The 72,089-nt window shown below is 32.8% G+C and overlaps 2 long non-coding RNA genes across 2 annotated transcripts; both read left to right on the forward strand.

The window, feature by feature from the left end:
* The first annotated feature begins 13,018 nt into the window (after nucleotides 1-13,018).
* LOC127720039 (uncharacterized) lies at nucleotides 13,019-42,154 on the forward strand. The gene is made up of 3 exons (XR_007990593.1): nucleotides 13,019-13,184; nucleotides 29,022-29,353; nucleotides 40,774-42,154. It is a non-coding gene; the product is annotated as an uncharacterized LOC127720039 (long non-coding RNA).
* Nucleotides 42,155-50,149: 7,995 nt separating this feature from the next.
* On the forward strand, nucleotides 50,150-51,369 carry LOC127720042 (uncharacterized). Its single transcript, XR_007990595.1, has 3 exons — nucleotides 50,150-50,228; nucleotides 50,590-50,632; nucleotides 51,139-51,369. It is a non-coding gene; the product is annotated as an uncharacterized LOC127720042 (long non-coding RNA).
* The last annotated feature ends 20,720 nt before the right edge of the window (nucleotides 51,370-72,089 follow it).

Raw genomic sequence — 72,089 nt, forward strand, 5'->3', positions numbered from 1 at the left:
ATGGATCTCTATGAAATTTTACCACAAGGTTAAATACCACAAAAGGAAGGTTGGGATTGATTTTGGGGGTTATGGTACCAACAGTAAAGGAATTAGGGGCCAAAAATAAGCATTTTTGTAACTTCCAGACATAACTTGTGTGTTAGTGTATGGATCTCTCTGACATTGTACCACAAGGTTCCATATCACAAAAGGAATGCTGGGATTGATTTAAGGGGTAATTGCCTCAAAATTTTAGGAATTAGGGGCCAAAAAAGGGGCAAAAAACAAGCATTTTTCTAGTTTCATGACAATAACTTGTGTGTAAGTGTATGGATCTTTCTGAAATTGTACTACAAGGTTCCATATCACAAAGGGAAAGCTGGAATTGAGTTTGGGGGTAATTGCCGAAACGTTTAGGAATTGGGGGCCAAAAAGGGGCCAAAAATAAGCATTTTTCTAGTTTCCATACTTACTTGTGTTCAAGTGTATGGATCTCTCTGAAATTGTACTGCAAGGTACCATACCACAAAGGGAAGGCTGGGATTGATGATGGGGGTAATTGCCTCAATATTTTCGGAATTTGGGGCCAAAAAACACATTTTTCTAGTTTCCAGACAATAACTTGTGTGTAAGTGTATGGATCTCTCTGGAATTGTACTGCAAGGTACCATACCACAAAGGGAAGGCTGGGATTGAGTTTGGGTGTGATGAATCATAAGGGGGTTCAAAAAATTTGGGGAGGGGGGGATTTTTTTTTTTTCCTTTTTTTTCTTTTTTTCCTATATTTTCTTTTAAAATTTTCCATTTTAAGTTGGTTATTTCTGATTTTTATTTAAAAGCAAATAATAATGATATGGTAGGAGATACACACCAAACAGGATGTGTAAATTATTATATAATAAGTATTGTGCAATAGCAAGAAATTTTCAATTGCACAGTATTGCACAATAGCAAGTAATCTTCAATTGCACAGTATTGCGCAATAGCAAGAAATCTTCAATTGCACAGTATTGCGCAATAGCAAGAAATATCCAATAGCACAATATTGCGCAATAGCAAGAAATTGTCAATTGTACAGTATTGCGCAATAGCAAGAAATATTTAATTGCACAGTATTGTGCAAATGAAGATACTTCGTATAAATTGCTTATTTCTTGACCAATTTCAATGGGGTTTTATTCTTGAATTCTTGGGGTTCTTTAATATGCTGAATCTAACCGTGTATTTAGTTTTTGGATTTTGGGCCAAGTTTTTAAATTGGTCCACATTGAGGTCCAAAGGGTCCAAAATTAAACTTTGTTTGATTTCATCAAAAATTGAATTATTGGGGTTCTTTGATATGCCGAATCTAACTGTGTATTTAGATTCTTAATTTTTGGTTCCGTTTTCAAATTGGTCTACATTAAGGTCCAAAGGGTCCAAAATTAAACTTAGTTTGATTTTAACAAAAATTGAATTCGTAGGGTTCTTTGATATACTGAATCTAAACATGTATTTAGATTTTTGATTATGGGCCCAGTTTTCAAGTTGGTCCAAATCGAGGTCCAAAATTAAACTTTGTTTGATTTCAACAAAAATTGAATATATGGGGTTCTTTGATATGCTGAATCTAACCATGTATTTAGATTTTTGATTTTTGGGCCCTGTTATTAACTTTGTCCACATTGAGGTCCAAAGGGTCCAAAATAAAACTTTGTTTGATTTCATCAAAAATTGAATTCTTGGGGTTCTTTGATATGCTGAATCTAACCATGTATTTAGATTTTGGATATTGGACCATAATAGGTGAATGTCCAATTTAAAATTTTTAAGTTCTTAGACCACATTCATTCTGTGTCAGAAACCTATGCTGTGTCAAATATTTAATCACAATCCAAATGCAAAGCTGTATCAAGTTTGAATGTTGTGTCCATACTTGCCCCAACTGTTCAGGGTTCGACCTCTGCGGTCGTATCAAGCTGCGCCCTGCGGAGCATTTTATTTAACACTACACAGAAAAACAAAGATTGTGCGATAGCAAACTATCAAAATCCAGGCTCAACTTGTATGCTCTTGAAAGAGAAGAAGTTTCTCCTCCATTATTCACTTCACTTAGATTAAATGCTTACCTTTGCTAGCAAGGCTTTTATATTTGCTTGCCTGTAACAATATTTTACTGACTTAATAAAGACACTTCGTTTTTCTTGTTTTTTTTTTAGAAAGTAATTAATTGCATGGTTGGACTTTTTTTTATTGCACTTATTAATAGAAAATTGTACATCATCGGAGCAGTTATGATTGATTATATTATGTCCAATATTTTTACTTGAAACTTTATCTTTTGAGATTACAACCCATATTCATTAAAACTGAAGTTGAAAACAAGAAGTAATTAAATTAAATTGACAGTTTTGTTGTTTTGAAGGTTGCTCATCTAAGAAGTATAGCAATGAAAGCAACGAAGAAAATTGGGGAATATGATCCAAGTGAAATGCCATCATTTATGAAGCCTGTAGAACATTTGGTCTTCAGAGTGCAGAAATTCCTTGGCAATTTAAAATCTGATGTTCTTGTATTTTTTAATGTAAGTAATTTAGAAACTAAGTTCAAAATTTAATTTATGTATGTATTGTTGTGTTTAAGTGATTTTTGAAAATTGTATAATACAAGATTAGTTCTGTGTTTTATAGGATTGGTCTATTGAAATCAATGGCAATCATACCACATATTCTTATTCTTATATTTTCATCAATAATTCAGATTTTGAGTATTTATGATTGCAATGTTCATGCTGTGACACTTTGTACATTTATAAAAGTATATCGTTAATTTGAGATAGCAGTTGGTACTATGTAGTTTCTGAAGTATGGAATAGAAGGCTTCTTAACTGATACATCAAATATATACGGTGCCATTTCTTCCCTTCACGTGAACTAGAATGTTAAAATTCTGGCTCAGCATATAGGTCTAGTACAAATCAGGGTTCATGTTTGTATCACACTAGTATTTTCCAATCCTGAATATGCATTTAAGGTGGTACCCAACACCTTGACTAATATTAATTTGGCTCGTTTAATTTTCATAAAATTTTGATAAAATGTTTACTTTGACCCTTTGACAAAAATATAAAAATTTCAAAAAATTTGAACCAACCACTTTATCAGAAAAATTTCATTGGTTATATAGCAGTTTGACAAACACTAATTTTGATCATTGAGAAGCTTAATATTTCCTTAACAATACAACGTAATTAAAACGTTTAGCTGATTTTTACAGAGTTATCTCCCTGTAGTGTTAGGTACCACCTTAATGTGCCACTGGACGTTAAACAGCCATCCAATATTGTCACCTGCAAAACGCCTGATGTACAGCATCAGTATATGTAGTTTTCATGTTTCAAGTCACAATTTTTATAACATAACATAGATATATATGTGATATTCACTGCTAGATATATATGTGATATTCACTGCTAGATATATATGTGATATTCACTGCTAGATATATATATGATATTCACTACTATACTTGCAGCAACTGTATGAAACTGTGACTGTCATAGTTCCAGAGAATGCCAGAATAATTTACAAGTCTTTAGTAGAAATTGTTGATGGAATTAGAACTATAATAAAAGATCCTCCAGGAGCAATAGCAAAAGTAGGGAAAGGAGCAATTCAGTAAGTTCATCATTTTTGATATAACATATACTGTAAATTCAGAAATTATTGTTAGCATTTATTATTGCGATTTTTCAAGAGTAGACAAAAATGTGAGTTTAATTATTGCAATTTTTGCCATTTCGAAAAAATCTGCATACAGGTCTATGTTTCAGTTATCAGAATGCAAGTTATTATTACAATACTCACCCAGTCACTTTGATGATACTTGGTATGAGTGCATTTATTGAAATATACCTCAAGCAAGAAATGACAAATGGGTAGGAGCATCTTGAAATGGTTAAAGGGAAAGTCCGCGATTTTTTACTTATCATCTAATTTTGTTCATCTTAACATAAAAAACACATTCACAAAGTTTTAAATTTATATTCTTTCTAATAACGGAGAAAATCAAGTATTTGTAACTTTTTTGATTGACCTACGTCACTGGGTTGTGACGTTTTAACCCGATTTGTTGAATCATGGGAAAAAATAAAATCTGTTAAAGTCTTAATTGCTTATCAGAATTTTACGCAATTAAAAGCGCAAAGATGACCGTTGGTCGTAGTTAATAACCACAATATAAGAATGAAAGCAAATGAATATGTGTGTACCGTTTTGTATTGATTGAATAAAACTTCCTATATGAAGTTATCTAAATATAAATATTTTCGAATTAATTTCATAAATTATTGAGATTTTTTCATAAAATATCTATAGAACATTTTTACTGATATTGAACTGAAAATATTTTAAGTTTTATTTACCGTTATAACTTTGATAACCATTTCAATGCAAAATATTTGTGAACAGAGTGTGTATATTATTTTGTAAAGTCATTGTTTATTTCACGATTTGAGGAGAATTCGTTTGAACTTTACCTTGCAGCAATTTAGCCTCAGGCGTACACAGGTGTGAATTCAGGCGTACACAGGTGTGAATATTGTCATTTTTAATGGATTAACAGAAAGAGTATAGCGTGTTTAATATACCCATATGAAATACCCGATGACAATAGAGAAACAATAATTAAATTGTATAAATTAATTGAAAATTAACATTCAACTTTTTAATTCCGGAAGTGTTACAATATTAAAATGGAACAATTTTCGGTTACGTTCTATGCAATTAGCATAAAGTTAAGATATGAAGTTAAAAGAATAGTACTTGTAATCTTAAAAATTAAATGTTACATTTCCCAATTAATAATCATTGCACATCTGTTTAATTTACTTTACCGGAATTCTTTAACTTGTATTTAAAACTGGCGATGTTTAAATGCTAACAATCGTAAAACTATCGCAATTTTAAAGCTTTTAATTGAAAAAATACAACAGTACAACATGCATGATTTTTTTTTAATTTTCTCCAAATAAGTAATACAGTTGTTGTAATTAAAGGCATATCTTATTAATGTATTACTGATATTGACGATTTTAGAACAGTTCGTCTCAACCTCGTTGTTCTTGAAACAATCTTTACTAGTATACTTGTAAGTTTCCTGACGTATAAGCGCCATTGAGGATGAGCTCCAGAGATAGCAGACTAGTAGCGTATTTGTTTGTTGGGGCAGGAGAGGCAATGCAACCACTTGTACAGATAAACAAGCTTATGTTGTCAACACTATCAGAAAGAGTTCCCATCGTCGGATGGGGTATATGAAGGTTCCAAGAATGAACTATTGACATGTCTGACTCTGAACAGTTAGTAAACGGACTTAACAATGATCTATAGACATCGACCGCTTGTTCTTGATATTTGAAACTGCATGCATATATTCGTTTATGGGAGTGATTATTTATCTTGTGTCTGACGAAAACTAAATGCCTGCATGGTTATATCTTGCCATACGTTTGTATTGGTTTGGTGGGTGTTCACTCAAAATCGTAATTCAAAAATTGTGTTTGTGAGATGTAGATTCACTTCAATACCGAATTTCGTCTATATATTTCACAAGTGTACATGTATACCACGGAGAAGATCTGAGGTATATTACTCCCATTTTGTTTGGGTGTGAACCATCGATGTTTACAGCAATATTTAATGAATAAGATGATGATGGTAGAAAGAACTATGAGCGTCATGTGGCAAATATTACATGCATGTCGGACCATGAGTTGTCAATCTGTATGAAAAGATTTCCAATACAACCATATTGAGTAGGAATTTTTACATGCTATACTCTCGTACTAGTATTACAGGGTTCTTGTGTCGTTTAACTCAGACACACATCTTTTACTTTAAGGTGTATGAAAGGTTCTAAATATATATATATATCTTAAATGTAACAATAATCAAACGCCTATAGGCAATCACTAAAATGATATGAAGTTTTTATACAGATTTATTCTTATTTACACAATCATTAACAAACTAAATAAATTTAACAAAGTAACACCGTGACACTACGATATAACAAATGGGATACTAATTATTTTTAACCATGCTATGCAGAAACTTAACACATCAAGCAGGAACATATATATTAATATACTGTTTCCAGCATCAAGTTAGTGCACGTGAATACCAATTAGGAACACAATGTGTGATTTTGTAGAACTAAAAATATCAAAGCGAGCAATAACTTTGTCATGCAAACATTTTTTTTTTCACTATGCCTCTCTTTATCTCCGCTCCTTTACAATAACTATTTCACTTTTCGTCGATCATTCTCTCAATATTATTCTCTATTCGGTTATTTTTTTTCACTATGCCACTCTATCTCCGCTCCTTTTTCCCCTGTCGTCCTAATCCATATAAAGATAGGGATATTAGGCATAGAAGGGGCTCTCTTATCTTCAATGAATTAATATTGATAGTGACTATAAGTGCTGCATTACTTTATATATCTGCATGTTTGCCAATCGATAAAAGCTTGTCTTAGCGTGAAGAATTTTTTTCTTCAAAAATATGGTCCAGAATCATGACAAAACAATATTCATTTCACAAAAATGTTCAAAGGTCATGTTTATAATTTTTTTAAACTTATTATCAGCAAAAATAGTGGATAATATTATTATCAGAACATCATTCATTAAAAGGTGGAATTATAATTTCAAACACACACAAGATAAACAACGTTAGACACAAATATATGGTTCAATAAATGTTACCTGTGCATACCGGGTACCTCAATAAAGAGGCCATGCATGAACCTGTATTATATAATTGTGTAATACGAATTTCTAGTTGACAGGATGTTACTGGAATACCCAGGGGCGTGTATCTAATATACATATAATAATATAACGTAAATAAAATTTAAAAAGAAAAAAAACCTATAAATTTTTCACCGAACATACCAGATAGAGTCACACATTTAACTGTAAAGCTAACTGTCTTTATAAGTGACCGTTCCGAATTGATCCCGTATCAATTTGATTTAATTTAAAGATTAGTTAAAAAAAAAAACACTTTTAATAAAAAAAAATGAGATGTCATTTATTTCGATATTTACATATCTATTACCTGGGAATATTATACTATATCAACATATTATGTCCCAGCTAAAATCTCTTCCTAACAATGCTCCTTGTCAATAGCTGTTAAATATCATAATTAAAAAAAATGTTATTTTATATCGTATAACTTTTTTAATTGAAAAATTATCTTGTCTAAATACGGAACTATTTTTTATACAAATCAATGCACTTTATATAAAAGATGCATACTAATGAATCTTCTGTAAATCAGTGATTGTTACAAGAACACTGCATTTGTCTTTCTTATAATTGAAACTCTTCTTCCTCTTCAAATCTATATTTTTTTTATTCAACGAGATCTTATCATATAAGGATTTGATAACTATAGCTATCAGAACTGCTAGGTTATTTTGTTATTAAAAAAGGATAATTACCAACGAATCTCCCTTGAAACAATATTGTTCAAAATGGTCTTCACACGCCAACTTGTGCTTGCTATAGATGCAACTATTTGCTGTTAGTTTAAGGTTGTACAACCATGTCTGATACAATTCTTTCTTTTTTTGTGGGATTTGGAAAACTATGTAGACTTTTGTCATAACCTTGTCTGACAGAACAACCGTACGCTTGACAAGACATTTTGACACTAAATAACCGTCTACGGTAATCCCCAATCGATGATGGGAGTTTTTAACGTACAGTCGGTAAATCCCCGATTCTTTTTGTTCTTTGTGGTTTATAGATATCACATGACTTTTTAGATCGAACATGCCGACAAGATGGCGATATGTCGAGAACTGATAGTGAATTTCAAAAAATCGATTTTGATCTCTTTACATAGAGAATAAAAGTTTTTTATTTATGAACATGTGGTTTTTTATGCTTAAAGAACAAAATATCAATTTTTCATTTTTTTGCAGAGTTTGCCTTTAAATTGAAATAATTTTTATTATAAATTCTGTATAATTGAACATTTCAGGATTTATATGTCAGTGATGAACTTAATTGAGACCAAAGATAAGATACAGGAAGCTCTTTCTAGTCTGAAAGGTTAGTACCAAAGGCATTTTTGGACATTTCCATTAAAAGGACCCAATGCTATCATATTTATACCCCCTCTTTAAAAAAGTGGGGGTATACTGTTTTACCTCTGTCTGTCTGTCCGTCCATCCGTCAGTCTGTCAGTCTGTCAGTCCATCAGTCCATCAGTCCATCAGTCCGTCTGTCCGTCCCATGAATATTTTTAGTCGCATTTTTCGCAGGAACTGCATTACAAGGATTTCTGAAATTTGGTTTCAGGGTTTATATGAGTCAGCTATACCGTGTGATGCGTTTTCAGATTCATCACTCAACAACTTCCTGTTTACCTTATACTTTTAGCGGGCAGGGGTATCATTAGTGAGCAGTAGCTCACAGATTCACTTGTTTGATATGTTTTTATTCAAATCTTTCTTACTGAAATTATAGGGGGAAAATAAAACTCTTTTCTGAATTGATTTATGCTTTAAAGTAATGTTGCAATTTTTTTTGTTGAAAGTACGAAATGATTTTCAAAACAGTACTTTTTTAGCATTACTTTCTAGAGATGATTTTATTTCTTGGACAGATACATTTGTACATTGTATAAATGCCAACACATTTTTTCTATTAGATGAAGAAACAATTTTATTTCAGATTCCAAGTTATACTGGCTTGACTTGACTGAAATAGATGATATAGTGGATCTGTCAGAAACGGTGATGACTTCAGTTACAGATAAAAGTAAAGCTTGGGTTAATGAAAATGTTGAGGAAGACTCTGTCAGCCAATTTACAAAAGGGAAGATGTCTGTGGTAAGAGAATGCAAATGCCAACCCTACAACAAATATATCATAAACTTCCATAATTGTGATATTAAATAATATCAAATATGACAATTCTCATAAAATCTATGAAATATGAAACCATTAAAAAAAATCATCACCATTAAATTAAAACTTTTTCTGAGTTGAAATCATGAACTGAACCCAAAATCTGAAAACTTTAATTTAGATATTTAAAAATGTGAAAAAAATTAGTTTGATAAATTGTTTGTTGACCCAAGTCATTGAAGGGACTAATGTAATAAACTTGATGTCCATGCTTGTCTAAATGTGTACATCCATATTCTTTTTTTAAATAACATTGACATACAGATATTGCACTATTTCAATGACCATGATATGTATGACCCATATTTAAAACAAGATAAGTTTTTGAGGTAAAAGTGACCAACATTATATAACTCTGTAAGGCTTATGACATTTTTTTTCTATCAACATAGGTCATTAACCTATATTTCATACCTCATTGACTAGGGTTAAGTTTTACATCAGAGTTCAGCTTACTTTTGCAAAGATAATAATTATTAATTATGTACAGTAAGTACTGTATCTCTATTTTTGTCCTTGATTCTTCTGTTTGTTAGTCCTACCATTTTTGTCTCGCCTGTGACAAAAGTCGCGAAAGCAAGATATAGGGATTGCTTTTCTGGCGACGACAACGGGTCCGGTGTCAACAATTCTTAAGTTTTCTGCTTAAGTTAGTTTGATAGGAACTACTTCTGATAGATCAATGATATTTTGTATGAAGTTGCACTACTATTAGTTTGACAACTATTTTAAGGCCCTGCCCCTAAGGACATAGTCCAGTGACTTTGAATTAATTAGCAATTTTCAATGTTAATTAAGTTTTTCTGCTTAAGTTATATTGATAGGAACTATATATATATATAGCTACTTACAATAAACAACGATATTTTCTAAGTTACATCACTGTCTGTACATCTCAGTTTGTCAGCCATTTTCAGGCCCTGTTGAATTGATTACAATGAAACTTTCTTAGAATCTAAAGTATCTAATTGCAATAAGAATCTCCTATGTTGTGTAAAACATGGACTGTGCAATTTTTATGAAACTTTAGTAGTGACTTGTTTATATCTATTCTCCCTTTTGTATTTAATAAATTACTGGTATGACATTGTGGAGTTATGGGACTTTACTTCGTTGAAAAATCATCATAAATCACAGTATTTCTTGATGATCATATAATATCATTTAATGCATAAAGATAAACTAAAAAGGTGACGGGCTTATCATGGGTTTATGGCGCAGCTCTTTATTAGATCTGGTATCATCTTTCTTGCCTATGTTTTTCCCAACTAAGAATTTATATTGCTGTATACACTATTAATATTTATTTATATTTCTAAGCGTGAAGTGAGGCAGAATGTTGTGGATGAAATTAAGGCAACTGTAGATGAGTTGGTATCATCCTTGCAAGGACTTACTGGTTTCGCTGATTCCTTCTTAACAAAGTACAAGGAGTTTTTCTCCTTAGTGAAATCTATCAAAGAAGCATACGCCATCTTGAAAGAAGGGTAATTACTATAACTTCTACTTTCAATAAATCTTTACATTTATTTGTAAAATCTTATTTAACACTAAAAATGATTTTTGTATAACTCACTGAAAAAAAAAAACCCAGAATTTTTTTGTTATAGTTTTAACAGATTCATTGTTTTCTTGTATTTTCCAATTTTTTTCTTGGGTTGAAAAATATGACAAAAGGGTACATTAAAATAGTCTCAGAGAAGACCAAAGTAAAAACCTTAGATTACTTATCCATTAAAACATTTTATGCTTTGAAAAGAATAGTTTTATAATTGAAGATATGAGAAAGCAATGTCTACGATTGCTTCTATCTTTGGTCCTGGCGCACACCCAAGTTTTGCTAATATCACACGCTTAAAGGGATCTGGATGTGACTATGATGGTTTCTATCCTGCTGGTAATGAAGGAGGAGTAGACTTGGAAGTTGAACCTGGAGCAGAAGTTAGTATTCCTATAAAGTTACACTATTATAGATGTGTTTTATACCCACACTGATATAAATAACAATTAGGGGAGTTTAGTTGTAGATCAAGAGGATATTTAAGCATAGGGACTGCTTGTTTTCAAGAAAAATGAGGTTCAAAATGAGAAGTTCTGTAAATTCTTTAAAAATTTCTGAAAAATGTTAATTGTATTTTAAAGGATATATTTGGCTGTGAAATATTCCAAATATGTATGATTAAAAAGCTTTAATTCTTGTGCATTAGGGAAAATTAATTTTACAGGTTAACAGTTTTACTTCATCTCACAAGTAGCCTTTCATTAACTTAAATCAAGTCAACAGTTATTTATTTATTATTTTAAAAAGTTACTAGAATTGAAATATTTTTTACTTTTTCAGGTCATTGCCCCATTTTCAGGATTTGCAAGACTATCTGATAATGAGAATGAAGTGATAATTAAAGCTACTGGTGGATTTGTCAGAGATATAGATATTATTATAAGGAATATAAAACCAAATAGTAACATTTTACACCCCGATGACGAACTATATATTGAACAAAGAGTAAGTATTTTTTTTGGATCATATAACTAGTGTGATTTCAGACTGAGGATGAGCTGTAAGATAAATATCTAAACAGAATGTCCAACTCTTTAAAACAAATCACTATCATTGCTAAAATTTCAATAGTTCGACAAGAATCAAATTAAAATTGCAAATTTGACAGAAATTATAGGAAGATGAAAAAAAAGTGTGTACATAGTGGATTGCTTTGAAGTGTTTTTTTCTTCAAAAATACAGGTTGCAGCTGGAGAACCTATTGGGGTTGCAACTCAATCAATATGTGAAAATCATATAAAAGTGCTTTTTATCAAGGATGGAGGATCAGTAGATCCCACAGGATTCATGACAAAGAGAGGAGTGGAACTTCAGCCTTGGATTCAGAAATGTGATGATTATAGATTTGTTTATATGGTAAGCTGGTTATGTTTATAATATTTATTCTTAACGTCAAAATGATAAAGTAAAAATGCAAGATTGCAGTTTAAATGTTTCCTTTGCCTATCAATTTGTGGGTCATCAATTTTTATATCCTACTATAAGTCAATTTATTTGAAATATTTTCATAATTTTAGTACACATTGTTGGAAGATGAGAAATTATTGAAGCATCATTTTAGTTTTGATAAACTTTGGATTAATCATTCCAGGATTTTAGGGATTAAATTAACTTCTACAATATATCAATATAAAAATATAAAGATGTGGTTAAGATTACCAATGAGACAACTTTCCAGCAGAGACCAAGGTTGATTTTCTGAACGTTTATACTTTTTATTCAAATTATCAATTTGTGGGTCATCAATTTTTATATCCTACTATAAGTCAATTTATTTGAAATATTTTCATAATTTTAGTACACATTGTTGGAAGATGAGAAATTATTGAAGCATCATTTTAGTTTTGATAAACTTTGGATTAATCATTCCAGGATTTTAGGGATTAAATTAACTTCTACAATATATCAATATAAAAATATAAAGATGTGGTTAAGATTACCAATGAGACAACTTTCCAGCAGAGACCAAGGTTGATTTTCTGAACGTTTATACTTTTTATTCAAATTTTTTGGAGAAGGGAGATTAATGAAATATTTATAAAATACTTTTAATAAGGATTGCTTGAGATGGGTGTATCGTGTGTTCATGGAGACCTTTTTATTCAGAAATAGCTACATAGTGATATCTGATAATTGCCATCTTATTTTTAGGGATTTACTATTAGAGCTGGTTCAGTCGTTGGTGCAATTGGAAAATTACTGAAAGACAAGACTCCAAAATTGTTCAACAAAAATGCTGTGAAAGAAAGTATGCCAAAGCTAAGTGGTGATCCTCCTGGTACAGATGTTAAAACAATTAAAGGTAATATCTTCCTCATATTGAGTCTTTAAGGTGATAATCTGATATTAATATACTACAGATTATTCTGAAATTTTCCTGAAACAGAGTTTGATATGCATTCAGTCACCATACTTATTTTCAGGAATATGGGGGTTCCTGATTGAGAAGGGCAAACTACTAAATACTACTATTTGATTCATTTAAGGATGTTCGCTCCTCTTGTTTTTAGCTCACCTGGCCCGAAGGGCCAAGTGAGCTTTTCTCATCACTTGGCGTCCGTCGTCCGTCGTCCGTCGTCGTCCGTCGTCGGCGTTAACTTTTTACATTTTGAACTTCTTCTAGAGAACCACTGAATGGAATGAAACCAAACATGGCATGAATGTTCCTTATGAGGTGCTGACCAAGTGTTGTTACTTTGTAGCTGATCCATCATCCAAGATGGCCGCCAGCGGGGGACTTAGTTTAACATAGGACCCTATGGGAAATGCATACAAATGACTTCTTTTAGGGAACCACTGAATGGAATGAAACCAAACATGGCATGAATGTTCCTTATGAGGTGCTGACCAAGTGTTGTTACTTTGTAGCTGATCCATCATCCAAGATGGCCGCCAGCAGGGGACTTAGTTTAACATAGGACCCTATGGGAAATGCATACCAATGACTTCTTTTAGAGAACCACTGAATGGAATGAAACCAAACATGGCATGAATGTTCCTTATGAGGTGCTGACCATGTGTTGTTACTTTGTAGCCGATCCATCATCCAAGATGGCCGCCATCGGGGAACTTAGTTTAACATAGGACCCTATGGGAAATACATACAAATGTCTTCTTTCAGAGAACCACTGAATGAAATGAAACCAAACATGGCATGAATGTTCCTAATGAGGTGCTGACCAAGTGTTGTTACTTTGTAGCCGACCCATCATCCAAGATGGCCGCCAGCGGAGGACTTAGTTTAACATAGGACCCTATGGGAAATACGTAAAAATGTCTTCTTTTAGAGAACCACTGAATGGAATGGAACCAAACATGGCATGAATGTTCCTTATGAGATGCTGACCAAGTGTTGTTACTTTGCAGTCGGTCCATCATCCAAGATGGCCGCCAGCAGGGGACTTAGTTTAACATAGGACCCTATGGGAAATACATACAAATGTCTTCTTTTAGAGAACCACTGAATGGAATGAAACCAAACATGGCATGAATGTCCCTTATGAGGTTCTGACCAAGTGTTGTTACTTTGTAGCCGATCCATCATCCAAGATGGCCGCCAGCGGGGGACTTAGTTTAACATAGGAGCCTATGGGAAATACATACAAATGTCTTCTTTTAGAGAACAACTGAATGGAATGAAACCAAACATGGCATGAATGTTCCTTATGAGGTGCTGACCAAGTGTTGTTACTTTGCAGTCGGTCCATCATCCAAGATGGCCGACAGCAGGGGACTTAGTTTAACAAAGGACCTATGGGAAATACATACAAATGTCTTCTTTTAGCGAACCACTGAATGGAATGAAACCAAACATGGCATGAATGTTCCTTATGAGGTACTGACCAAGTGTTGTTACTTTGCAGTCGGTCCATCATCCAAGATGGCCGACAGCAGGGGACTTAGTTTAACAAAGGACCTATGGGAAATACATACAAATGTCATCTTTTAGAGAACCACTGAATGGAATGAAACCAAACATGGCATGAATCTTCCTTATGTGATGCTGACCAAGTGTTGTTACTTTGTAGCCGATCCATCATCCAAGATGGCTGACAGCGGGGGACTTAGTTTAACACAGGACCCTATGGGAAATACATACAATTGTCTTCTTTTAGAGAACCAGTGAATGGAATTGAACCAAACATGGCATGAATGTTCCTTATGAGTTGCTGACCAAGTGTTGTTACTTTGCAGTCGATCCATCATCCAAGATGGCCGCTAGGGGGGGGGGGGGGGCTTAGTTTAACATAGGACCCTATGGGAAATACATACAAATGTCTTCTTTTAGAGTACCACTGAATGGAATGAAACCAAACATGGCATGAATATTCCTTATGAAGTGCTGACCAAGTGTTGCTTCTTTGTTGCCGATTTACTGTTCAAGATGGCCACCAGGATATTTTATTAAATAACAGGACCAATATTAATCAAAATTTGGCCTCAATCATTATTTGGGTATCTGTTATGATTTTTATCTATCTTTACATGATTTCTAAAACCAAAGTAGAGTCAGGTGAGCGACACAGGCTCTTGAGAGCCTCTAGTTTAATTTTTGCCAGATATTTGGAATCTTCTTGTTTTATCCATGTATTGCCATTAAAATGTTTTGCCCGCTAACCCCTACTTTTTTTTCCATTATTTGATTACATACAGTTTAAAATGTCATCTTTGAAAATCTTATAAAATCCTTGTTATTTTTTCATCGTTTTTGAAACAAAAAAGCGGCCAATGTTAAAAGTATATTTTGAAACAGAGAAGCGAACATCCTTAAATTCATTGCAAAATAACTTTGTGGGAGTATACTGTAGTATCTAATTGGAATATCAAAGGCAATATTTGTTTAGAATCTTAAAGTCTCTCTATGTTGCAAACAATTATGAGGACTTTTTAACACAATGGAGGAAAGACTTGTTTTGTGTATGAACTTTTTTTTTAGCTTACCATATGCTTCATTAATGGTCCTTTAGGTTGTTCAATTGGGTAACAATATTTCTCATCTGAATTCATTCAGATTTTGTTCATTGTCATTGTTTTATTAAATGACTTGGATTATATATTTATAGTACTTCAATTTACAATAATAATAATAATAATTCTTTATTTAACAAAGGTAACTCATTTAGCAATAAGATGTTAAACTTCCTAGAGGCCTTCAAAAACTATTGTAGTAAAACCTAATAATAAACATGCAAGTATTTTTTTTTCTATACAGATGATGGTAAAAGTTATTATGGAAAACTATCAGAAAAATTTCCTAAATCTAATGGAGATGACTGGTCAAAAGAATTTGATTGGTCTGGTGGCAATGGTGTATCAAGTGCAGGTTCTGGGTCTGGTAGTTTCAACATTAAAGGTAAATAATTAAATCAAATATCATGTGAAATGCTATAAAAACTTATTGTTTCACATTAATTCACTAAATTTCAGACAGTATCATTGTAACCACTGAATTCAGCATTAGTATAAAAATTACTTAGAGTACCATTATAAAACATATTGCAAAACAACTTGAAATAGGTTTTAGTACCTTTTTCAAAATAATAAAGCCATGTGGACATGTTTATTTATGATAATAAGTTGTTTCAACCCCCACCCCCACCCCCTACCCCCACCAGACATATATGCTATTTTTTTCAAATCATTTTTGGTATTCATATTGTACCCTATCATTGAAAATTACTTAAAAACATCAATTCAAAATTTCACTTGGTATTATTTGTGAATTTTGATTTTTACCTCATAAATATTTTTAAGAATTTACCTATGGTACTAGTATTTTTAGCTCACCTGGCCCGAAACTAGTTTTTCTCATCACTTGACATCCGTCGTTGTGGTCGTTAACTTTTACAAAAATCTTCTCTTCTGAAACTATTGGGCTAAATTTAATCAAACTTGGCCACAATCATCATTGGGGTATCTAGTTAAAAAAATGTGTCAGATGACCTCGCCTGCCAACAAAGATGGCCGACATGGCTAAAAATAGAACTTAGGGGTAAAATGCAAGTTTTGTCTATTGTTTTGAAAACTGTTTTAAATAGAGAAAGTCTGACAAAGCATAAATGTTCAGAATGTTGAGCTCTACCAATTGTTTTATATGTCAAAACTGTCAGACGACTTCTTATAGGAGTTATTGCCCTAAAATGACAAATTTTACCATTTTTTCTCATCTTTGCCTATTATCTTGATAACTATAATAGATAGAGATCCTTATGATCAGCAAGACAAGTTCTACAAATAAGTCTGCATGGTTGAAATCAGCAGTCGACTTCTTATTAAAGTTATTGCCCTTTGATGATGATTTTACCAGTTTTTTGCGTTTTTGCCTTACATCTATAAAATTGTAATAGATAGATACAAACTTAACTAAGCAAAAATGATCAGCAAAACAATAACTACAATTAAGACAATATGGAGGAAAACATCAAATGACTTTTTATTGGAGTAATTGTCCTTAAATGACGATTTTTACAATTTTTTTTGCATTTTGCCTAATACGGTAAATATTATAATAAATAAATAGACACTTTAAATCACAAAAATGATCAGCAAGGCAAGATCTTCTAACAAGTCAAATGAGTAGGTTCAGTAAGACCCCTTTTTGGCCCCAAAATATAGCAGTTTTACAAAATTGTGAAAATGTAATCTTTAAGCTATTTATTGTAAAGAAGAATGCTTCTGCTACATAAATATGGGCTGTTTTTTACAATACAATGCACATATATCGGGTACTAACATCATTAAGTCATGCTAAATTACTGAAATCTTCAAAATTTTAGCATTGTAGTTAAATTTTAGACGGTTTTCGTCTTAAATGAAAGTGGCCGCATTCGTGTTCATTCATAATATTGAAATGTAAGTTGCATTTGATGATAATACATAATATATATAAAGGTTGAGGATGAACACGGATGCGGCCACTTTCATTTTTGACAAAAACCATCTGAAAAGTGACGTTTTTTGGCATATTTGATAGATTTTTCATATTTAAGCTTGAATCGGCGCGTTTTTTAATGACTAAATCAGTTAAAATCTTTCACATAAACTAATCGAATCAATTGAAATAGACACTTAAGTGTTTAAAAAGTGTCTAAAATCTTTCGTAAGATGAACTTGAAATTTGAGGCCAAAATCGGCCCTTACCGGACCTACTCCTTTGCCGATATAGTTAGTAGACCGTCACTCTTTATAGGAGTAATTGCCCTTAAATGAGGATTTTTTTTAAACCTTTTTTGTGTTTTGAGCAAAAACTAAAGAAGATAGAGAGAAACTAAATAGATGTAATGATCAGCAATACAAGATCAACAACACAGAGATTTTTGTTATGAATTCTGTTCTCGTTTACAATGTTGGAGAGTGTCCTTTGTTGAATATGCACATAGATATTTCGATAAAGTCATACACAGATTAATGGCAGATATGGAATTTCTAATCTACATATTCCCCTCCTCTGGTGTCAACAAATTACATGAAATACGTTGAGTCTTCAGTGTGCTGACATTTTAAAATATTTGTTAATAAGAGTGGGGCTCAATTTGTTTTCTATTGTCATACTTCTTTTTTGTAGACGCATTCAGTGTTTTACTGAAGAAAGCTGACAGTTTTATGAAAAAGTTCTCGCTAAAAAAAATAAAACTCGGATCAATTATTAATTTTTTTGACAAGCTTGGAATGGATGAGTCAAAAGAAAAAATGGCAGAAGTTATTAAGACATTCAAGGTAGCATATTATATTATATATACAGAACATATTTCACACTTTTTACAAATGATTACATCTAAAACTTATATAAATTTTATGTTTGCTTAATGTTGCAGTAGAAATATTTCATTGTACTATATTCTTCCTTTGTCCTATGTATTTGCAACTGTTTCACATCACATACATTAAAATTATGTAACTACTATTCTTACTTTCACCCAGAACTTCATTACATTGTTACATATTTTAGAATTTACTTTCAAACATATTGTTTTGCATTTTTCTATAGAGATTAATAGACAATAAGCCTTGTTTCAACCCTTGGCAAGCCACTGATGATGAATTAGACCAGGAATTGCTAGAACGAGGTCAGAAGACTGGTGGTAGTAGAGATCAGCTGATAAAAAGACTTCTTACAAATAGCAACAGTATATATTATTTGTTATATTTTGTCCCTATCTTATAGCTTACTCCATGTACATAATGTTCCTCTTAAGGTTAATCTTAAATGTATATATATGTCTAAAAATTGTAAAGCAACACCAACCAGAAGTAAGTAAAAAAAAATATTAACAAGTGAAAAATACAATAATCAACAAATATTTTTTGGATGACAAATATCCTTTATTATAAAAATAAGACAACGCTCCACCAGAGACCAGTTGACCAGAAGATAACAAATATAGGTCACCGTACAGCCTACAACAATGAGCAAAAACCATACCACACATTAGTTCGTTTTTTATACGACTGCAAAAATTTTGGTATGACGTTAGCGTCGTTGTCGTCGTCTTCCGAAGACGCATTGGTTTTCGCACTATAACTTCAGTTTAAGTGAATGGATCTCTATGAAATAGGTAAAATACCACAAAAGGAAGGTTGGGATTGATTTTGGGGGTTATTGTACCAACAGTTAAGGAATTAGGGGCCAAAAAGGGGCCAAAAATAAGCATTTTCTAGTTTCCACTTGTGGAACGGTGTATGGATCTCTCTGAAATTATACCACAAGTTTCCATACCACAAAGGGATGGTTAGGATTTGCTTTGGGGGGTTATGACTTAAACTGTTTAGGAATTAGGGGGCAAAAAAGGGGGAAAAACAAGGTTGTCCTGGTTAATTGACAAATACTTTAGTACAAAACATAATTTAAAGCAGTGTCAGGGAGATAAATCAAATACATCATTTGAATTACCTCCCTTACACTGCTTTTAAATTATGTATAAAGTAATAGTTAATGAACAATTAAGACAATTTAAAACAGTGTAAGGGAGGTAATCCAAAAACAACGTTTTGATTACTTCCCTTACACTGCTTTTAAATTATGTTTAAAGAAATGCATATTTATAAAGAAAGACCAGTAAAAATATCTGCAAATGATGCATCTTTTTTTTTTTTTACAAAAAAATCCATATGAAAGATTTGACACCATATTTTAAATTCTATTATAAAATAGATTAAGTTAGCACTATGGTAAATTTAATTGGGTAATTATGGTTGCAAACTCCATGGGAAATTTGAATTGAGATTATGACCATATCTTGAGGGAAAGAATTTTTTTGGGGAAAAAGAGGGGGGAGGGTAAAAAGAAATTGTGGGGGGTCAATTTTTACTCATTTCAGATTTCAGAAATTAAAAAGAATTATTCTTCAAATATTATTTTTTTTTCAAATTTCAAGAAGTAATCTTTAATTGCACAGTATGGCACATTAGATTTGTAAAATATTTGACCACATTTATTTATTTTTTATGCCGAATCTGACCGTGTATTTAGATTTTTAATTTTGGGTCCAGTTTTCAAATTGGTCTACATTAAGGTCCAAAGGGTCCAAAATTAAACTTAGTTTGATTTTAACAAAAATTGAATATATAGGGTTCTTTGATATGCTGAATCTAAACATGTATTTAGATTTTTGTTTTTGGGCCCAGTTTTCAAGTTGGTCCAAATTGGGGTCCAAAATGAAACTTTGTTTGATTTCAACAAAAATCGAATATATGGGGTTCTTTGATATGCTGAATCTAACCATGTATTTAGATTTTTTATTTGTGGGCGGCCCTGCTATCAAATTGGTTCATATTGAGGTCAAAAGGGTCCAAAATTAAACTTTGTTTGATTTCATCAAAAATTGAGTTCTTTGGATTCTTTGATATGCTGAATCTAACCATGTATTTAGATTTTGGATATTGGACCATAATAGGTAAATTAAAAATTTTTAAGTTCTTGGACCACATTCATTCTGTGTCAGAAACCTATGCTGTGTCAAATATTTAATCACAATCCAAATTCAGAGCTGTATCAAGCTTGAATGTTGTGTCCATACTTGCCCCAACTGTTCAGGGTTCGACCTCTGCTGTCGTATCAAGCTGCGCCCAGCGGAGCATTTTATTACTTTTTGTATGTGTACAGTACATCAATTGCCAAATACATTGTGTTTTACCTTTTTTTTTTTAAATTCAAATATAATTTATTTCCAATATCCTGTTACAATTACCTTAGTAGCCCAGGAGAGCATACTTAGGGTCCCTGTGTAACATTCTCACTCCTGTCCAGAGAAAACAAGCGAGACAAATGTCCACTTTACTTATAAAATTACATATTGTAGTTTTCTTATATCATATAAACACAAAAGTCAAACACACCCAACATAATACATTAAATTGATCACAGTGATACCTGTCTACAACACAGTAAGTTTTTAATCAGGTTTTGTACATTGCTCTATTTTTTTTCATAAACAATGTAAATGTAATAAGAAGGTATACACAATTACCTTTTTTTCTAATTGAATGTATTGATACGTTAACTTGAAAAAGTAAAAGTAAACACTTGACCTAATTATTACATATCCAAATAAGTGTACCAGATCATTATTGAAATCTGGCTTTTGTCGAGCCTGTGACTTTTGTCGCAGAAAGCTCGACATAGGGATAGTGATCTGGCGGCGGTGTTAACTAACTTCTTAAAAGCTTAATATTTCAGGAGGTAGAAGACCTGGATGCTTCATACTTTGTATATAGATGCCATTGTCCTTGACCTCAATTTCTTGGTTCAGTGACTACTTGAAAAAAAGTTAACATTTTTAGAATGTTAATTTCTCTGATACTGTATGCAGTAGGTCAACTATATTTGGTGTATGGAATATATTACGATGTACATGCCAGTCTGGCAGGTTTTATTTGACCATGACCTCATTTTCATGGTTCATTGCTTATGTTTAGTTTTGTGTTTTGGTCTGTTTTCTTTAACTTTAAGCAATAGGTCAACTATATTTGGTGTATGGAATGAATGTAAGGTGTATATGTCTGTCTGGCAGGTATCATCTGACCTTCACCTTATTTTCATGGTTCATTGGTCAATGTTTAGTTTTCCTGGTTAACTTTGTTTCTTAGATGCTAAAAGCAATAGGTCAGCTATATTTGATCATGGAATGATTTTAAGCTGTGCATGTCTGTCTGGCATGGTTCCTCTGACCTTGACTCTATTTTCATGGTTCATTGGTCGATATAGAATTTCCATGTTCCATGGTTTGGTCTGTTTCTTTTATACTATAAGCAATAGGTCATCTATATTCTGTGTATGGAATGATTGTATTAAAGGTGTACATGTAATTCTGGCTTGGTTTATCTGACCTTGACCTCATTTTCTTGGATCATAAATGTTATGTGATACTTGTAGTAATACTTTATATGTAGGACTATCAACATAAAATCAATGGTCAGTAAAGTAGGCGAGACATTTCAGCGTGTGCACTCTTGTTTATTTTGTAAATGATTTAAACGTAAAATGCTATTTTCTTTTAGTTTACAATAAAATTGTCTAATAATTCTATTATTATTATTGCAAGTGATGTTTTCATACTTCATTAGATTTCAAAGTTTCCATATTGTCCATTTGTCTATGCATATTAGGATATTGCCAAATATAATTTCCTTTAAAGGCCTATCATAAATGTTTTTTACTTTTTATATTTGTACAGTATTGATTTTTATAATGACTCCCAAAATGTTTTTCATTTACATATTTAACCTTTCAATCATATTTTAATGTTATATTATGTGTAATATTTATTTTTATTTTCAGAATGTCCACTTCTATCAGCCTTGCTTCCATCAGATGTGTATTGTACTATTGATTCTATGTGTTTGGGTATAGAGTGCTGCATTAATGTCAAACTGTTTATATTCCTCCGTGCTGTCAAAGTTTATGCCAGACTTGATCCTGACAAGATGGACTTTCATTTTGGAATAGATGAATTCAAAAAAACTATTTCATTTGGAAGGGGATCATTGAATGATGGTAATAGTCATTAATTTTATTATAATAGTTCAAAAAAGGGACAGTTAGTGGAACAAAATGATGGATTTATTAAAAAAATTATTTTAACAGTTTTTAAAAGTTCCTTAAAATATTTACGTCATAACACATTCATGTGTTAATGCAATTTTTCGTAACATCTGTGTTCAATTTGAATGTTTAAACCTATTGTTAGGTTTTGGAATCAGTAATGTTCAGATGAAACAGCTGGGTTCAAATGTACCACTTGTAAAAAGATGGGTGATGTTGAAAACATGAATTCAAGGTCTTAGTTGTGCTTGAATATCAAGAGGAGCAATGAAAAATTCAGTGTTATTTTTATGATTTGTTGCTAGTAATTCCATTGTATATGGTTTAATACTAGAATGACCTATTTGGTATGAAATGAATTGAGTGATAGGGGAAAATAGGACAACACATGATGGAAGTATTCTATAATACTTTTTTGTCGCGCCTGCAATATTTATGTCACTAAAGCGAGACATAGCGTGTGCAGCATCGACATTCATGTTCAGTCTGTGGTTAAAGTTTTTTTTAGACATCAATAACTTTGTCTAACCTTCATGGACATGGTCCTGTGACTTTGAATTAATTAGCAATTTTCAATGTTAAGTTTTCTGCTTAAGTTAGTTTGATAGGATCTACTTGTGATAGATCAATGATATTTTGTATGAAGTTGCATTACTATCAGTTCGTATCAGTTTGACGACTATTTTGAGGCAGGGCCCCCTAGGTCATGGTCCAGTGACTTTGAATTAATTAGCAATTTTCAATGTTAAGTTTTCTGCTTAAGTTAGTTTGATAGGATCTACTTGTGATAGATCAATGATATTTTGTATGAAGTTGCATTACTATCTGTTCATTTCAGTTTGACGGCTATTTTGAGGCAGGGCCCCCTAGGTCATGGTCCAGTGACTTTGAATTAATTAGCAATTTTCAATGTTAAGTTTTCTGCTTAAGTTAGTTTGATAGGATCTACTTGTGATAGATCAATGATATTTTGTATGAAGTTGCATTACTATCTGTTCATTTCAGTTTGACGGCTATTTTGAGGCAGGGCCCCCTAGGTCATGGTCCAGTGACTTTGAATTAATTAGCAATTTTCAATGTTAAGTTTTCTGCTTAAGTTAGTTTGATAGGATCTACTTGTGATAGATCAATGATATTTTATATGAAGTTGCATTACTATCTGTACATATCTGTTTGATGACTATTTTGAGGCACTGCCCCTTATGACATGATCCAGTCACTTTGAATTAATTAGCAATTTTCAATATTAAGTTTTCTGCTTAAGTTAGTTTGATAGGATCTACTTGTGAGAGATCAATGATATTTTGTATGAAGTTGCATTACTATCAGTTCGTATCAGTTTGAGGACTATTTTGAGGCAAGGGTCCCCTAGGTCATGGTCCAGTGTCTTTGAATTAATTAGCAATTTTCAATGTTAAGTTTTCTGCTTAAGTTAGTTTGATAGGATCTACTTGTGATAAATCAATGATATTTTGTATAAAGTTGCAATTACTATCATTACATATCAGTTTGATGATTATTTTTTATGGCCCTGTCCACTAGATAATGGTCCAAAGACTGAATTAATAAACCATGTTGCTGTCCATCAGATTGTCTTTTCCTGAATTTTATGCCGACAGGCGAGACATATCTCTGTGTCAACATTTTATTCTGTATTTTACTGATAAATGGACATAATTTTTTCACAGTTAAAATTCAGGCTCAGTCTGAGGTTAAAGTTTTCCAGTCCATCAATAATTTTGTCAAACCTTCATTGAATTTTATGAAATTTTGACAGAAGCTTGTTAAAGACCTAAATATAGTATCCAGAGAAAAATTTTCAAAATATTTATTTTCATTTTTCCGTATTTTACTGATAAATGGACTTTTTTTTACAGTTAACAAGGAGATGCAGTCTGGGGTTAGAGTTTGTTACATATCAATTACTTTGTCGAACATTCATAGAATTTTATGAAACTGTGGCAGAAGCTTTTTTTTATGATCAATAGTATATCTGAAGCAAACTTTTGAAAATACCATAGGCGGATCCAGGCCCATACCCCCCCCCCCCCCCCCTCCCTTTTGTTGGAAAAATTTGGTTAATAATATAGGAAATCACTGAAGCATGACTGTAGCGGGCCCCCTCTTATGGCAGTCAGTTGGCCACCCCTTTTAAAAAGTTCTGGATCTGCCACTGAATACATTTTTTTCAATTTCAATGTTTTTCTCAAAGATGGGCTTAGTTTTTTACAGTTACCACTTACAGACAGTCTGGGATTTTTTTTACATGATAAATTTGTAAACCTTCATGGAATGTTATGAAACTTGAACAGAACTGATCTTGAAGACGAAGAAATGGTGTCTTAAGAAAAAAGTTTGATTTTTTTTTTAAATTCTGTATTTTACTGATAATTGGACTCACTTTTTGAATCAACATTGCACTTATACACTGATAACAGCAATCACAGGATACAGGATGTGTTGGAACAAAATAAATGTCTAATTTATCTAAATAAGATAATAGCAATGCATGCCATAATGTAGTTGAAACAATAGCATAGATATAAGAAGATGTGGTATGAGTGCCAATGAGACAACTCTCCATCCAAGTCACAATTTGTAAAAGTAAACCATTATAAGTCAAAAGTATGGCCTTGAACACGGAGCCTTGGCTCACACCAAACAGCAAGCTATAAAGGGCCCCAAAAAATGACTAGTGTAAAACCATTCAAACAGGAAAACCAACAATCTAATCTATATAAAAAACGAGAAATGAGAAACACTAATGAACCACACCAACAAACGACAACCATTGAACATCAGGTTAGCAGTTTACATTCAACAATCTACAGTCCTGAAAAAATATATAATTAAATTTAATGTATCACTCAGGACCTTGGATCATACATTATAAAATTGAGAATGGAAATTGATGAAAGGCTAATATATTTCAATGAGACAGCAATCCAATTGATGATGCAAAATAACTAAGAGACATCTTGAGGTAGATACATGGTCCATAAAATATGTCAAGCTCTAAATAAATGATCCTGAGTCTAATAAGTAGTTATTAATTTATAGAAACTTATTCCATATTCCAGTTTCTAGTTAAAAAAATGGATATATTTCAGGTATTAAGGAAGAGATAGATACTGGTATTAAAATTCATGTTGCTGGTGGATTCAAAATTATTTTAAGGTAAATATGATAAACATATAAAATGCAAAACTTATTGTCCCCGTGCAAGCTTTTGCGGTGGACATAGAAATACCTGATGCTGTCCGTCCGTCTGTGTGTCGTGTCTGTCCTTCCGTCTGTCCTTCCGGTCTTGTTAGCGCTCTCACAGGTACAATTCTTGCCAGATTTTTATAAAATTTATACTAAAGGGTGCAATCAACAGTTTTTTTCTATGACCTCATATTTTAAGGGACCATGTCTAAGTGACCCTTAGTCTTGGAATGGTTAATAAAGATACTTGTATAAAACTAGATATCACTGGAATCAGAATTGTCTCTAGTTTATATTGAAATAAAAGTATAGTGTACTTTTAGTATAGTAAAAAAGTTCTATCCAGAGAAAATGGGGAAAAAGTTGCCTAATCTGAACATAAAAAAACCTGAAATCAGCTCATGTGCATACCCATGTAAACATGATACAGGCACATTTCCCATAATCAAAACTGTATAAAATTCATAGGTTTTTACCTGGCCTTTTATAAAAATCATGTTTCAGGGTACGGTTTCCTGCTTTGAAAAGAGCTACAGTGGCTGCAAATAAGTTTTCAATTTTCACTGCCAAAACAACAGGATGTTTACAGTGTTGTCTCCCCTCAAAACATGTATATTTAATCTAATTTTTAAAATTATTTTAATCATTTAACCTGTTTAAATTGAAAGCTAATTAACTAATTTATACAATCAAATACAAAAAACATGATACTTTTTCACCAATTATATGATTAAAAAGGGATTTCCCTCCATGGTTATTTTTAGTCGGGGAAAAACCCCTAGTTTTTTATACGAAACTGTTTATAGCACCCTTAAGCAAAACTTTGTTTGCGATATATAAAAAATTCTCTACTTTTCTGAATCTGTACATTATATCGATTAAAATGATGTCTTACTTTAAGGATTGTGACTATCGATAGTGAAACTACAGCTCATTTTTTATGTCGCATAGTATTGGCATATTGGCCAGTGGCAAATAGTTAAACTGGCATATTCCAAACATTTCCTGTATCACATTTTCATCAGTTATACAAAGAAAAAAAATCATAAAATTGGGTTTCTTTTGAATAAATAGAATAAAAACTATGAAATAAACATAAATAAAGTTACTTTAAAAAGATTTGGTCCCTAGTATTATATGAACTAAGGTGTAGCTGAGTTGAGAAAAATATTGAAATAGTGTATTTCTTAGGCATGGCACTTGTAGCTATTTGACTATAAAAAGTACCAAATATATAATATAATGAATAAAAATGTATGTTACACTGATCAGTACTAAAGGTCAAAGTAGAAAAAATCTACACTTTTCATGTGCAACTTTTGGTTCCAAATATATGAAAGAATGAATAAAAATACTATGACGTCGCAAAAAGATGAAAAAACTTCAAAATTTGCACACAGTCTGGTTTTCTTATATCTGGTTGCTATGTACAAATCTGTAATATTTGCATTAAATATACCAAACTGATGCTTTTAAATTAATGTATGCATGCCATATGATATTTTTCAGAATTGTTTTACGTCATTCACTAACACAGTTCTATGCTAAAACCTCACTATATTATATGTTTGACCCTTTAAGGGTGCAATCAACAGTTTTTTTCTATGACGTCATATTTTAAGGGACCATGTCTAAGTGACCCTTAGTCTTGGAATGGTTAATAAAGATACTTGTATAAAACTAGATATCACTGGAATCAGAATTGTCTCTAGTTTATATTGAAATAAAAATATAGTGTACTTTTAGTATAGTAAAAAAGTTCTATCCAGAGAAAATGGGGAAAAAGTTGCCTAATCTGAACATAAAAAACCTGAAATCAGCTCATGTGCATACCCATGTAAACATGATACAGGCACATTTCCCATAATCAAAACTGTATAAAATTCATAGGTTTTTACCTGGCCTTTAATAAAAATCATGTTTCAGGGTACGGTTTCCTGCTTCGAAAAGAGCTACAGTGGCTGCAAATAAGTTTTCAATTTTCACTGCCAAAACAACAGGATGTTTACAGTGTTGTCTCCCCTCAAAACATGTATATTTAATCTAATTTTTAAAATTATTTTAATCATTTAACCTGTTTAAATTGAAAGCTAATTAACTAATTTATACAATCAAATACAAAAAACGTGATACTTTTTCACCAATTATATGATTAAAAAGGGATTTCCCTGCATGGTTATTTTTAGTCGGGGAATAACCCCTAGTTTTTTATACGAAACTGTTTATAGCACCCAAAGGTTAATATCAGCAATATCTCGGACAAGTTCTATTATGGTGGCCGATCGATTTTTTTTTAAAGAGTTATGCCCTTGGTAATATTAAATTTATGGAAAATGGCCTCGTTAGCGCTCTCACGGGTACCATTCTTGCAAGATTTTTATTAAACTTATACTATAGATTAATATCAGCAATATCTCGGACAAGTTTTATTATGGTGCCTGATCGACTTTTTTAAAAGAGTTGTGCCCCTTGGAAATATTAATTATAATTGAAATCACATTGCATTTGCTTTAAAGCCTTCCTTTCTTTAAGATATTAATAAAAGAGTTTAAAGAACAAAAAAAAAGTGCTTTTTTTAGTTATTGCCCTTGTATCTTGGAGAGATAAAATATGTGCAACGCGAGGAACATTGGAACTCTGTTCTTTTATTACAGTTGAAATAATATAGTATGTTAATCAAGAGTTTAAATGCCTTGCTTGCAAACTTTGTTTGGTTGTTTGCTCAGACATTGTTATTAAGATTGACACCTAAATACAATGGGTAGGCGGAGTAACAGTCTGTTTACTATATAAAAAGATTTGATTGGACAATGGATATCATATTGTTTCCAGTCAGGCACTTATTATAGGTTATACAGAAAAAAGAATAGTTAGCTAAATGTGAATTTTGAAAACTAATTAATGATGATACAATTTTTACAGTAAAGCAAGATTTGATGGTTTGATTGTTTTTAGCTCACCTGGCCCGAAGGGCCAAGTGAGCTTTTCTCATCACTTGGCGTCCGTCGTCGTCGGCGTTAACTTTTTACATTTTGAACTTCTTCTAGAGAACCACTGAATGGAATGAAACCAAACATGGCATGAATGTTCCTTATGAGGTGCTGACCAAGTGTTGTTACTTTGTAGCCGATCCATCATCCAAGATGGCCGCCAGCGGGGGACTTAGTTTAACATAGGACCCTATGGGAAATGCATACAAATGACTTCTTTTAGTGATCCACTGAATGGAATAAAACCAAACATGGCATGAATGTTCCTTATGAGGTGCTCACCAAGTGTTGTTACTTTGTAGCCGATCCATCATCCAAGATGGCCGCCAGCGGGGGACTTAGTTTAACATAGGACCCTATGGGAAATGCATACAAATGACTTCTTTTAGAGAACCACTGAATGGAATAAAACCAAACATGGCATGAATGTTCCTTATGAGGTGCTGACCATGTGTTGTTACTTTGTAGCCGATCCATCATCCAAGATGGCCGCCATCGGGGAACTTAGTTTAACATAGGACCCTATGGGAAATACATACAAATGTCTTCTTTTAGAGAACCACTGAATGGAATGAAACCAAACATGGCATGAATGTTCCTTATGAGGTGCTGACCAAGTGTTGTTACTTTGTAGCCGATCCATCATCCAAGATGGCTGCCAGCGGGGGACTTAGTTTAACATAGGACCCTATGGGAAATACATAAAAATGTCTTCTTTTAGAGAACCACTGAATGGAATGGAACCAAACATGGCATGAATGTTCCGTATGAGATGCTGACCAAGTGTTGTTACTTTGCAGTCGGTCCATCATCCAAGATGGCCGCCAGCGGGGGACTTAGTTTAACATAGGACCCTATGGGAAATACATACAAATGTCTTCTTTTAGAGAACCACTGAATGGAATGAAACCAAACATGGCATGAATGTTCCTTATGAGGTTCTGACCAAGTGTTGTTACTTTGTAGCCGATCCATCATCCAAGATGGCCGCCAGCGGGGGACTTAGCTTAACATAGGACCCTATGGGAAATACATACAAATGTCTTCTTTTAGTGAACCACTGAATGGAATGAAACCAAACATGTCATGAATCTTCCTTATGAGATGCTGACCAAGTGTTGTTACTTTGTAGCCGATCCATCATCCAAGATGGCCCCCAGCGGGAGACTTAGTTTTACATAGGACCCTTTGGGAAATACATAAAAATGTCTTCTTTTAGAGAACCAATAAATGGAATGGAACCAAACATGGCATGAATGTTCCTTATGAGATGTTGACCAAGTGTTGTTACTTTGCAGCCGATCCATCATCCAAGATGGCCGACAGCGGGGGACTTAGTTTAACATAGGACCCTATGGGAAATACATACAATTGTCTTCTTTTAGAGAACCACTGAATGGAATTGAACCAAATATGGCATGAATGTTCCTTATGAGTTGCTGACCAAGTGTTGTTTTTTGCAGTCGATCCATTATCCAAGATGGCCGCTAGGGGGGGGGGGGGGGGGGGGGGGGGGGGCTTAGTTTAACATAGGACCCTATGGGAAATACATACAAATGTCTTCTTTTAGAGTACCACTGAATGGAATGAAACCAAACATGGCATGAATGTTCCTTATGAAGTGCTGACCAAGTGTTGCTACTTTGTTGCCGATTTACTGTTCAAGATGGCCACCAGGATATTTTATTAAATAACAGGACCAATATTAATCAAAATTTGGCCTCAATCATTATTTGGGTATCTGTTATGATTTTTATCTATCTTTACATGATTTCTAAAACCAAAGTAGAGTCAGGTGAGCGACACAGGCTCTTGAGAGCCTCTAGTTATTTGATATGATAATGAAAAGTTTTCTGCACACAATTGCATGCTTTATTCTTAATATTGGATCATTTATCATCATCAGATACATATAATTATATGTCTCTGTCATCATGTTAATATAGATACTTTTAGTTTTTATATTATCAATACAATTAACATGAAAAAATAAAAGAGATATTACTGCATGAGCATTGATTATTTTGTTTAAGTTGTGTGTGGTTTTTTGTTGTTGTTATTTTTCCTTTTTTGTAGAATCATAAAAAATAAACTTGAATTGTTCAGTTTCCACTTCATCTTTCTACCCATAAAAATGCTACACACCGCCACCCCCCCCCCCCCAAAAAAAATATGAACTGCTGTTGGCAAATAATTTTTAAAGTTTTGACTGGTTTCAGATTTCTTGCTTCTTTTTGGATCTTAATGACAAAATAATATAGATTTCATTTCTCGCCAAAATATTTAAAGAACTCGATCTTCATAAAAATTGAAATGGGAATTGGAAACCATTAATTTTCTAGATGGAAACTTGTATATCAAATAATAATGTGGCAGGAATATGGTTTCATTTCTTATTGCATTATTGTCAAATTTTAATGCACTAAGCAAATAAAAGAATGAGTTTTAAAAATTGTGTTACTGTTTTTTTTTAAAATAAAGTTAGTAAATATACAATTATTGTAATTGTCGAAGAGTGCCTTTATAATATTGATGGTCATATTCCCTTTATAATGACTACTGCATTGACCCTTATGGCATTGCAAGCCACTGATTTCTCAAACAGTTTTCAACAAAGTGATCTGAAGTTATTTTTTTCTTGTAGAATATATACTGTAGTTTAAAGTGCAAAATTTCATGTAATTAACAGAGACATATGTATTATATGTAACAGAGACATATGTAATAAGTAACAAGAAATAATATTTCATATCAACATTATAGTTTGAATTAAAATATGACATTAAAACTGCTCGACATGCTTTACATTTTTAAACCATTTCAAAATTAACTTTCATGTACCCCCTTTAGCCCATGCTTCCTTTTATCTTTCAAGTGCCTAACTGGAAACAATTTTGATATGCATTGACCAATCAAACCTTTGTATATAGTTAACAGACTGTTATTCGGCCCACCCATTGAATTTAGGTGTCATTCTTAATTACAATGTCTGAGCAAACAACCAAACAAAGTTTGCAAGCAAGGCATTTAAACTCTTGATAAACATGCTATATTATTTCAACTCTAATGGTATCTTCAGCTCATCATTGTTTTTCTACTCCTATGTAAAGAATTTTCATGATTATTGCTATATTGCAATCACCTTGTCAGTTTGTCCAAGGAGGTTATATGAGAAGGAGAGAGGACGAAAGACGTTAACTACACATAAAATTTTACCGCCTTTTCTATAAGTGGGTGTTATTTGTTGAGATCGCTTTGGTCGCAGAGGGAGACTTTGTCCTAATTATACATCCGATTAAGAACGTAAAAACCCGAAGTGTTATAAATCAACCGAGATTTTACAAAGTAAGTTTGAGATCATGGCTCAGTTCTTGACAGTATATATATATATATATATATATATATATATAGCCTTACTTACGAGAGGTGAAGGTTTGGCCAGGATCCCATACTATTAAAAAATACACGAGGGATGTTTTCTGTTGACGTATTTCAGTCATCATTTGATCATGGTCGGCGATTTATCTATAAGCAATGCCTAAGTGTTGGAGCTCGAAAAAGAGTTTGATCTAGAACTTATCTGCATCTGCAAGATGAACGACTCAACCGACCTGAATTGCTTAGTAAATGATGTATATATATATGGAATTAAAATTTAGAATTTAAAACGTAAAATATTTATAAAAATGTGCAGGAAAAATGTCCGCTAATTAAAGAATAGACATGTTTTCCTGTTGTGGTATCTTTATTAACAAATGAATGTATTTTCCATTTTTTTTTATGAATATTACAACCGTGTATGGCCTGAAAAAGTATTGATTTAAGAAAAAATCTAAACATACCATGTGTATTGTCTGGAAAAAAAATTCACATATAGAGAGGTACCAATCTACATGCCTTGCAATCCTAGTATTAATGTACAAAATACATGTGTTAATTTTCTGACATTTTACCGTTTTATTAAGCCAATGAAGTACTGGTTTTAAAAAAAATTTAATTAAACTCAGTGTATAACAAGGTAATGATTTGGCATGGTCACATTCACCGTGTATCATCGGTACAGCTGATATAGCTTTATAGGTACTTCAAAGCGTGAAAAGCTATATACCGTACATTCATTTAACTATGCACCGTACAGAAGGATTTATGTGGTCAGCTATACACCGTACACAACGCTTCTTTTCGGAATAAAATATCGAAAAATAACATATGTATGAAAGATTTCAAAACCAATTATTGAAACAGCTATACTTATTACGCACACACAGTGGCCTTCTATCAGAAAAAGAGTTGCAATGAATATAGAATCATATCGGAAGAGACGCGCACCAACTTCTTTGACAAGTATTTGCACATGTTTTTTGTAAGTGTTCTTGTTTTGGGAAAATAATGAGACTTCTCTAATCACCAACCTACAACCAAATCATTTCTTAAAACAACAATTATGTTTAGATTGAAGTACACATTAATATTATGTAAACAAAACAAAGATTTCCATACCGTGTCAGAAGAAAAATCGATCACGACCGCTTGGTTAGTACCTATATCCGCTGTACCGATGATACACGGTGACATTGAGGATTTTCAAAAATAAAAATTGGTATCATATTTCTTTATTTTCTTATTTTTTTTTTTTTTTGTTCCTTTGCAAATTTCAATGAGAGCCCATCAATTTAAAGGGAACCAAAATTTAAATATTGGAAAATAAGATGAACCGATGCAAAAACCAATTAATTTTGCACGGAAACGATTTTAATGAGAAAAAAAGGCTTGCCATGTCTTGATGTCTACAGCATTCCACCTGGAGAAAGACTGAAACTTTTTGGTCATGGGTTCTCAGATGAATTCCTCTGTTTCAATAAAATTAAATCCCTTCGGTCGCAACCGGTCACTTTAACAAAGGTACCTCACATATTCCTTTCAAGGATATAAACTACCATTTTCCATTTCCAGGAGCCAACATGGGAAATGAAAATCTAAGCGCCTACAGCCTAACACAATAAGAAACAAACTTTTCGCTGGCTCTCGATAAATTTCTTTTCGTTTCAATTACAAATTTTCGCTCCGGTCGCAACCGGTCACCGTAACGAAAGTTCCTAACATATTCCTCTATTTTCTATATTTTTACCTACCAATTATCATGGGCATATACTGTGGATTCATTATTATTCGTTGGATACCAAATTTCGTGGGTTTCGTTGGTACAGGTGAACCACGAATTCAAATGTTCAACGAATAACATATTTTCAATAGATTTTGTATACAGAGATTGGAAAAACCACGAAATCAAATATCCACGAAAATGCAAGTTTTCAGCCATCCACGAAAATATATGAATCCACAGTAGGTAAAGTGAAAATCTTTGCTTAAAGTAAGGTGGGGTCAATAGAAATTGCATTCTTAAATATCTTTACACCCTCATAACTTTGTCATTTCTTATTTGATTTTCATCGTAGTTAGACGATATACTTTCGAAATTTCGCGTCAAATAATATTGCACAATAAAAACACATTTAAACTGATTAGTAACGATAAATACACCTGTATTTTGATGACCCACTCACCGATTACAATCACATGACATTAGCGATTCTCCTAATTACACAGACTGTTAGCAGTAACAGCCTGGTACATCAGAGGGTCATATCAAGTGGGTGATAAGCATGTCGGTTTCTTTATATTTTTATCATTTTCTCCTGATCGAATTGCTATCCTGGGTATGATAATCTTACATCAAGCAGAGTGTTCACTCTCCTTCTCATATAACCTCCTTGGTTTGTCCAACAAATGTTTCTGTCACACTTTTCCTAGAAACTAAACTGAATGACTTCATATTTGGTCAGCAGCCTGACAGTGATGGGTTGTAATGTGTGATACTTTTTGTCAGATACCTGCTTCTTGGTTACAGATACTTTGAATTTTTTCAATATTTGGAATGATTTAAAAATTTTCTTCACATATTTATCCACTACTAGTGAACAGAATGACTTTTTATTTGGTCAGCTAGTAATTAGTGATAATATGTAACAAAGTGTGTGCTTTTCAAGTCTATCATACACTTACTTTCTGTTATTTCGATACTTTAAATTACGAGAAAGGGTTGGCTGAGCTCCAGAACAAGTGCATTCTTGTTTGGTTTCCATTGTATTTTTGTTCCTAATGTAAATCCATTCATTTAGTACTATGTTAACGAAATGAACAGACTTACGTGATGAAGATAATTACTGAACTTGAGGGTATGTCAATTGATGAAGTATATATAATTCATTTAATACTAAAGGCACAGTTGGAGTTTCATGTTTTGTCTGATATTTTGCTCAAGATTTATCCTTGAATTCGATGAAAGTCTATGGTTTCTTTTTTCAGTTAGAATGAGGATTCAGAATAAGTTTATGTTGGTCAAATAATTGAATTTTTAATTGTAGTGTGGAGATAAGGTTGAGAGATGCTGCTTTTATTTTGACTGCTGGGTTAGGATTTTGTAATATTGATGATGTGAGTAATTGCCTAGTGAATATTGACTTTCTCAAAGATGCAACAATCCCTTTTCCGTCTTTTGATGGTGGAGGAGAATTTGTTTGGCCAGAAGGTAAGTTATATAACTTTTAAGTATATTAAGATTGATCCTTGTCCTCTTTTCCTTTTTAGCTCACCTGGCCCAAAGGGCCAAGTGAGCTTTTCTCATCACTTGGCGTCCATCGTCCGTCGTACCGCGTCCGTCGTCCGTCGTCCGTAAACTTTTACAAAAATCTTCTCCTCTGAAACTACTGGGCCAAATTTAACCAAACTTGGCCACAATCATCATTAGGGTATCTAGTTTAAAAAATTTGTCCTGTGACCCTGCCAACCAACCAAGATGGCCGCCATTGCTAAAACTAGAACATAGGGGTAAAATGTAGATTTTGGCTTATATCTCTGAAACCAAAGCATTGAGAGCAAATCTGACATGGGGTAAAAATGTTTATCAGGTCAAGATATATCTGCCCTGAAATTTTCAGATGAATCGGACAATCCGTTGTTAGGTTGCTGCCCCTGAATTAGTAATTTTAGGGAAATTTTGCTGTATTTGGTTATTATCTTGAATATTATTATAGATAGAGATAAACTGTAAACAGCAATAATGTTCAGCAAAGTAAGTTCTACAAATAAGTCAACATGACCAAAATGGTCAGTTGACCCCTTAAGGAGTTATTGCCCTTTTATGGTCAATTTTTAACAATTTTTCGTAAATTTTTGTTATCTTTTACAAAAATCTTCTCTGAAACTACTAGGATGAATTTAACCAAAGTTGTAAACAATAATCATTAGGGTATGTAGTTTTGAAATTGTGTCTGATGACCCTGCCCGCGAACCAAGATGGCCGACATGGCTAATAATAGTACATAGGGTAAAATGCTGTTTTTGGCTCATATATCTAAACCCAAAGCATTTCGAGCAAATCTTTCAAAACAAAATTGTTCATTAGGTCAAGATCTATTTGCCCTTAAATTTTCAGACCATTCAGGCAACCCGTTGTTGGGTTGCTGCCCCTGAATTGGTAATTTTCAGAAATTTTTTCAGCTTTTGGTTATTATCTTGAATATTATTATAGATAGAGATAAACTGTAAACAGCAATAATGTACAGCAAAGTAAGACCTACAAATAAGTCAACATGACCAAAATGGTCAATTGACCCCTTAAGGAGTTATTGCCCTTTATAATCAATTTTTAACAATTTTCATAAATTTTGTAAATTTTTACAAAATAATTTTCACTGAAACTACTGGGCCAAGTTCATTATAGATAGAGATAATTGTAAGCATCAAGAATGTTAAGTAAAGTAAGATCTACAAACACATCACCATCACCAAAACACAATTTTGTCATGAATCCATCCGTGTCCTTTGTTTAATATGCACATAGACCAAGGTGAGCGCTTTAGAGCCTCTAGTTTCATTTTTTATAATTCATTTCTGTTATGCCCCTAATTTTTGTTTTATTTTGATATTTTGTTAAATTAATGTGCATTTTAAAAATTTTGTATTAGAAAGTTTAAGTTTTCCTTCTTTTATGAAATTTAAAGGATCATTTAAATTGTCAAAAGATTATAGGATATTGATATTGACAAATTTTGTTGGAAAATATAGTTATAAATGATGATATTTCTCTCTACTTTTATCAAGTAACAATTTGTCATTTTACTTAAGGGCAGTTCCATAAAAACATATATGGGACCCAGGGAAGGCAACTTAAATTTGCCACTATGGGTGGGTGCGAAATATTGTGTTTAACGGGGTTAAAATTACGCTTCTATGGGTGGTCACTCCGTTTTCAAAGTGCCTTCCCTGAGTACCATGTATGTTTTAATGGAACAGCCCTAACTATTGAAAAACTGTTCTTCCTTTGACTTTAGTCATCTGATGATACCTTAAATCTATTTATAAATGTTCATTAATTATGTGTTGAAGAAAATTGGATATCATTTTGTAATTTTAATATAGGTTTTGCTTTTATAGTTGTAATGTACTATTTTCTTCAGTTGATTATAAAGATTCGTTCAATACCACTGAAATGTTTGAGGCATTTAGTGAGAAAACTAAGACTCTTCTGAAAGAAGGTTTGAAAGCAACAAAAGACAAATTGATTGAACAGCTAGGTTTAGATCAGGTATAAGTTTTATTATATTAGTAAGTCATGAAGTTATATACAAATATTTGTGTTACTTGTATTGTTTCTGATATACACCCATCATCTTTTATTCACATAAAAATGTATTTCCAACATGTATCCAGTGCTATGAATCATGAAACTCACTGTAAAGAAACACAAAGGATCATTAATCATACTGAAAATTATGGTAATTTTATCTTTTGCAGGTAGTGTATAAAAAATCATAGTCAGAGAACTGAGAATGCTTTAATTTCTTCCTTTATTTTAGCATATTGTTTCAGTTTGTTAAATTTTACTTCAATTTTGGATGGAGAGTTGTGATAGTATTGTAAGGAATTAATAAAAAAGGTGGACCCTGGAGTTAATGTCATTGAAACAGCAACCAATTATAAGACAAAAGTTACCAAATAAGAAGTTTCTTTTTAAAGTATGGGTGACTCAATACGAACACAACACAATTTGAAAACAAGAATCAGATCATACTGCTTGAACTTAAATTTTACAATTTTGTTTACAAATTGAACAAGATTGAAAATTTGGGCACTGTTATCTTAATGTACTCGTTATTAATAGAAAATGCAAAGATTTTTAACTGACACCTAAATGATAAATGTTCATGTTTAAATCTTCTAATAGATAAAGGATTACTTGACAACAACTGAACCTTGCTCTAGACCAAGTAATATGACAAATACACAAATAATGGATGAACTAAATGTAAGAGGTCTTGATGATACAGGTACAAGAGAAGGAAATATTCAACTATTGGTTGATGATGACAGAAGTAAGTTTTTTTATATAACCTGGCCCAAAGGGCTAAGTGAGCTTTTCTCATCACTTGGCCTCCGTCGTCGTCATCCGTCGTTGTTATTCTTTAGTTTTTACAAATATCTTCTCCTCTGAAACTACTGGGCCAAATTTAGTCAAACTTTTTTCAGGATTTATTGCCCTTAAATGAGAATTTTTTACCATTTTTTTTTGCATTTTTGACTAATATCTTTACAATTATAATAAATAGAGAGAAACTTTGAAAAGCAAAAATGATCAGCAAGACAAGATCTACAATTAACTGCTGAATTTGTCAGACAACTCCTTGTTGGAATTTTTGCCTTTTAATGATGATTTGTACCAAATATTGCATTTTAGCCTTTATATCTCAAAAATAATAATAGATAGGTAGAAATTAAAATAAACAAAAGTAATTGGCAAGACAATTTCTACAATTAGGTCATATGAAGGAAATCTTATTAGAGTTTTTGTCCTTTCATGTCAATTTCGTTTTACCTATTTTTTTTGCATTTTAGCCTTATATCTTGAAAATTATCAGAGATAAATAGAAACTTACATAAGCAAAAATGATCAGCAAAATAAGATTACAAATAAGTAAAATGACAGAAATTCTTTCTGTATTATAGTTATTGCTCTTTAATGATGGTTTTTGTGTATTAACTTAAAAACTATAATAGATAGACACTTTTATTAGCAAAAATTATCATCAAGACAAGATCTTCAAATAGGTCAACAAGGCTGAAATCATCAATTGACTGGTTTTTGGAGTGCTTGCTCTTTAATGGCGATATTTACCAATTTTTGGGGTTTTTGCCTGTTATCTTGAAAACTACGGAAGAAAGATAGACATAATAAATAGCAAAGATGATCAGCAAGACGAAATCTTTAAGTAACTCAAATTTTGCCAAAATCAGTAGTAGACACCTTATCAGAGTGATTGCCTTAATTGACAATTTTTTTTTCTTTTACCCTCTTTTATGTTTTGGGCAAAAATTAAAGAAGAAAGAAAGAAACTGTAAACAGAAAAAATTTCAGAAATACAAGATTAAGAAAAAATAAGAGATATCAATGTTAAGGTTTAAAGGCCAGTTTCTCAAGTTACTAACAGTAATAGGTCAATTTTTTTGGTCAAAAACATTGTAAGGTGCACATGTCTGTCTGTCAGGGTTCACCTGATTTTGACAACATAAACACAATTTATTTAACAGTTTTGAATTTTCTTGATAAGGTTAATTAGAGTAATAGGCCAGGTATCAATATATTTAAATCTTAAAGGTGGATGTACTTGTCTTAAAGCATTCATAGTGTCCAAATTATGTTCATGGTTTATATTTTTGTCCCCCGCGTAAGGCGTTGCGTGTGTCCATGTGTCCCTGTGTCCGTCTGGTCTTGTTAGCGCTCTCACAGGTACAGATTTTTATAAAACTTATACTTTAGGTTAATATCAGCAATAACTCGAACAAGTTCTTCAATGGTGGACGATCAACCTTTTTAGCTCACCTGGCCCGAAGGGCCAAGTGAGCTTTTCTCATCACTTGGCGTCCGGCGTCGTCCGGCGTCGGCGTTGACTTTTTACATTTTGAACTTCTTCTAGAGAACCACTGAATGGAATGAAACCAAACATGGCATGAATGTTTCTTATGAGGTGCTGACCAAGTGTTGTTACTTTGTAGCCGATCCATCATCCAAGATGGCCGGCAGCGGGGCACTTAGTTTAACATAGGACCCTATGGGAAATGCATACAAATGACTTCTTTTAGAGAACCACTGAATGGAATGAAACCAAACATGGCATGAATGTTCCCTATGAGGTGCTGACCAAGTGTTGTTACTTTGTAGCCGATCCATCATCCAAGATGGCCGCCAGCAGGGAACTTAGTTTAACATAGGACCTTATGGGAAATACATACAAATGTCTTCTTTTAGAGAACCACTGAATGGAATGACACCAAACATGGCATGAATGTTACTTATGAGGTGCTGACCAAGTGTTGTTACTTTGTAGCCGATCCATCATTTAAGATGGCCGCCAGCGGGGGACTTAGTTTAACATAGGACCCTATGGGAAATACATAAAACTGTCTTTTTTAGCTCACCTGGCCCGAAGGGCCAAGTGAGCTTTTCTCATCACTTGGCGTCCGTCGTCCGTCGTCCGGCGTCGTCTGTCGTCGGCGTTAACTTTTTACATTTTGAACTTCTTCTAGAGAACCACTGAATGGAATGAAACCAAACATGGCATGAATGTTCCTTATGAGGTGCTGACCAAGTGTTGTTACTTTGTAGCCAATCCATCATCCAAGATGGCCGCCAGCGGGGGACTTAGTTTAACATAGGACCCTATAGGAAATGCATACAAATGACTTCTTTTAGAGAACCACTGAATGGAATGAAACCAAACATGGCATGAATGTTCCTTATGAGGTGCTCACCAAGTGTTGTTACTTTGTAGCTGATCCATCATCCAAGATGGCCGCCAGCAGGGGACTTAGTTTAACATAGGACCCTATGGGAAATGCATACAAATGACTTCTTTTAGAGAACCACTGAATGGAATAAAACCAAACATGGCATGAATGTTCCTTATGAGGTGCTGACCATGTGTTGTTACTTTGTAGCCGATCCATCATCCAAGATGGCCGCCATCGGGGTTCTTAGTTTAACATAGGACCCTATGGGAAATACATACAATTGTCTTCTTTTAGAGAACCACTGAATGGAATGAAACCAAACATGGCATGAATGTTCCTTATGAGGTGCTGACCAAGTGTTGTTACTTTGTAGCCGATCCATCATCCAAGATGGCCGCCAGCGGGGGACTTAGTTTAACATAGGACCCTATGGGAAATACATACAAATGTCTTCTTTTAGAGAACCACTGAATGGAATGGAACCAAACATGGCATGAATGTTCCTTATGAGTTGCTGACCAAGTGTTGTTACTTTGCAGTCGGTCCATCATCCAAGATGGCCGCCAGCGGGGGACTTAGTTTAACATTGGACCTATGGGAAATACATACAAATGTCTTCTTTTAGAGAACCACTGAATGGAATGAAACCAAACATGGCATGAATGTTCCTTATGAGGTGCTCACCAAGTGTTGTTACTTTGTAGCTGATCCATCATCCAAGATGGCCGCCAGCAGGGGACTTAGTTTAACATAGGACCCTATGGGAAATGCATACAAATGACTTCTTTTAGAGAACCACTGAATGGAATAAAACCAAACATGGCATGAATGTTCCTTATGAGGTGCTGACCATGTGTTGTTACTTTGTAGCCGATCCATCATCCAAGATGGCCGCCATCGGGGTTCTTAGTTTAACATAGGACCCTATGGGAAATACATACAATTGTCTTCTTTTAGAGAACCACTGAATGGAATGAAACCAAACATGGCATGAATGTTCCTTATGAGGTGCTGACCAAGTGTTGTTACTTTGTAGCCGATCCATCATCCAAGATGGCCGCCAGCGGGGGACTTAGTTTAACATAGGACCCTATGGGAAATACATACAAATGTCTTCTTTTAGAGAACCACTGAATGGAATGGAACCAAACATGGCATGAATGTTCCTTATGAGTTGCTGACCAAGTGTTGTTACTTTGCAGTCGGTCCATCATCCAAGATGGCCGCCAGCGGGGGACTTAGTTTAACATTGGACCTATGGGAAATACATACAAATGTCTTCTTTTAGAGAACCACTGAATGGAATGAAACCAAACATGGCATGAATCTACCTTATGAGATGCTGACCAAGTGTTGTTACTTTGTAGCCGATCCATCATCCAAGATGGCCGCCAGCGGGGGACTTAGTTTTACATAGGACCCTTTGGGAAATACATAAAAATGTCTTCTTTTAGAGAACGAATAAATGGAATGGAACCAAACATGGCATGAATGTTCCTTATGAGATGTTGACTAAGTGTTATAATTTTGCAGCCGATCCATCATCCAAGATGGCAGACAGCGGGGTTCTTAGTTTAACATAGGACCCTATGGGAAATACATACAATTGTCTTCTTTTAGAGAACCAATGAATGGAATTGAACCAAACATTGCATGAATGTTTCTTATGAGTTGCTGACCAAGTGTTGTTACTTTGCAGTCAATCCATCATCCAAGATGGCTGTTAGGGGGGGGGGGGGGGGGGGGCTTAGTTTAACATAGGACCCTATGGGAAATACATACAAATGTCTTCTTTTAGAGTACCACTGAATGGAATGAAACCAAACATGGGATAAATGTTCCTTATGAAGTGCTGACCAAGTGTTGCTACTTTGTTGCTGATTTACTGTTCAAGATGGCCACCAGGATATTTAATTAAATAACGGGACCAATATTAATCAAAATTTGGCCTCAATCATTATTTGGGTATCTGTTATGATTTTTATCTATCTTTACATGATTTCTAAAACCAAAGTAGAGTCAGGTGAGCGACACAGGCTCTTGAGAGCCTCTAGTTTAGAGAACCAATAAATGGAATGGAACAAAACATGGCATGAATGTTCCTAATGAGATGCTGACCAAGTGTTGTTACTTTGCAGTCGGTCCATCATCCAAGATGGCCCCCAGCGGGGGACTTAGTTTAACATAGGACCCTATGGGAAATACATACAAATGTCTTCTTTTAGAGAACCACTGAATGGAATGAAACAAAACATGGCATGAATGTTCCTTATGAGATGCTGACCAAGTGTTGTTACTTTGTAGCCGATCCATCATCCAAGATGGCCGCCAGCGGGGAACTTAGTTTTAACATAGGACCCTATGGGAAATACATACAAAAGTTTTCTTTTAGAGAACCACTGAATTGAATGAAACCAAACATGGCATGAATGTTCCTTATGAGGTGCTGACCAAGTGTTGTTACTTCGCAGTCGGTCCATCATCCATTATAGCCGACAGCAGGGGACTTTGTTTAACATAGGACCCTATGGGAAATACATACAAATGTCTTCTTTTAGAGAACCACTGAATGGAATGAAACAAAACATGGCATGAATGTTCCTTATAAGGTGCTGACCAAGTGTTGTTACTTTGCAGTCGGTCCATCATCCAAGATGGCCAACAGCAGGGGACTTAGTTTTAACATAGGACCCTATGGGAAATACATACAAATGTCTTCTTTTAGAGAACCACTGAATGGATGAAACAAAACATGGCATGAATGTTCCTTATAAGGTGCTGACCAAGTGTTGTAACTTTGCAGTCGGTCCATCATCCAAGATGGCCCCCAGCGGGGGACTTAGTTTAACATAGGACCTATGGGAAATACATACAAATGTCTTCTTTTAGAGAACCACTGAATGGAATGGAACAAAACATGGCATGAATGTTCCTTATGAGATGCTGACCAAGTGTTGTTACATTGCAGTCGGTCCATCATCCAAGATGGCCCCCAGCGGGGGACTTAGTTTAACATAGGACCCTGTGGGAAATACATACAAATGTCTTCTTTTAGAGAACCACTGAATGGAATGAAACCAAACATGCCATTGTTCCACTACTAAATTGTCTATTCTTCTTACCAGTACACTTGGTACAATCAAAAACCTGATAATAAATTGTTCAAATAAGGCCTTCGAAAATAGTGGAATTAATTACTTTTGGAGTGTCAAGAACTCGTTGGAAGTACTTGATAAATTGCATGCATAGATTGGTGATTTTGAATCTGTTCAAAGTTTTGATTTTTCTACCCTATATACCACATTGCCTCACATTCTCATTAAGAAAAAATTCACACACCTAATTAAATGGGCATTTAAAAAGTCAGAATGTGAATATATATGTTCAAACTCTTTTAGGTCATTTTTTAGTAGCAATAAACAAAAAAACTATGTAAATTGGACATGCTTTGATACTATTTATGCCCTTGAATTTTTACTAGATAATATTTTTGTTCGCTTTGGAGATTCCGTATATTGTCAGGTTATCGGAATTCCAATGGGGACTAACTGTGCACCACTTATTGCGGACCTTTTTTTGTATTGCTATGAGTTACAATTTATGACAAAAATCAACAAAGACCCATCGAAACAACATCTGATACACAAATTCAATAATACTTTTAGCTATTTGGATGATATTTTGGCTCTCAATAATGACGACTTCAGTATGTATACTAAAGAAATTTATCCTGTTGAACTTACTTTAAATAAAGCTAATACTAACAATGACCACTGCCCTTTCCTCGATCTTGATATCTATATCATTATCGGAAAGCTTAATACTAAAATATATGATAAAAGAGATGATTTTTCATTTCCTATTGTAAATTATCCATTTTTAGATGGTGACGTTCCCTTGTCACCATCTTACGGTGTTTATATATCTCAACTTGTTCGATTCGCTAGTGTATGTAACAATGTTTTAGATTTTAACGAGAGAAATTTATGTATTACTGAAAAATTATTACACCAGGGTTTTTGATATCACAAACTAGTCAAAACATTTACTAAATTTTATCATCAGTATAAGGACATCATTCGTAAATATAGCTCAACATGCAGACTTCTTATACGTTCAGGTATTTCACATCTAATTTTTTATGGAAATATTCTTTATAAAGCACAAAAATGTCAGTATTCACCTCTGAAGCTAACAAAACCTTTAAATAGACTTATTAAGAAGGGATATAGTTACGATACTGTTGTCAGGTCATTAAAGATTGCATATTTTGGCATTAATATTGATTCACTTATAGGGTCTTTGCATCGGAACTAAACACATTTATTTAAAAACAAGTTGTTGGCATGACACGGGTTATGTTCTTCTCATATATGTTATGATGGTATGATACTAAACCCCTAACGGGAAGGATTGTGCCTGATATTCATATGATGAAGACATAATCTTTCAATCAGTTTAATTGAAGTCTGGAGCTGGCATGTCAGTTAACTGCTAGTAGTCTGTTGTTATTTATGTATTATTGTCATTTTGTTTATTTTCTTTGGTTACATCTTCTGACATCAGACTTGGACTTCTCTTGAACTGAATTTTAATGTGCGTATTGTTATGCGTTTACTTTTCTACATTGGCTAGAGGTATAGGGGGAGGGTTGAGATCTCATAAACATGTTTTACCCTGCCGCATTTTTGCGCCTGTCCCAAGTCAGGAGCCTCTAGCCTTTGTTAGTCTTGTATTATTTTTAATTTTAGTTTCTTGTGTTCAATTTGGAGTTTAGTATGGCGTTCATTATCACTGAACTAGTATATATATTTGTTTAGGGGCCAGCTGAAGGACGCCTCCGGGTGCGGGAATTTCTCGCTGCATTGAAGACCTGTTGGTGACCTCCTGCTGTTGTCTGTTCTATGGTCGGGTTGTTGTCTCTTTGACACATTCCCCATTTCCATTCTCAATTTTATTTAAAGATAGATAAAAATCATAACAGATACCCAAATAATAATGATTGAGGCCAAATTTGGATTAATATTGGTCCCGTTATTTAATAAAATATCCTGGTGGCCATCTTGAACAGTAAATCAGCAACAAAGTAGCAACACATGGTCAGCACCTCATAAGGAACATTCATGCCATGTTTGGTTTCATTCCATTCAGTGGTACTCTAAAAGAAGACATTTGTATGTATTTCCCATAGGGTCATATGTTCAACTAAGCCCCCCCCCCCCTAGCGGCCATCTTGGATGATGGATCAGCTGCAAAGTAACAACACTTGGTCTGCACCTCATAAGGAACATTCATGCCATGTTTGGTTCCATTCCATTCATTGGTTTTCTAAAAAATGACATTTGTATGTATTTCCCATAGGGTCCTATGTTAAACTAAGTCCCCTGCTGTCAGCCATCTTGGATGTAGACATACTGCAAAGTAACAACACTTGGTCAGCACCTCATAAGGAACATTCATGCCATGTTTGGTTTCATTCCATTCAGTGGTTCTCTAAAAGAAGACATTTGTATGTTTTTCCCATAGGGTCCTATGTTAAACTAAGTCCCCCGCTGGGGGCCATATTGAATATTTCCATAAAAAATTGGATGTGAAATACCTGAACGTACAAGAAGTCTGCATGTTGAGCTATATTTACGCATGATGTCCTTATACCGATGATAAGATTACATGATTTCTAAAACCAAAGGAGAGTCAGGTGAGCGACACAGGCTCTTGAGCCTCTTGTTTAAAGGAGTTATGCCCCTTGGAAATATTAAATTTACGGAAAATGGCCTTGTTAGCGCTCTCACGGGTACAATTTTAGCCAGATTTATATAAAACTTATACTATAGGTTAATATCAGTAATATCTCGGACAAGTTCTATAATGGTAGAAGATCGACTTTTTTTAAGAGAGTTATGCCCCTTGGAAATATAAAATATTGTGCAATGCGGGGACATTGGAACTCTGTTCTTTTATTACTTTTATTTTCCATATGTTGGTCAGTTTCTCAGTTACTAAGAGTAATAGTTCAAGTATCTCATTTTCATGGCGGGGCCTCGGTGGCCCAGTGGTCTAAGTAGTTACTACTATAATCACTAGCCAGACAAAACACTGAGGTTGTGAATTAGAACTCCGCTCGTGCAGGTGCACTCGACTCCAATCTTAATTGACTAGGATTGTCAGTTTTCCTATTGAAGGTCGGTGGTTTTCTCCGGGGACTCCGGCTTCCTACACCAATAAAAACTGGCCGCCACGAAATAGCCCAAAAGCGGTGCTTAAAAGTGGCCTTAAAACACCAAAAATCAATCAAATCAAATCATTTTCAGTTAAGTTTTTGTGATGAGATTAGTTTCTTAGTTTAACGAATGGGTGAACTTTATTTGATTGGTAGAATCATTATAAGGCAGAAATAACCAACTGGCAAGACTCACCTGATCTTAAAATCATTTTCATAGTTCACTGATCAATATAATACTAGTTTTTCTACCAAAGGCTAACATATTTAGTCAAGAATCATAAATTGACACAAAGGTTTCAATTGAACCCGATTGGAATTTCATGATTTCATCTTCTTCTTTAAAACTATTTGAGTGACATAATCAAACACTGCTAAATTATAATTTCAAATTTTCTCTGAAAAATCTTTGAAATTCCAGTCTGATGACAACCATAGCCACCAGAAGCAATTCCTTTTTGTTCTTTACAACAACAACAAAAAAACACAACAAAGAAAACATGAAAAAAAATCATTTAATGGGTCAAATGTTTGGAAGCTTTATTCTATTTAGAGAGTGTGTAGACTGGTAAGCTGAATATGTTATTTCTATAATCTAGTTTTCTGATGTAAAGTTACCAACAGATAAACAACTATGCAACTTTACTTGATAGATATTCAATTTTATTCTTATTTTTTCTAGCTTGTGAATTTGATGGGATAACTTGGACTTTGCCAGAAATCACCAATAGTATATTACAAGAGCACATGTACTACTCAGTGTCTTCAGACTGTCAACGAATTGATGCTTGTGTTGACTTTTCTGTAGAGGTGTTTGAACAAGTCATTACTAAAGCTTTCAATGTCTATATTGAGATAGATTTTTGTAACTTTGTGTTAAGATATGGATTTGAAGGGAAAGAAATGTCATTTATACTCATCAAGTATGATTGGGGTAAGTTTTTTTTATGGATGATGCTTCAGCATTATAGGCTTTGTTACAGAAAGTAAAACACAATGTTATTTCGATGATTATAAAAGTGTCCTCCTGACAATGCATGAAACATTTGCAACTGAACGTTAAACAACCAACAGATCTAATGTGTAAATTTCAACATTTTTTTGTCAGTATATTACAACTAACATTTCCATTCTTAAATGTCCAGATAATATCATCTGATTCATTTATCAATTAAATTAACATTATTTGGGATTATTGAATAATATTACTATTTTTGCGATTTTAGGTGGCAGATGATGATTTTTATCATACCTACTTCTTTAAAAAGATTTCTAAAGCAATGAGAAGACTAGTATAGGGAATTATTATTATACAAGCTGCATCCATTTTGACTAACAGTGATTGTTTTAAAAGTAGTCAACGTCAATGTTATAGTACTTGATAGAATGCTACTATGAATAAAGAAATATGATTTTTTTTTCATAATTCTGAGTTGATAAACAGATGGCTAACCAATAAAATCTGGTATAGTTGAATTCTTTTATAGATCACATTGAACATTATCTAATTACAGGTCAAGATGAAAGATATCCAATAACAGATGATATTCATATTTTGTAAGTTCATGATTATCTTTATTTATTATACCCCACGCAACTGTTTCTTGTCATCGCAACTCCTCTCAAACCACCCAACAGAATTTCACGAAACCTTTTTAGATAATAAGGACATACTATGTAGTTGTGCATATCAACAGGAAATTACGATTCAATTCTTTTTCTAGGAGTTACGCCCCTTTGAACTTATTTACTTCAATGTACTACTGCAACAGTTTGTCATCGCAACTCCTGTCAAACCACACAACAGAATTTCATGAAACCTTTTCAGATAATAAGGACATACTACGTAGAAGTGCATATCGACAGGAAATTATGATTCAATTTTTTTTCCAGGAGTTACGCTCCTTTGAACTTATTTGCCCAATATACTACTGCAACCTTTTGTCATCGCAACTCCTCTCAAACCACACAACAGAATTTCATGAAACTGTGTGGATAATAAGGACATACTATGTAGATGTGCATATTGACAGGAAATTATGATTCAATTTTTTTTTCTGATACAATTTTTTTTTCTTACACTTATTTTATTTCTCCAATGACAATGTGGGGACGTGGGGTATGTGAGCGCGCTCACTAAGGTTCTTTCATGTTTATACTTCAACTGTGCTATTTGCACAGTCAAATTACATTGACCATATATTTATTTGTGATATACGTTCATTGACAGCATATTGTCTTGTTTATGACATTGAAAATGCGTATTATTAATGACGTCAATAAATAATTAAGGTTTTGCAAAATTTTTATGCCGTCTGATTCAAATTCAAAATTGATGGTTTTTATTCAAAATATTTCATTTGGAATAGTCGTAAGAGTTGCAATATGAATAGCGTATCTTTACATTGTCTCTAAATATATAAAATTTATTTGTACTCGGCTTGAAACAGGAAAGAAAAGCCTCCCATTCCACCCATTTTGAAGAATTGTACCAATGAATTTAAAAAATAAAAACAATGAATATGTTTTTGTCATCTTGACAGTTTCAATGGAAAGTTTGGGGCAGAGATGTTGAAATTCATCAATCCTGACTCGCAAATTAAGACAAGGAACACCAAAAATTTGGTGTGTTTTATGATATACATAACTACGAAAAATGATGCATTAGCCAAAAGAACTGGCAACCTCAAATTAGACTTCAACAAATTTGTTGTGAATGAAATTAAGTATAAACGGGGTGGGTGGGGGTGGATCTGGTCCGATTAAAAAAATATCATGTAATAAATTAAGTTTTCAGTTAAAAGAATTTTTATATTTAGGGTATTCTTTTTTTAGTTCAATCACAGTTGAAGTTTATCCTATAAGTATAGAATTGAAAATAACTTGATGACTTTGTTGACAGGGGAAGAATAGACAAAAATGATGAAAAGAAAGTCTTTGAAGTAGATTTTGGAATGAAGTTATGTATAGAAGGTAGCTGTATTCTTGATGATATGATGTTCATTCAGGATTTGGAAATTCCAATACCAATATGCAATGAAAATTTTACATGGCCTGGTTAGTATCATAGTAAATTTATCAAGACAGTTAACAGTATAATTTTGAGCATTTATATTATAAGTTTTGACTGAGAAATGATAAAATAAATACTCGAGATCATCAAAGCAATGAACACTTTATAATTATGACTGATAAAAACTAGTAAAATTTGAAGGATTTCAAAAATGTGCATTATTCATGAATTTTTATTTGTTTCCTCATTTGGAGATATATTCATATATAAGTATGACTTGATGATTAAGTTTTTTTTTTAAACTTTGAGGTGGGGATTCAATTTCTGATATGGTGGAGGCTATTGGTGGAAGTCTTACTAAAGGAGCTTTTAATATTATTTTAAGGAAATTAGGAATTGAGGTTAGTATACTAAAAGTATGAAAACTTCAGTTTTACATGCATTAAAATTGTTAAGGATTTGCATATAGGACACTAACTTGCATAAGAAATAGAAAAAAAGTTTGTCAAAGTAACAGCACTGTTATGCCTCATAAAACAAAGTTCAAGAAGTATTTTTTTGGAATTATTTTTCATCTTTTTGTGTTGTCTCATTCTTGTGTGATTTTTTTTTTTAATTTAGAATTTGTAAAGGTTTTTCCATCCAGATTTTGACAACTTCAAACCAATTCTTGGGAACGAGGACTTTAAAGGAGAATATCTATTTGTTTTGAATTATAGATATTGATAAACTATATGTACATAATTTTAACTTTGATTTTAGGATATTTTTACAAACACCTGTCAACTATTGGAATCTGGAAAAGGTATGCAATATTTTAAATTTCTGGTGAAGAGTTGAAAAGTAAACTCCATCAATGTGTTAGTGAATTTCAACACAACAAAGTTCAGGGGATTGGACTATTAGAGTAGCATTGGCATCCATTTACAAGGGCATATTAAATATGGCCACAGATTTGAAATGGTATATTGTCATATTATTTAGGTCTACACATTAATCTTACAGGTTCTACAATTAGCTATAAAGTTGAGATATATCTACTTATAATTTTTTCTTGCTGAGTTGACATTGAATTCATGCAGTCATATTAAATTTTCAAACCTTGTTGTGACTCGGTCATTGAAATTTGCATGTGGCAGATTCCTATCAAAAGTAGGTTATGTTGAGCTATATTCTATACTTCATTAACTTATGATATATTTTACTTTCTTGTTGAACTACTTATAATTAATGATGATTTTTACCAAAAAGTGACCATTGTTGAAGATCCAGGTGATTTAGAAATATGAAGATTATTGCTTTTTATTGCAGAGTGTTCTACCACATTACAAATACCAAATTCATTGGGAGACATAGTTCAGTGTGAATTAACAGACAGTTGTTTAGGACTCAGTTGCTGTTTAGGACTGAATTTCAAGTTGCCTTTTAATGGAGATGATGTTGCATACAATATTCCGTTTGGATTTAATTTAAGCCCTTGTGATTTTGAAATTGAAATAAGTTTTGGATCATATTACCAAAAGATGGTTTTACTTGAGTATGACTGGGGTAAGTTATGTCGTACATAGATTAGATTAACTTTTCATATGTATACAAGGAGAAATTCATTGGGGTTTTCATTATCATACTCAACTGGTATGAAAACAAACATTATTACATAAGAACAAAAATATATTTCAAACACTCAAACATGCCAAAGATTATCAGGTTTTTTAAAAAGTTTCCATCATGAGGTATAAATAAATTGTATAAAAAATGTTATCAAAACAAATATTCAATTTCAGTTATTCAGGTATTCTTGTCTTTCATGTTTGCTCGTGTACTTTCTCTATAGTGTGTCTATATGTCATTTTTGTTTTTCTTTGTTGAAATGGTTATTTGTTTTTATGGTGATTGAGATTGTAACATGGTGTTGACTGCTGTATCCCAATTTTTGACATTTTTGCCTATTGTGTCTGTTTGTTTTGCTCACAAATTGTTGTCAATATGGTGGAATTTTATGCGAATGTGGTACAGGTGAGAGGTTTGGCTGGCTGTAGGGCCTGGTTTGATCAACATTTTCTACATAAGAAATGCTTATACCAAGTCAGGAATATGATAGTTGTTTTCTATTTGTTTGATGTGTTTGAGTTTTTGATTTTGCCATTCGATAAAGGCCTTTCCATTTCAAATTTTCCTAGGAGGTCGGTTTTTGTAAATTTCCTTTTTTTAATTTAAAGGGATATATATCAAGCCCTAAAATGTATCTTGTTCTTTCTGAATTTACAGGGTACTTGTATATACATTGTACCTGTATATATATATATATATATATGTTGAAAAATGTCTTTTAAGTATCTTGTTATATCACTACAACTTATTTGATACAAGAACTGCTTTGAATGTGAAACTTGTCATTTATATTTGAATATAGGTATAGAAAATAAGATGGAAATAGGAAATGGGGATGCTGCTCCTATTACCATAAGGTAAGATTATTTCAAACAAAGGAAAAGTAAGTTGACTTTTACATATAGCTATGATAAAGGGTATGTATTACAATATAAACAGTTTTTTTTTCATTGCAGAATGAAATTCAAAAGTTGGGTGATGGTGCCTTTTTATTTTGACTTAAAGTGAAATAAGGAGATGGGGTATGATTGCCAATGAGACAACTATCCAACAAAGTCCAAATAACATGGATTTAAACAAACATAGTTCATCATAATGCCTTCTAATATGAGCAAAACCCATACCGTATACTGTCTTTAGGTGTGTATAAAACGCACTCATGCATAGTATGTACCCCCTTTTTCACCCTTGAAATATGCTTTACACGCAGGGACTTCCTGGAAAAATCCCAACTTGAAACTCGGTTAAATGCGTCCATTGAAAATGATTTTTTTGGGGGAGACAAATTGTTGAAATCCAGTTCTGGTTGATTACAGGATCATGAAACTATTGTTGCAGAATAAATAATTTAGCAAACGATGTCTGATTCTTTATTGTTTCCACGAATGTGTTTGATTGATTTATCATGTAACTGGTTTAAATCATATCTATCTCATAGATTCCAACAAGTTGAAAATGGGACAATCAAGTCAAGGGCACTAGAAATAAAATCTGGAGTACCTCAGGGCTCCATATTAGGCCCCCTTTTATTTTTATTGTTCATTAATGATTTGCCCCTTCATATAAACTCATCTCAAGCAGACCTCTATGCCGATGATACTACCATTCACTGCACAGGTCGTAGTCTCAATACCATCCAGGACAGCATTACAAATGATTTAGACAGAATTGAAGAATGATGCAAGGGAAATAAGATGTATATAAATCCAACAAAAACTACATCTATGGTTATTGGTTCTAGACAGAAACTAGTAAAAACAGACCATGTTCTTAATTTGACTGTTGGTAACTCCCACATTAGAGATGTTAATGGCGAAAAGCCCCTAGGGGTTTTTATTGATGAAAATCTTGAGTGGACAGCCCAAATTAACACTTTGTGCACAAAAATCAGTACCAGGCTAAATCTTTTGTCTAGGATAAAGAAATCCCTCCCCCTGGAAACACGAAAGTTATACTTTAATGGTTATATTCTCCCTATTTTGGATTACTGTTGTACAATTTGGGGAAACACCAGTGACCAAAATACAAATAGATTAGATAAACTTCAAAAACGAGCAGCTAGAATTATTCTTGAACTTCCTTATGATACCCCATCTAATACAATGTTTAAAAAGTTATCATGGCTTCGATTTACTGATCGTGTAATTTACCACAAGGCCTTATATGTTCATAAATGTTTATATGGATCTGTCCCAGAATATTTGTCTAACAAAATCTCCTATGTTACAAATAAAAATGGAATGCAACTTAGATCAAATACTACCCAATTACTTAATATACCAAAGGCAAGAACAAACACATTTAGAAGATCTTTTTCATATTCTGGCCCAACTTTATGGAATAAACTACCAGAAGCACTAAGACACATGTCAAACATAAATACTTTTAAAACAAACTGCTTTAAGTTTTTACTTGAAAATCCAGGAATTATTTAAATGATTATGTATCAATTTTGATTATGTTTTCTTATGTTTATCTTTTTTATGAAGAAATTGTGTGATGCATTGTGAGTGGAGTGTGAGGGCCTCAAGGGAGAATAGTCTTTGTACTAATTGAGCATACCCTCTTGAAATAAAGATTATTATTATTATTATTATTATTATTGAGAACAACAGGAAGTGTTAAATCGGGAAGTTGTTTAAATGCAAATAGTAGTCTCTTGTGAATCTTGTACATAATACAGAATCATTACGAATATTCTTCAATACACAATAAATAAATGAATTGTAATACTTTATGTTGATAAATTAGTGCTGAAATAAATATTAATCTCTGCAAATTTTATTTATTGTTTGTTGGTACTCATTAAATCGTATAATCCGGATTATCACACACTTATTGAATGTCAATTAGGTAGTCCAATCATTGTCAAAACAAATCAATTGACAGATTAATTTTGTTCCTTAATCTAATCTGTACAGTTGACAAGATGACATTGAAATGTCTGCAATTATGATGCGTATGAAATTTTTTTAAAAAGATGGTTACAAAGTGAAAAAGTGTTTAAAATCATCCTTTTATTCAACTTTACAACTGTTAAAAGTCACATGACACATGATCACCTGATACTACGAGTAAAAAAGTAAAAAAATAATGGTGGTCGCTATCATCAAATAGGCGGGTTTCATTCAATTTTCATACATTTACCTTCTGTATTCCTTGTTAGAACACATATACAAAGTATGTAATAAATACGAGAAACACCTATACTAATTTGGCCATTGACAGAATTCTTCATCTCTAATTTGGACATGATCAAATGCAACACAAGAAAAAGAAAACAACAACTACTAAAGCATTTAAATGATTTTTATTATACAACGCAAAAAATTTGCGTTTGTATAATGCTATCATGTCATCATCGGCGTCGTTGGCGGCGTCATCGTTGTCGTCCGAAGACACATTTGGTTTCTGGACTATAACTTTAGTTTTTAAGTAAATGGATCTCTATGAAATTTTACCAGAAGGTTCAATACCACAAAAGGAAGGTTGGGATTGATTTTGGGGGTTATGGTACTAACAGTTTAGGAAAAAGGGGCCAAAAACAAGCATTTTTGTAGTTTCAGGACAATAACTTGTGTGTATGTGTATGAATCTCTCTGAAATTGTACCACAAGGTTCCATATCACAAAGGGAAGGCTGGAATTGAGTTTAGGGGTAATTGCCCCAAATGTTCAGGAATTAGGGGCAAAAAGGGGCCAAAAACAAGCATTTTTCTAGTTTCCAGACAATAACTTGTGTTTAAGTGTATGGATCTCTCTGAAATTGTACTACAAGGTTCCATACCACAAAGGAAAGGCTGGGATTGAGTTTGGGGGTAATTGCCCCAAATGATTAGAAATTAGGGTAAAAAAAGTGGCCAAAAACAAGCATTTTTCTAGTTTCCAGACAAAAACTTGTGTTAAAGTTTATGGAACTCTCTAAAATTGTACATTTTTCCTGAGAAGAAAATAATCTTCAAAATCTCAAAAAAAATTTAGGGAGGGGGGTTTCAAATTTTCTTTGGGGATTCATATCTTTTTTCTTCAAAATTATTTGTGGGAATTTTTTTTCCCAAAAATTTTCCATTTGTACATTGATTATTTCTGATTTATATAAAAAAAAGCAACAAATACTGATATGGCAGGAGATACACACCAAACAGGGTGTGTAAATTATTACATATAACTGATTAACTTAAGTATTGTGCAATCTTCAATTGAAAATAAATACAAATCTTTTAACCAATTTCAATTTTTAGGGATTCTAACTTTGTATTACTATTTTGGATATTGGGTCCCATTTTTGAATTGGTCTACATTGATGTCCAAAATTGAAAATTGTTTGATTTCATCAAAAACTGAATTATTGCGGCTCTATGATATGCTGAATCTTATTGTGCATTTAGATTTTTTATTTTTGGCCCTTTTTTCAAATTAGTCCATATTAAGGTTTGAAGGGTCCAAAATTAAACTTTGTTTGATTTCAACTAAAATTAAATTTTTGGTGTTTTTTTATATGCTGAATTTAACCATGTTGTTAGATTTGGATATCAGACCATACTAGGTAAATTAAATGTCACATTTCAAATTTTTAAGATCTTTGACCACATTTATTTTGTGTCAGAAACCTATATTATGTCAAAAATTTGATCACAATCCAAATTCAGACAATATCAATCTTGAATATTGTGTCCAAACTTGCCCCAATGGTTCAAGATTCGATCTCTACGGTCGTATCAGGCTGTGCTCGACGAAGCATTTTATTTGCATATAACATTACAAATCAGATACAAGAAGGTACAAATATACATGTAAAACATAACAACAATCAAGTTTATGCTACAAAAATATTTTGCACCCCCTTTTCAGAAATCATTCCCAGGGTGAAAACCAACGTACTATACTCACCTAAAAACGGTAGTCAGCTATAAAAGGCCAGGACATGACAAAATGGGAAATAGTTGAAACAAAAAAAAAACTAATTGCCTGATTTATAACAAAATAATAAATGAAAAACAGATATAACTGAAAGCTACCAATGACTACCACACAATTGATTTAATTAACAATTAATTTGATCCCCCCTGTAAAATGATCCGGGGGATAAAATGTCTTGGAATATTTTATCCTCTAAGATAGAAAATTGCAACAAATTATATCCCCAACACTAAAAAAATATCCACAATGATGGATATTATTTTAGTGTTGTGGGATATAAAATGTTGCAATTTTCTATCCTAGAGAATAAATTATTCAAAGACATTTTATCTCCAGGATCATTTTACGAAAAAATTAAAAACAGTCCTTAGTAGGAAATTTTGGGAATATCTGGTTAAGAATAACCCAGTTAATGCTTGGAAAATTCTGTCCTCGAAATAAAACAATATTCACTATAAATTATATTATTTTTTTTAATAATTGTTCAACAATAACACAAATACAAAAGAAATATATATTACATTCACAAAGGAGTAGGCCCGGTAAGACCCCTTTTTGGCCCCAAAATTAAGCATATTTACAAATATGTTAAAATGTAAACTTTTAGCTATTTATTGAAAAGTAGAATATATCTGTTATATAAATATGGGCTGTTTTTTGACAATAAAATGCACATGCAGCAGGTAATAGCATCATAAATCAGTGCAATATTACTGAAATCTTCACAATTCTAGCATTAGTGCTAATTTTAAGACCGTTTTTGTCTAAAATAGAAGTGGCCGCATTTGTGTTCATTCTTAATATTTAAATATATGTTGTATTTGATAATAATAATACATAACATACATAAAGGTTGAGACTGAACACGAATGTGGCCACTTCCATTTTAGACAAAAAAACATCTGAAAAATGACGTTTTATGGCATTTTTGGTAGATTTTGCATATTTAAGCGTGACTTTGAGCTTCTCTAATGACCAAATCAGTTCACATCTTTACATAAACTAATTGAATCGAACGAAGTAGACACTAAAGTGATTAAAAAATGTCAAAAATCTTTCATTAGAAGTACTTCGAATATTAGGCCAAAACTAGCCCTAACCGGACCTTCTCCTTTATGTTACAAACAACATATTTTCAATGCATTTTTCTATTTCATCTGTTAATGTGCAAAATATTCAAAAATACTAGATTGACGTTTCTTATCTCTACACTTACCTTCATTAATTCTGTAGTACAGCTTATTTTCTTTAATTATGAAGCTTTGGGCACGTTTTCGTAATGCTCGTTTCTCATTTAAAGAGCTGTTTTCGGAGTATTCTTTATTCAGCAGATATTTGTACAAAACGTTATACTCCTCTCCATCCATCTTGACATAAATGATTATCTATTATCATTTTACTTGTTCCTTTAAAGCAATGTGCCATTTGTTAAAACACTTCATTGATCAAGATGCAGTAGGATAGTATTTACATGATATTGTATCCCATCGGATATAATTTTACTTAAATATTATTCCAAATGGATATAATTTTGTAGAAATATTGTCCCTAGAAATAATAAATTTATTGGTATTATTATCCCATGGGAAATTATTTTACTACTCACTTTTATCCTTAGGATATTATATCTACATTGATTTTATCCTTCGTAGTGGATAACATTTTTTAGAGTGGGACAACTTTTAAAGGTAAAAATATATCCATTATTGACTTATATTTCATCTGTAGGGATAGTTTTTACTTAATATATTGTCCCTTGGGAACTTATATTCTAAGGATAATATTTAAGTTTACAACATGCTCCCGACTTGGGACAGACACAAAGAATGTGGCAAGGTTTAAAATGTTTGTGAGTGCTCAACCCTCCTTTTACTTGACTCCTCAGATCAAAAAGAAAACACAAAAACCAATAACGTAAAGACAAAAGGACACAAAGTACAAATCATACAGTACTTGCAGTTACTCAAAGCTAGTTCAAAGGCAATAACAGCTAATAAATAAATCATGTTTTCCCAAACCAAAGCAGTCCACATTTCCTACAAATTAGTGGAAGGTAAGATTTTAATGAAATTTACAGGCGCTATTTATTTTTATTGATATATTTAAAGATACAAAATAGACAAACTTGAAGAAGGAAGGGGATATGTAATAGATCTGAAAATAGATATATGCCTCCCAATGGATGATGATGTGTATTGCCTCCCAGAAAATGGTTTTCCAGTTTTAAACCAGCATGAAATTCCACTCTGCTCTAGAAACTTCACAGGCACAGGTATCCAGCAATTTTTCAAAATTACAGAATTTTTAAATGCCAAGTCTTTTAAACTTTATCGCTGTGTATAAACATGAAGGGAAATTTACAATAAGAATGTTTTACTGATGAAAAAAATGCAATGATACATACTTGAATTTCAAATAAACCAGTCACTTTGACTCTCAATATGTACAAGCAAACGTAGTTGTATTACTTGAGTAGTTTGTACGTGTACTTAATGCCACTAAAAACAAAGGAAATTTTAAAGTTTAGATAGTGCTGAGACTTTCAGGCAAACTTTTTGAAATGTGTAATAAAAATATAGTTTTCAGAGAAAGTATGAATGAGAGAATAGATTATGAATTTAAAAATAAAACTTAAGATCTGTTATGTTATTTTGTTTTTGAGTGGCCTGTAAGCATTGACTGGACCAAAAGTGCTTAATTTTGAATATAATTATTATATAAATATAAGAAGGTGTGGTTTGAGTGCCAATGAGACAACTCTCCATCCAAATCACAATTTGTAAAAGTAAACCATTATAGGTTAAAGTAAGGCCTTCAACACGGAGCCTTGGCTCACACTGAACAGCAAGCTATAAAGGGCCCCAAAAATGACTAGTGTAAAACCATTCAAACAGGAAAACCAACGGTCTAATTTATATAAAAAACGAGAAACACTTACGAACCACATCAGCAAACGACAACCACCGAAAATCAGGTTCCTGACTTAGGACAGGCGCAAAAAGTGCAGCGGGTTTGAACGTTTTAATAGGCGCCATCCTTCACCCTACCTGAAACAATAGTGTAACATTACAACATAGAAAGACATACTACAAAATATCAGTTGAAATGGCTTAACTCAATCAAAAGACATATTAACAAAAACAAGTGAACATATACTGAACGAATAAATTTGATCTATGACACATTGTAAATACAAAATTAATAAAACAAGGGGGTTAGATGTAAAACAATATCAGAAAGACAACCATAACCTTGGACAAAATGCCGTAAATTAAATAATACACAGGTAAATAAAAATAATTTTGCTGTAAGGTATACATGGAGTACGGAAATATAACACTGAATAAGTAAACATTAAATAACAAAAATACATTACAAATTGTATCAACAGGTCAAATTAACACGAAGTATGTTTATACATTTATAGATTTCTCTGTAACGGGTTGGTTAAATGAAGTAAACCTTGATATTAACCAAGGATTAAAAGATGTTGCTGTAAAATTCATCCTTGACCAGTTACATCTTACTGAATTCTTTAGTGGTCCAAAATGTGATATTGAAAGAGCTCCTTATAGACCTAGTATTCAGGGATGGAACAGTGGTAAGGTTTTAACTTACAACAGTGCAAAATTCATTTGTCTGTGTAGTCACTGGTTTTATATGAATTTGGTTTAATATACTTACCATGAAATTACATTTATATTTTATAGAATATGTTTGCTTTCAGAACATGTTCTCATCGCAATTAACTAGGTGATTAAAAATTACATCCATAAGATGTACTCACCTACGTCATAATTTACCTGTGTAACACACAATATCTTCAGTTTTAATTTTTGCGTTCATTAGTGAACGCATGTTTCTCGTCGACAAGGATTTTTAACAGTCTACGGTTGAAAATTCTTTTGTTTTATAAAAAAAACATAATTTGTTTTTGGAATATGTTTTACGATTATTTCTATGTTTATACAGCGCTTTTGTCAAGTTTCTGATATACACGTCAACATTACGAGTCTGTAATAACGACGACCTAGAAATTAACCTTTGTTAAGTTGCCATTTTCAAAATTCTGTTAGGAAAGGCAGAACTTTTCTGTCAAAATCGGACATGTTACATGAGTACTCCGTTTAAAAAAATAAACGTATGTTTAAATTCTTCTTCCATGCTGACCGAATTTTAGCTGTTTTGAGCAATCTACGAAACAGGTCAAGTGGAAAGTTCGGATGAGTTGATTGTTTACAGTCTTTACACGAGACTGAGTAAAGACGGAGTAAACACATCACTAAATTACAATCAGAATAGGTATTATGACCAAATCTGATTATTTTAATGTGGATAACGTCCTTATGGGAGCGTAGACCACTATTGTCACTAAGTTCGGATGAGTTGATTGTTTACAGTCTTTACACGAGACGGAGTAAACACATCACTATTTTACAATCAGAATAGGTATTTTGACCAGATCTGATTATTTTAATGTAGATAACGTCCTTATGGGAGCGTAGACCACTATTGTCACTAGAACCTTAAGTGATTCAATAAATTTCAATTGGAAATGGGAATTTGCCCATAAACGATTGTTTTTATTTGGATAACGTTCCATACAGGGAGCGTAGACCAAAATTGATACTACTATTAAAAGTAGATAGATAAATCACAATCAGAATAGGGAATTTGCCCAGAACTGATTATATTTATTTGGTTAACCTTCCATTTAGGGAACATATACCATATTTATTGAAAATAGAAAGTGGTTGATGCAACACAAATAAAATTAAAATTAGAATAGGGATTTTGCCCAAGTCTATCTGATTAATGTTGACATCGTTTCATCCAGGGAACGTAGGAACTAGAACAACATGCATGATTTTGGATCTGTACGTTGCATGCATTGTACAGATTTGATCTTTCCTAAAAATCATAATTATTAATTGATCGCACATTGATATTTAAGGAGCATAGATCATTCTTGGAAATACAATTTTTAGTATTTGACGTACTGAAATAAAATTAAATTGAATCAGAATAGTGAATTTCAGTCCAGGTCTATCTAATATTGTTGTAGAAATCGTTCCATCTAGATAACATAGGTCTACCTTTATTGTATTTAAAACAACTTGCAAGCACAAGCAGGTTTAATGTTTAGTACAACACACATTTTGATCTTAGCTAATTTTTGGTTGCACATTGATTTTTGTGATGAACTAACAATTCAGATAATATATTGAAAGAGTGTCTGCAAAAGGTCAAGACAGATAAAAAACACTGAAATAGTACAGAGTTATTTAGTACTTACAAATGTGTACCGGTATGTAGTTTAAACATGTCAATACACAAAATTTATAATTATGTCCAGATTTAATCAGGACAGTAAATTCTTAGAAGCCTGAAATATTTTCTCGGAGCAGGAACCTGCTGTAAATTTTTCTTTACTGATTAAATTATTCTCTTACAGATGTTAAGAAACTACTAATATGTTGAGTCAGTAAGAATGGAACACTGTTCTAAAACCTGTTGATAGCTTGTGACAACTCATATTATAATTTTTAAAGGCAGTGCTTTAATGCCTTTCTAGTTGCCGTGTTAATCTTTCTTTCCTCTTTCTTTCCGCGATATCCAATTTATCTACGTGGGGGGTCATTAGGCTCCAAGTAGATCCGGAAAATGTTGATTCTCTCCTCTTCTTATTGTGATATAAAATGTTTTTTGTTTCATTTCATTTACATTGGGAAATAGAGAAACGATCATTGTGTTTTGTTAGTATTAAAAACTTTTGATATATTTGTATTTTACATTATAAGCAGTCAACCGATTGACAAACTAGAATTATTTGAATTCCGTGTGGAAAGAGGTCGGGTTAATTTCGAGTGTTATCTGCAATCTAGATGTTTACAAATCATTTCAGTCGTTGATATAATAATTAAAGGTCGACTGAACATGAATTATATTATACAATTTAAAGCGCATTTCTGTTTATGCACGCAAACCCGTCTAACGTTATTGTTATTTCGCAGTTATATAAAGTAGCAAATTATCGTTCCTGAATAGGTGGCGCGGGTCTCACTAATTAGCGACAAGAAGCGACAAGAAGCGACAAGAAGAATAATTTTAGCGACAAGAAAACATTTTTTTTTTTTTTTTAAGATTACTTATTCCAAATAAATATTAAAAAAATATGCATTTGATTTTTTTTTAATATATGGGCAGGAATGAATTGATAATTTTTTTTATTATATTGATAGATGAAGAAATTAAATATTTTTTGTGAGGAAGAAAGGGATTGTGTAGTTTTTATAATTATATTGATGGAAGAAGAAATTAAACATTTGTAAGGAAGAAAATGATTGTGTATTTTTTATTAAATATAAAGAATATGCTTAAGATAATGTATGTACTGTTTTCAGAAAAGTCAGAGTATGAATAAACGAATGGATATAAATATAAAGTTGGCATAATAGAATATAATCTCTTGAGTCATTGATTAATGATATGCTCTAACTGTACTCTTGTTATATCAATGCGATGCTTCATTTGTAGAACCATCCAAGATACGCTTTGTTATATTGTAAGCAACAAATATACATCATTGTAAATAGTGAACACCTGTTGAAAACTCAAGATTGTCATTAATTTCCTTTAATCTTTAATCAACATTAAACTATTCATAAAGTTAACATGATAAATATCGTTAATTGAGGCAATACACAAAATAAAATGATGAAAAATATTCACATTTTAATTATGTTTTTCTCTTGTTTGATTTCAGTTCTTTGTATTTCACAATTTGTGTCTGTATTTTCTGGACAATGATGCACACATAATGCATTTTGCAAGTTTATTATATAGTGTACAAGGAGAGTTTTAAAAACAAATTATAAGATAAATATATTATTGTTCTAAAACACAAGTAAAATTAATATCATAATACGACAGGGTAAAAGTAATACTTGCTGTTAAACATAATAAATAATAAAATATCACAAATAAATGTAGCAATTAGTTCTATGCTTCAATTATTTCTATCTATTTATTGATAGAATATTAACTTTCTTGTCGCTAAAATTGTTTTCTTTTGCATATTCTTTAAATATTTATTTGTAAGTAATTTTAATAAAAAAAATGTTTTCTTGTCGCTAAATAGTCTTCTTGTCGCTAACATTATTCTTCTTGTCGCTTCTTGTCGCTTCTTGACGCTTCTTGTCGCTAAAATTCTTCTTGTTGCTAATTAGTGAGACCGGGTGGCGCCGTGGTAGCCGATCCTGTTCTTCAACTTCCGATTTCTGCATTGAGCAACTATTACAGTTGCATTTTTAATTAACGATGCCAAGTACTTGTTGTTGTGTACCTGGATGTCATTTAAGAGGAGGACATGCATTTCCAAATGACTTAAAAAGAAGGAAAAGTTGGATCAACGACATGGCCCATACGCAGATTGGACGAGAACACGATGAAATCGTGGAGTCCATCTCAATCAGCTGTTGTTTGCTAGGCACATTTTACTGAAAAAGACTATGTGCAGGAAACTATTCATGGTAAAACTCTTTTTTCTTTTTAAAATATAAATTTATATATGTAATCGCCATGCGAATAAACCAAAGTCTGTTTACAACCGCAATTATCGTTTAAGAATAGAAGGGGGTGGTTAATTCAAGACATCATAATTTTTTGGATTACGATTCAATGTGATCTGTTTGAGATTTTTTGGTGCTTGCTACAATTATAATGATTTCTTACAAGAGGTATATCATACTGAGAATTATTTTAGCAGTAATTATGCTAATGTAGTAATGACAGGAATGCATAAGCTATGCCTCATAGACTTTCTTGAAAAGTATCAATGACAATGTTAACAGGAACAAAACAATGACATGCTCTCATCTATATTATAGTTATTTAGGTACAAACAATGCATGTTTGTTGCATACGTCTCTCATTGTTTGTCCTTTGGATTTACATAACATACATTGCAGGGTTCGACATTAACTTTTATACCAACTTGTCCAGTTGGGCAAGTGCCCTATTACTTTTACTTGTCCGAAAGTGAAATCTACATGCCCAAACTTTTACATGCTATTTTTGTGGTTGTAATGTAGTACATGATGCAGATAAAATATAGTTATCATGTATATGGGGTGTAAATTGATTATGGAGTATGAAAATATACTATGAGGCATATATGAGCCGAGGAGGGAGGGCAAAGATCGATGAATATACGGGAATTGGATCATTTACCATGTTTACATAGAGATACTTATTTCATAATAATTTATCTAAGAAATGCCATTTCAAAAAACCCTTCTTGATAAACTGACAACAACTGACAATGACTGACAAATTTGTTAAAGTTTAATTTCATTTTCTCTTTCAAGCTTTTACGTTTTTCCATTTTAGGGAAATACACATCCGATGTCAAATTATAAAGTTAGAACAACGAAAATAGACCTCCGCTTTCCATTGATCGGTGGGAATAACACGTGCGTTGAAAACGCCCGAGTGGTGTCCCCATTGATAACGATAATGACGAAGCAACGCCGCGGCCGCCTGATTGGCCAATATTTTTAAACGTGATCTATTTTTGGTAAAATGGGGAATTCGGTGCGAACAATTGACGAAATATACGCATTGAAGGGGGTTAAGACTACTTTACTCAACCGTGCGGTGTTATCACTGAGTAATCTATGGACAAAACAACAGACACTATTGATTTTGTGAAATTTTAATTATATAACACTTTTTTTTTCACTTGCCCGATCGGACAACCAAGATGATGTTTTTACTTGTCCGAATACGGCATTAGCTTGCCCCGGGCAATCGGACAACCGTAAGTGTCGGACCCTGCATTGAATCAGGCAAACATAGTTTTATCCAGATTGTAATGAATAAATCTAGTTAATAATTTGCCAGGTAGTACAAAGTATGCATTGCTAATGGAAGTTCATTTAATTATCAAAAAACTAATGTTTTATAACCTTTTTCAGGGCGCAAACCCACCATACAGAGACTTAAGTCTACTGCCATTCCCAGCCTATTTTCCTGGACCAAGCAAGAGACTGAATCGTCCGCAAAAAGAAAAATCAGGGCAGTTTCCTGTGAAAACAAAAGAACTAAACTTGATGAATATTGTAGTAGAAATCTAGAGGAAAGTTTTGATTGTAAAGTTGGTTTTCCTGAAGAAGTCATTCATACTGCAGACAGGATTTATGACTGTCCACCACCAACAGCCTAGCTAATGTTGAGCTTCACAGATGGAATTACGCAAACACAATCAATGCGTATATTTTCAGCAGAGAATTTTGAAATGAAGACACGTGACACAGCCATGCATTTTTATACCGGTTTAGAGTTGTATACTAAATTTTTATTTGTTTTGACCACACTTGGTCCAGCAGCACATTGTTTGAGATACATATATTTTCAAATTGATAGGGTGTCATTTGAAAATCAGTTTTTTTATGACTTCGATGAAATTGAGGCATTATACAACCAACTTTGAACTGTCTAGATTCTAGATTGAAACTAGTGTTAAGAATATTGTGTAAACATGGATTGTTTTTATGTCTAAACAGTGGCGTGAGGCTAACACTTGGCCATTTAGTGGTTTAGTCAGGTATTTTTTGCCATCCAGCTTCAAATTAAAGTTTCTTACAACTTGGATTATTATTGACAGCACAGAATATCCCGTGATAAAACCTAAAGCTCCTAGAGCTCAGGCAACCTTTTCATCATATAAAAACAGAAACACTGAAAATACTTGTATGTTCGACACCTGGTGGTTTAGTCAACTGTGTCTCTAATGCATATGTTGGTTGTACCAGTGACTGTGAAATAGTTGAAAGATGTAGAATAGTTCAATTATGTGATCCAGGTGACAGTGTGATGGCAGACAAAGGTTTAAATGTGCAAGATTTGTTTGCTCACTTTTTTCAAAAAAAGAAACAGAATTAGTTCCAAAACTCTTAGCCCAAAAAAAAATATATGTCTGTTTAAGTTTACATACTTTAAAAATATTGGGTAGGTAGGTCGGTATTTTCATTTTATTTTTTGTGACATGATTTTGAGTCATGCCGTTTCGACTTGTCGTGGTCTGAGTTGATCATGGGTCAAGTTTACCCGTATTTTTGATGATTGGATTATTTCCCTTGGAAAAAAATGGCGGCAAAGTGTTTATTTCATCACACGAGTTGCAAATTTCCTTAAAACAGCTGTCATATGCACGATTGTGAACATTGGGATGTATCAGGCAATTGATTTATATCATTTGCAACACTAACTTCGCTTTTGACACAAGTTCAGTTTATTTTTCACTTTACGACGGAAATAAAATGACTTAGGGTCGGCGCTCAAAAGTAGGGTAGCTCGGGTAACCGTAAACAGACATATATTTTTTTTTTGCCTTATACGGGATAGAAAAGTCTCCAATTAACACGTGCACATAGACATGATAGAGCTAATTATTGGACTTGGCAAAACATACAAAATTCTAATAAATCCTATGAATGGAATTGAAACAAAACTTTCATCTGAAATAACATTTAGTTGTTTTATGTTGTGTAATTTTAGAACTTGTATTGTGCCAAAGGATGCATAAATAAAAGTGACGCAATGAAGTTTGTTCTGTTTGTTCTGATATATATATATAAATATTATTTACAATTACATGCACATGTAAATTGTAATGCATATAAAAATAAGGAGATGTGGTATGATATTCAGTGAGTTTATCGAACCAAAGTGCATAAGAAATGGGTTAAGCAGTTACAGGTGTTACTGTCACCGTACAATCTCCAACAATTAGAAAAACTTGTACTGTGTAAAAAATTTCAGAGATCTTACAACTAAGTTTTGTTGTCTCACCTTGACTTTGGTGAATTGTTTATATCTGTTGATGTAAATATAAAAAAGAAGATGTGGTATGATTGCCAATGAGACAACTCTCCACAAGAGACCAAATGACCCAGAAATTAACAGCTACATGTATAGGTCACAGTACAGCCTTCAACAATGAGCAAAGCACATACCGCACAGTGAGCTATAAAAGGCCCTGAAATGACAATGTAAAACAATTCAAACAAGAAAACTAACGGCCTACTGTAGGTACAAAAAATGAACGAATAACAAATATGCAACACATAAACAAACGACAACCACTGAATTACAGGCTCCTGACTTGGGACAGGCACATACATGTACATACAGAATATGGCGGGGTTAAACATGTTAGCGGGATCCCAACCCACCCCCTAACCTGGGACAGTGGTGTAACAGTACAATATAAGAACGAACTATAAAAATCAGTTGAAAGAGGCTTAACTCATCAGATGGATAAATACAAATACAAGTGGACGTGGCCGGGTAGTTGTACATCCAAACAACATAAAGACACTAAGTACAGATCTGAGAGTACTCGCATTTACTGACAGCTAGTTCAAAGCCACTAACAACTGATAAAAAAAACCTTGCATCTAAGGCTAAATTATCAATCCGTAATTTTATAAATTTTAGATTTTACATTTCTGAGTTATGGGGTTTTATTCATTAAAAAAGGGGGGATTTTCCAGTTTTTGGACAACAACTCAAAAATGCTTTAAGCAGTTCGCATGAAATTTTGGTGAATTATATATAGCTATTGATGTAATCTCCCTATTGATTTTCATAAATTTCAAATATGACATTGAGAAGAAATTGAACTTTATTTGTTTATAGTCTGGCAACAGATTTATTAAGTATTGCCCAACAGCACAGTGTATTGCACAACAGCAAGAAATCTTTAATTGAATATAAATTCAATTCATGTAACTGATTTCAAGTTCTTTGACTACATTTATTCAGAAACTATAATATGTCAAATATTTAATTACAATCCAAATTCAGACCTGTATCAAGCTTGAATATTGTGTCCATTTTTGCCCCAACTGTTCAGGGTTGGACCTCTGCGGGTGTATCCAGCTACGCTCAGCGAATCAGTTTATTTCTTAATTAAGAACTCCTTTTTGTCGACCCTGCGACAAAAGCTCGACATAGGGATAGTGATCCGGCGGCAGCGTTAGCTAACTTCTTAAAAGCTTTATATTTTAGAAAGTGGAAGGTCTGGATGCTTCATACTTTGTATATGGATGCCTCTTGTTACGAAGTTTCCGTCAGTCACATGTCCAATGTCCTTGAACTCATTTTCATGGTTCAGTGACTACTTAAAAAAAAAGTTAAGATTTTTTGTAATGTTAAATTCTCTCTTATTATAAGTAATAGGATAACTATATTTGGTATGTGCGTACCTTGCAAGGTCCTCATGCCCGTCAGACAGTTTTCACTTGACCTCGACTTCATTTCATGGATCAGTGAACAAGGTTAAGTTTTGGTGGTCAAGTCCATATCTCAAATACTATAAGCAATAGGTCTAGTATAATTGGTGTATGGAAGGACTGTAAGGTGTACATGTCCAACTGGCAGGTGTCATCTGACCTTGACCTCATTTTCATGGTTCAGTGGTTATAGTCAAGTTTTTGTGTTTTGGTCTGTTTTTCTTATACTGTATGCAATAGGTCTACTATATTTGGTGTATGGAATGATTGTAAGGTGTACATGTCTAGCTGGCAGGTGTCATCTGACCTTGACCTCATTTTCATGGTTCAGTGGTCAAAGTTAAGTTTTCGAGTTTTGGTCTTTTTTTCTAATACTATATGCAATAGTTGGTATTTGGTGTATGGAAATATTTTATGATCTTTTTGTCAGTCATGCAGGTTTTTTTTTACCTTGACCTCATTTTCAAGGTTCATTGCTCAGTTTTAAGTTTTTGTGTTTTGGTCTGTTTTTCTTAAACTATAAGCAATAGGTCAACTATATTTGTTGTATGGAAGAATTGTTAGCTGTACATGCCTGCCTAGCATGGTTCATCTGACCTTGACCTCATTTTCTTGGTTCATTGGTCGATGTTTAGTTTACTTGGTTAATGTTAAGTTTATGTGACAGTTGTAACAAAGCTTTATATTTAGGACTATCAACATAATATCAATGATTAGTAAAGTAGGCGAGACATTTCAGCGTGTGCACTCTTGTTTCATTCATAAATTACTTTATACTTGGAAATATAATTTTGCTTGGAGTTATAGTTTCTAAAAAAAGTATTGTCATTGAAAGAGTTGACATGTTGCAATGTACATCTATTCTACATAGTTCTATGGTACCAAATCAAAAGTTTATATAAAAGAAAGAAGTCAAAGGTTTACCATCATAGTTTAGTTACATACATTTTTTTTGTACCTGAGGTCGTTGAATATAGATCATTATATAAATAAGGAGATGTGTTATGATTGCCAATGAAACAACTATCATCCATACATTGTACTTACGTAAGTACAGTTGATAACATTTACTTATTACTAAAAAGAAAATGCCAAACTATTTTAAACAGTATTTGACTATAAACATAGATAAAAAAGGTACAAACTGGACATAATGCACTAGTTCATAAACAAGTGAGAACAATCGCCTTCATATAGTGCTCAGAATATGACATTCATAAAACTTGTTCAATATCATTAGAGAACTCTAAATCTTAAATACTGAAAGCCACCTCTGATAAGTACAATGTACTATGCAAGATAATGACATAACTGGACTAAAAATACACACAACCTGTAATTAACTGCCTTTACAGCGCTTTCGCGCTTTGATTTTATTTTCAAGATCAGTTTATTACTGACAAGAAGAACATTAATATTATCAGTATGTAATGCTATGACCAATTGGTTGTTTGTGTGCATTAATGAAACACAGATTTTTATATGTTTTTAAGTCTCTTGGGTTCAGAAGAGTTTAGGGGATCATTGCCATTATGGTGCATTTCACAAAGACTCGATTCACGGAAATGGCTTATATTTTGATTACATAAATCAGAGTGTACATTGCCAATGCATATGACATATAAAATGTACTTGTGCTATTTTGCCTTAAGTACACAAAAAAGTGATAACATAAGACTTAAGGGTATATTTTACCCTCACCATATGAGAATCACTGACAAATAATACATGTATCTTTCAATCATGAAAGGAAGAGATTTTTGGGAAGCTCTTTAAAAGATAGAAAATAGCCTTTACGTCTTGTTTTCAAAGCAATTACAACAAGTTTGACCAGATTCTGCTATCTTCATTGGGTCTGTCAATCTTAATGTGAGATTGCTAGTTAAAACAGCTAATCAAACTGCTACAAGTTTTTCCTCGAGTTTATATTGAATTAGAAAGCTGAACTATAGAGGACTCAAAGATACTGATATATAAAAAAAAACTAGATTGTCATTAGGATTTGTTTTTTGAGAATTTAGATTAAGAATAAAGGCATATCATATAGATTTTGCACAAATTAGATATAACTAGTAAAATATTACTAAATAAATACAGAAAATATAAAGCATTGTTGATGCAAGATTCATTAAAAATACTAGACATTGACGTGGAGATTAGAGTAGTTTACAAGATTGAGCAATAAACTATCTAATACATCTCTTTATATAAATCTTCTTTTTAGCCAGTCTTTACAAGATGCAGGAAAAAGAAGAGGTCTTTTGGGCTACATTGTACCAATAAACACATATATATATATATATATTTCAATTGCTTCTCATATTTTAGCACCTGCAGAAACAGTTAATCTAAAAGCAAAATACATGAAAAGCAGTTTATTTAAAAGACTGATTAATAGTTAGCAAATAACATTAAATAGTCTGTTAGTAAGTGGAAGTAAAATGCAATACGATAATTCCATGATTATAAGTGCAAGACATTTGTAAATATCTAAATTTAAAATGTCACTGTTTATTTTTATTTTTGTTCATTATTACACAAAGAGTACAAAAATTCTAGTCTTGTCAAAGTCAAGTTGTGACTTATCTACATGCAGGAAGGTTTCCAAATGCATGTGAGATTTAATCCCAAAATTGAGGGTAGGGTATTCACTATTCAATTTTCATAATGACCAGACAATTATCTAACAACTTTTGCAGTTGCAGAAATAATATTAAATATCTGGCATAGAGTTAGTATTTTATGCAAGAATATACTAGACAAAATTGAAATGTGTTTATTAACAGTTAGTTTAAATTTTTATTCAATATTGTTTTGAAAGATGTGATTATATAAATCCCATTCATTTTGTTTTGTCAAATCTGTGGACAAATGCAAAATTTTATGAGTGAGTTTTTGTTTAACCAAATGACTGGGTTGAAGTCACAAAAATAATACCAAGAGTGTTTTGGTTAGTTTATATTGAACCATATCAGAATGTATAGAATTCAGATAAGGTGAACTAAGAGAGAAATAAAATGAGCATTTCTGATTGTGAAACCATTTCTTAAACAACTAAGAACACTTATCAAAAACAAGCTAGTACAAGTGTTTTCCATATTGCCAAACATGTGTTTTCTTTAAATACATGTATAGAACTAAACTTGACATGTTGCATGTTAGTATTTCTGATTGCGAAATATTTTCTGAAACAAATAAAAACAATTGTCAAGAGCAACAGTTTAAGAGTTGTTCAATATGTCAAACTTTTATTTTTTTAAATTTGGATCTGTGCATGGCAATTTATAATTTAAAAACAATCGTGGCTTAAGGTTCACATTTTAGACAGTATACCATTGTGAGATATTAATTAGAAATGTCAGAACAACATTGACAGACAGATTTTTCATAGTTTGAGAAACTCATCTGTCGGCATTCTTTTTGGCTTATTAGG

Source organism: Mytilus californianus, unplaced genomic scaffold (assembly GCF_021869535.1).
Source record: "Mytilus californianus isolate M0D057914Y unplaced genomic scaffold, xbMytCali1.0.p SCAF_11, whole genome shotgun sequence".
Lineage (NCBI taxonomy): Eukaryota > Metazoa > Mollusca > Bivalvia > Mytilida > Mytilidae > Mytilus > Mytilus californianus.